The following is a 65,222-nucleotide window of genomic DNA, read 5'->3' on the forward strand; positions in this document are numbered from 1 at the left end:
AGAATTTTGCTCATTGTATATAATTAAAGAGAACTACTAACATCTTCATGAAGCATATCATTCAGTTTTAGTACAGCACAACCAACTTGAGCTATAGAAATGGCAGAAGCTATCCATGATTTATCTTCAAAGAGGTAAACTGGCTGTTTTTTCCACTTCATTTGCTCGTGTACAGTAACAAGTTTCCGAACTTAACATTTTTAAACATTATAATTCCAGAATTGCAGTTGTGACTGGAGCCAACAGAGGAATTGGATTGGAAATATGTAGGCAGCTAGCATCTAAAGGAGTTATATATGGTCATATTAACAGTGTAGATGAGGGGAGAGGCACTGAAGCCATTGAGAAACTAATAAAACTTCGGAGTTTCTGATGTTTTGTTTCATCAGCTTGATGTAACCAAGCCTTCCAGTGTTGCTTCACTGACAAATTTTATCAAGAACCAATTCGGAAAGCTTGATATTTGGTAATGAAGGGAGTTTAATTTCTTCGGTATAAAAATAAGGAAGAACGTATACCAATTCGGAAAGCTTGATGTAACCGAGCATTTCTTATTTTGTGATATTTATTGATGACTATTCTCGAATGACATGGTTATTTTTGCTTAGAGATCGTTCGGAGATTCTAATCAGTTTTTACAGTTTCTCATCAAGAGATTAAGACACAATTTGGTTTTTCTTTGTTGAAGAATGATTCAAAGTTGACTTCGTCTTTAGTTGTTATTTTGTTAGTGGAGTAGTGGCTAATAAATCTGAAATTAGTTTAGATTTTTATGGTAGTGGAGTAGTGGCTAATAAATCTGAAATTAGTTTAGATTTTTATGGTGATTAAGTTGTTTTGTAAGCCTATATAAATAATAAATCTGAAATTAGTTTAGATTTTTATGGTGATTAAGTTGTTTTGTAAGCCTATATAAAGGCACTTCTAGTTGATGAATAATATAGTAAAAATTATCTCCTCTAATTTCCAACATTCTTTGAAAATTTTGTGCTCTAATAATGCTGCTGAATATATGCAAAAAGCTTTTCAAATTTATTGTTTTTTACACGCTATTACCTATTAGGCATCTTGTGCTCACACACCACAACAAAATGGTATTGCTGGGCGTAAGAATCTTCATCTTTTTGATATTGCACGAACATTATTACTTCATATGCATGTACCAAAGTGTTTCTAGAGTGATGCCGTGTTAACTGCTTGCTATCTGATTAACCATGTGCCTTCAATTGTTTTAAATGGTCAAACACCTATATATATGCTATATAATGATAAGAATAAAAAGATTTTTGACATATCACTTAAAGTTTTTGTATGCCTTTGCCTTGTTCAAATTCTTGACAAAAGGCGTGATAAATTAGATCCTCCGACTACAAAATGTGTTTTCTTAGGATACTCAAGAACTCAGAAGGGCTATCGATGTTGGAATATTGAAACCAGGAAATACCTCGTTTGTGTTGATGTTACATTTTTTTTGAAGATACTCCTTATTTTACATCATCCACATCTAATGTAGATGCATTTTTACCTATACCAGTTATTCCTAAGGAATCAACGACATTACCGCCATAGGCAATAAAATCTCTACAAGTTTATCAATGGCTCAAAAAGAAAAGTACACAACTTTTCATTATACTGTTGTAGATCCTGCCCAAGATAAGGCCCACATAAAGTCTACATGAATTAGATGTGACACCTCCACTTTAGTCTCACATGGACTAGTATGAAGAAATATTAGTAGCTTAAATAGAGAAGCCCAAAACCCAAGAACAACTAGTGCTAGTATTTTGACAGCCAACATCGAGTTGCTCTCAGTGGGTCTCGCGGCTTGCACGCGCCAACGGGTCCGTGGGCCTGGGGATGAACAATAACCTGATGCTACAGTAATCCGAGGAGAGAGAGAGAGAGAGAGAGAGAGAGAGAGAGAGAGAGAGAGAGAGAAGTTTAGTAATCCGAGAAGAGAGAGAGAGAGAGAGAGAGAGAGAGAGAGAGAGAGAGAGAGAGAGAGAGAGAAGTTTAGTAATCCGAGAAGAGAGAGAGAGAAAGAGAGAGAAAATTTTAGATTCCAGATCGTTCGGTTATCCGATTGTAGTGATTCAAAAGCCGTTGTCTTCAGAACGACGATGTCGTCGAGGGTATGGTGTTGGTTTCTCTATGGGAGTTGGAGATTTTTTATGAGACGGGTTTTAGGGTTTTGGTGTCCTAGAGGTAACATTGTATTTTCTCTTGTGATTTAATCCTCTAGTTCAGGGGTGTAACTTGGAGGGATTGTACTCTTGATTCATAGTAGAATATTTCTCTCTGGATTGCCCTATGGACGTAGGCATGATTTGCCGAACCATGTAAAATCTTGGTGTTTGCTTGCTTGTGGTATTTTTATTGGTGCTGTTATTCGTTTAGTGTTTAATTTCACAGGTTAATCTCCATAAAATTCCCACAAGTGGTATCCGAGTCCTGGTTCAAGGTGTGCTTTAGGATAAAAAATGGAGATTTTTGACACAATGATAAAATTGGATGGTTCCAATTAGCAAGTATGGAAGTCCAACATGGAAGATATTTTGTATTGTAAAGATTTACATGACCCTATTGAGAGAAATAAAGCCAAGCTAGAAAAGATGACTGTTAAATAATGAGAGAAACAACACATGAAGGCGATCAGTTATATTCGGATATGGATCAACGTTAGTGTGTTTCATCATGTATCGGGTGAGACTAATGCGAAGTCTCTTTGGAAGAAGCTTGAGGATCTCTACGAGTAGAAGACCACAGGAAACAAGGCGTTTATTATGAGGCGATTAGTGAACTTAAAATTCAAAGAAGGAAGCAACATAGTAGGGCACTTGGATGAGTTCAAGAGTTTAATTAATCAGTTAGCTACCATGAAGATGACTATCGATGATGAGCTACAGGCTTTATTGCTATTGGGTTCTTTGCCAGACAGTTGAGAGACACTGGTTGTAACAGTCAGTAACGCAACTCCAGATGGTGTGTTATCGATGGGTATGGTTACTAGTAGTTTATTCAATAAGGAGACTCGGAGGAAGTCTACCAGTACATGTAACTCACAGACACTTATCACTGAGAATAGGGGCAAGAGAAGGTACATGGACCAGTTCAGAGGTCGTGCCATATCCAAGGACAGATCAAAGTCTAAAGGGAGAGGTTGTTTTTATTGTGGGAAGCCAGGTCATATCAACAAAAATTGTTGGGCATTGAAGAAAGAGAAAGTTGGGAACAAAGATGAAAAGAAAGATGAGAAGAAGGAAGCTGACAGTGATACTACAGCTACTTTGTCTGAGATCGATGTTATTCTATTTGGAGGGAAGAAGATTGTATGCATGTTACAAGTCAAAATTCCGAGTGGATAGTAGATACATGAGCTACATGTCATGCTACCTCCAATCGAGACCTTTTCACGTCGTATAAAATATATGACTTTGGCAATGTGAAGATGAGCAATACTAGCTATTCGAAGATTGTGGGACTTGGTGATATACACTTGTAGACAGATACTGGATGCACATTGATCTTAAAGAATGTGCCGCATGTTCTCAATTTGCGTCTCAACTTGATTTCGGATCTTACTTTGGACCGAATGGGATATAAAATTTAATTTGATGGAGAAAAATGTAAAATCACCAAAAGCTCTCTTGTGGTGGCTAGAGGAATTGTATGTTACAATTTATACAAGACTCAAACAAAGGCTTCATGTGATTCTTTGAGCGTGTCTCAAGACGGTGACACTCTCATTTTGTGGCATAGGAGGCTCGGGCACATAAGCGAGAAGGGGTTGCAGATATTGGCAAAGAAGTCTCTCATTCCCTCTGTCAATGGTTTATCACTCACCCCTTGTAATTATTGTTTATTTGGCAAATAATATAGAGTTTCTTTTAGTAAGCCTTCCAAAAGAAAAAATAATATCCTGGATTGATTTATTCTGATGTTTGTGGTCCTATTAAGGTGGAGTGCTTGGGTGGCACTAAGTATTTTATCAAATTTATTAATGATGCATCACGAAAGATGTGAGTCTTCTTGTTGAGGATAAAGGATCAGGTGTTTTCACTCTTCCAATAGTTTTATGCCATGGTGGAGAGGCAAACAGGAAAGAAGTTGAAGTGTTTGCACATCGATAATGGAGGAGAGTACACTTCCATTGAGTTAAAGATTGTTGCTCCACGCATGGTATTAGGTATCAGAGGATAGAGCCCGACACACTGCATCATAATGGAGTTGCAGAAAGGTACAACAGGACCATTATGGAGAAAGTCAGATGCATGTTAAAGATGGCGAAGTTACCTAAGAGCTTTTGGGCTGAAGCTGTTCGTACTGCATGCTACATAATCAATAGGTCTCCTTTAGTTTCTTTGGGTTTTGATATTCCAAAGAGAGTTTGGTCCAGAAAAGATATTTCCTATTCTCATTTGAAGGTGTTTAGTTGCAAGGCGTTTGCGCACATTTCGAAGGAGAAAAGACAGAAGCTTGATGATAGAGCGGTTCCTTACATCTTCCTTGGTTATGGAGAAGATGAGTTTGGCTACAAACTATGAGATCCAGAAAAAAGAAGAATTACCAGATGAGCAGATGCTATTTTTCAGGAGGATCAGATTATTGCAGATCTCGGGAGAGCAGAGCAGTCAAAGAGTGTTGCTAGTGAGATTCTAGATACGACACCCGTTTTGTCTCCAATACACTTGCATCCTATAGATATAGAGTAGGTGCATGATGATAATGTTGATGATGATGGTCATATACCAGAGCATGGAGACGATGATCAGGATCACGAGCAGGAGGCTCCTCAGTAGGGGGAGCATCACCAGCAGCAGGAGTTTGTAGAGAGACAACTTAGGAGATCAGCTAGAGAGCATCGACCATCCATGAGTTATCCTCTTTCGGGGTATTCTTTGCTGATAGAAGAGGGGGAGCCAGAAATCTTTCAGGAGGCACATACTCATAAAGACAAGGACAGATGGTTCCAGGCTATAAAGGAAGAGATGAAGTCTCTTGAGAAGAATGATACTTATGAGTTAGTGGATTTGCCGAAGGACAGAAAATCTTTGAAGAATAAGTGGGTGTTCAAGTTAAAGAAGGATGGCTACAAAGAAATTCAGAAATACAAAGCCAGATTAGTGGTGAAAGGCTTTGGTCAGAAAATGATATTGATTTTGATGAATTTTTTTTTACCGATTGTGAATATGACGTTCATTAGAGTAATCTTAGGGTTAGTAGCTAGTTTAGACCTCGAGATTGAGCAGCTTGATGTGAAGACTGCATTCCTTCATAATGATTTAGAGGAGGAGATCTACATGGAGTAGCCGGAGGGTTTTGAAGTGAAGGGAAAAAACACATGGTTTACAAGTTGAAGAAGAGTTTCTATGGCTTGAAGCAGGCACCCAGGCAGTGGTACAAAAAATTTAATTCTTTTATGTTAAGTCATGGCTACTAGAGGACAGTTGTAGATTCGTGTGTATATTTTAGGAGAATTTTAGATTCTAGCTTCATTATCCTTTTGTTTTATGTGGACAACATGTTGATTGTTGGTCAGGATAGTCAGATAATTAATGGGCTGAAGAAGAAGTTATTTAAATCTTTAACATGAAGGATTTGGGCTCGGTACAACTGATTCTTGGTATGGATATTGCTCATGATAGAAAAGTCAGGAAGTTATGGTTAACACAGGAGAAATATGTTGAATGACTACTTGATAGATTCAACATGAAAGATGCCAAGTCAGTCAGTACTCCTCTTGCAGATTATTTGAAGCTTAGCAAGAAATTTTGCCCGACTACAGATGAGGAAAAGAGTGAGATGAAGAATATTCCTTACTCTTCAGCTGTAGGGAGTTATTGTGTTTAAGTTTTGGAGGTTTGAAGGCAGTATTATATCAGATGTAGATATGGCATGTGATCTTGATCATAGGAAGTCTACCTCAGGTTGGTTGTTCACTTTTGCAGGGGGCAGTATCTTGGCAGTCCAGATTGCAAAAGTGTGTTGCTTTATCTATAACAGAGATGGAATATATTATAGCTGCAGAAGCCAGTGAGGAGATGATTTGGTTGAGAAGATTTTTGTAGGAGTTAGGCTTGTAGCAGGACAATTATCACATCTTCATTGATAGTCAAAGTGCTCTTGATTTGAGTAAGAATTCTATATTCCACTCTAGGATGAAACACATGTTGGCCTTCTTGATTTGATGATGATTTAACAAACAATTTACATCTAATATTGTTTGTCTAGTATTTATGTTTTGTTATTTATTGTAGACAAATAATAAGTTGGAGGATGGATGGATTGTGCCATAACAATCATATCAAATAGAGGTTGGCGGAATAGTGGGTGAAGCCTATGCAATTCAAGTTAAAGATTCAAGTTCTATCTTCATCCGCAATATGTACCAAGTCAAGCTTATTGAAGATCAAGATCAAACTTGGGTAACATTAGTTTAGGTTTATATTATGTTCTTGTTTCATATTTATATACATATATATGATTTCATCAATATCAAGTTTATTTAGTTAAATGAAATCATATTTATTGTTTTGAAAAGTTTGCATAGTATATGCAATTTTAAGAAAATATTATTTTCTTGATTTATGGACTTAACAATGATCATATATATCTTTTATTAAGTCTACAAAATCATTTTGTAATGTTTTAAAATATGGTTAAGCTAAAATGTCAAAACTCATGTGTTCACATTTTTATGTTTTGAACTATTTTATAAAATAATGATATTTCTCATTTGGGAGGTCCTTTTTAAAAACCAGTTTTTGTAGCATGTTTATTATCATGTCTATAATGATCTCTTAAGGTTTCATAATTTTTGGAATTTATTTGATATTTTTTAACATGGTTTAAAGTTGAGTTTTTCTGTGCATTTCAGATCTGTGCACGTTTAGTCGACTCATTAGTCGATCAGATCTGTGCACGTTTAGTCGACTCATTAGTCGACTCATGAGTCGACTCATAAGTCGACTCACGAAGTACAGCGGAGTTGTGATTCGACTCATTAGTCGACTCATGAGTCGACTCATAAGTCGACTCACGAAGTACAGCGGAGTTGTGATTTTTCGTCTGCTGAGTCGACTCATATAAGTCGACTCATAAGTTGACTTATCAGAGAGCCGTTGTACAGTAACGGCTAGTTTTCTGTTTTGTTTGTTTATGGGTTTTTGGTCTTTTTCTTGGGGTTTTTGCTGAAGTTTTGAATGGGTATAAATACCCCCTTTCTCTCATCTTTCAAACAACCAAGAAAATGTTTTAATCAAGTTTAACAAGGGTTTAAGTTTTATTTAAGTGTGTTTAAAAGCTTTTAAGCATTTTCGAGTTTGAGTTTGTGAATTCAATTCCACAAGAGCTTGATGAGATTATCTATTGGAGTTTGAACAATCAACTATTCTCCCTCCATCTCTTGTCATCTATTGAGAAGTTTTCTAAACTCTTTTCTAGCTTTATATTTATTTGTTTGATTATCATCTTATTAAAGCTAGTTTTATATTAAGTTTAGATTTGATTAATCTCATTGTTACACACACCCACTTGAGCTTATTGTATTTGCATTCATAATATATTTGGGGTTGTGAGAGATAGTAATATTGAGTTGAGTCTAATTGAGTTCTCACCTTGTTTAGAGAACAATTATTTGTTGTGCTTAATTTGTAAAGTTCACTTTGTAATACACTTGTACACCGAGAGGAGTGTGTGATGAGGACGGAGTCGATACCGAGAGGAGTGGCGTCGGTGGCCTAGTGAGAGGTGATAATTCCGAGCACTTGAGTGAGTCGATACGTGAGGACCAACACTTAAGGTTGTTGCTTGTGTATGTACATTGTGAGGATTTGTGAGAGTTGTCGGTTGACTTGATAACGGAGTGTGTAGAGTTTTCGGTTAGCTCAAAAACCGAGTGTGTAGAGAAGTTTCGCCTTCTAAACCGGGTTGTGTAGTGGATTCTCCTCGAGAGTGGAGAGCAGGGACGTAGGACGGAAGGTCTGAACCTCGTGAACATATAGCGTGTTTGGTTTGCATTAGCGCACTTATAACTGTTCATCTTATAGCCTATTGCATCTTGTTTGTTTCACCCTTGTGATAGTTTATATATCCTTACATACATCATATAGTATATCTTATTGCTAGGATTTATCACCTTTGTTCATATTGCATATTCTTGCTCATAAGTAATTGTATATCATCTTGCAAGAACATATTTGTTAATAAGTTTTAAATTGGCATAAAATTAGATTAGATTAGCATTAGACCCTAATCACCCCCCTCTAGGGTCTAACAACACATTGATGTGAGATATCATTGGTTTAGAGAAACTGTTGAGAAAGAGAAGCTGAAGCTATAAAAGATTCACACAGATAAAAATCTAACAGTTTTTTTAACGAAGATCGTTTCCAAAGAAAAGACCGAGTTGTGTCGGTAATTGGCCGATATGAACTCCCGTTAAGAAGTTATAGATTAGCATATCCTCTTGTTGGGCTGGAAGGGGAGATTGCTATGGGTCCAGCCCAAGATAAGTCCTACATAAAGTCCACATGAATTAGAACTCTATCTAGAAGAGGATTTGGATGATCTATTTGAAAAAGGAATATATTTGGAGAATATGAAAAACCTATTTTTTGTTTTTATGATAAACAGTAACCTAATGCTACAATAATCCGAGAAGAGAGAGAGAGAGAGAGAGAGAGAGAGAGAGAGAGAGAGAGAGAGAGAGAGAGAGAGATTCAGATTCCGGATCGCTCGGTTGTTCGATTGCAGTGATTCAAAAGCCGTTATTTTCAGAACGACGATGCCATCGAGGGTATGGTGTTGGTTTCTCCTCGAGAGTTGGAGATTTTTGGTGAGATAAGTTTTAGGGTTTTGGTGCCCTAGAGGTACATTGTATTTTCTCTTATGATTTAATCCTCAAGTTCAGGTGTAACTTGGAGGGAATATACTCTTGATTCATAGTAGAATATTTCTCTCTGGATTGCCCTATGGACATAGGCATAATTTACCGAACCACATAAAATCTTGGTGTTTGCTTGTTTGTGGTATTTTTATTGGTGCCGTTATTCATTTAGTGTTTAATTCCACAGGTTAATCTCCTTAAAATTCCCAACATATACTTGCTATCTAATCTACTTCTTCGCTTGAATATTTTGCTCCTATTCTTGAAGAGTTTGATTACTTTGATCTTTCTATTCCCCTTCGAAAAAGTAAACGATCTTGTACCAAGAAAAATTCTATTGCAAACTTTATTTCCCTTTGTCATTTATCACCACATTATGCTGCTTGTCTCATCATTATCCTTGTAGGCATCGAAAATTGCCTATAGGTCTCCACGAACAGCTCAGCGTTAAGAAATGACGATGAACATCACCATCTGGTTCACAGAAGCTTGATTGATGTCGGTGAACGCTTGAAGTAAACCGACGAACTACGTGAAACAGCGGAACTTCGGAATGATGAAGATATGAACCGATTGGGAACCTCGTATTGTTCACAAACGGTGAAATACCCTTCATGTATCATTTATTCTACAGATGATCCAACCATTGGAGTTGATAGAACTCCTTGTCGGCTTTCCAACGCACTTCGAACCACTCAAATCCGAGTTCGGACGAGGAAGTTACGGCGGAAACGAACAAACATACAAAAAAAAACGGCGTCTCAACACTTCGAGGTGTCTCGGCCAAGCGAGACACCCCAAGGTGTCTCGGCCAAGGCCGAGACACCCAAGGGTGTCTCGGCCCAAACTGAGACACCCTAGGGTGTCTCGGATCAAGGGGAGACACCCTGGGGTGTCTCCAACGTAGATTTGGGCCTTTAGATGGTTTTAACCGCTCCAAACTCCCCCGGGCCTATAAATACAAGCCTCAGGCCCTCATTTTTCAAGATCTGGAATTTTAGAGATTAGACGAAGCCCTGCCGGATTGAAGACTGAAGGTGCACGAATTTCAGAGAGGAGGAGGAGAGATCGGATCGAGTTCTTCAACGTAAAAGAGAGAGAGATTCGTCAGATCTACAGTTTCCCGGATCCGTTCCTTAGGATTATCCCGTTGTGGTAATCTTAAGAAGAGTGATTATCTCGCTTCGCCGAGATAAGAGCTACGGTTTCTCGATCCCTTCGCGGATAGACGAAGCTCTGCCCAATTTTTCAACAATCAGATCTGATCGACGGTGGTCCACGGATAAACCCCGGCACAGGCAAAGACACCCACGCAAAGCAGAAGACCGATAAATGATCTCTGCGTTTGTTTGATAAAGTTGTAAACTTTTTATTTTCATTGTGTAAGGAGATCTTATAAAAAGATCAACTTTTTATTTCATTCGAGTTTATTGTAACGACCAAAGTTGTAATAGATTCGATAACAATGAAAACATCAACTTTCACCGCAAACAATCCTCTGTATCTACACCTAAATCCTTTTGTGAAGGTCTTTTAGATCTAGGGTGGAAAAGTGCAATGGATGAAGAAATTGCTGCATTGCATTCTATTGAAACTTGGGAACTTACTACTCTACCACCACGAAAAGTTTGTTGATGGGTGTATGCAGTAACATTTCTTTCAACAGGTTAGGTGGGGCCAATAAAGGCTTGCCTAGATGCTAAAGGGTATATTCAAACCTTTGGCACAGATTACTTGAGACATTTTCTCCAATTCCTCGCTTGCATGCAGTGCATATTTTATTATCTATTGGAGTTGTGAAAAACTAGCCACTTTTTTAGCTAGATATCAAGAATGCCTTCTTGCATTGTGATTTGTAAGAAGAGATGTATATGATACAACCACCAAGATATGAAGTTTAGTGGGCCTAAGAAGGTTTGTCGCCTTAAAAAAAGTCATCTATGGTTTGAAGCAGTCTCCTCGCGTGGTTTGATAACTTTAGTATGGTGGTTAGGAATTATGGCTTGAAGCGTACTGCATCCAATCATTCTATTTTTGTGTGGCATTCTAGCACTAATACTATTGTCCTTGTTGTATACATGGATGATATCATTATATCAGGAGATGATCATCAAAACATTCAAGATTTGAAGTTATATCCTAGTTCTCACTTTCATAAAGATTTGGGAGTTTTACGGTACTTTTTTAGGATAGAGATTGCTTGTTCCTCTAAGGGGTTAGCTCTATCTCAAAGGAAGTACCTTCTCAATCTTCTTGATGACATTGACATGCTTAATTCCAAGCCAGTTTGTACATCTATGGACTCAAATCGGATTTGATCAGAATTTGGGGAAGCTCTCTCTCTAATCCTACTAGTTACAAGAAATTGCTTCGCAAACTTTTCTATTTGACAATTACATATTCTGATATCACTTATACTGTTAGAGTTCTCAGTCTTTATATGCAGAATCCACATCAGTTATATTGGTCTGTATCTTGCTCGGTACTATGATACCTAAAAGGAGCACCAGGAAAAGGATTTTTTATCGTACTTTCAATAATTTGGATATTGTAGGCTATTCTGATGCTGACCGGGGAAGAGATCCTCTTGATTGACATTCAATTAGTGGTTATTGCACTTTTGTTAGAGGCAATTTGATCACTTGGCATAGCAAGAAACAAATAGTTGTGGCCATTTCCAATGCCGAAGCTGAGTACAGATCTATGGCTCATGCCACATGCGAGATGACTTGAATTAGCTCACTATTGTATGAGATAGGCATTGTTTTCTCAAAGCCTATGACACTCTACTGTGACAATCAAGCATGTATCTACATTCTAAGCAGTCCAGTGTTTCATAAGCGAACATGGCATATTGAAGTGCATTGTCATTTTATCCGTGATGTGGTGTTATCTAAGAAGATTGTTGCTCCACATGTTCGATCGACTGATTAGATTGCTGACATACTTACAAAAGACTTGCCACGACCATTGTTTGATGCACTTTGCAACAAGCTGGGCATGATTGACATCTTTGCGCCAGCTTAAGCGGGAGTATTAGAGTAGAGAGTACTTTTAGTGTCTATTTTCTTTATTAAGTGTTTTTAGTCTCACATCGGATACACTTGTAATCTTGAACTATTTATCTATCTATATACTAAAGAGGACTAATCCACAATGGGATCAAGTCATTTTTCCCACAATAACAAATATTTCATTGACCCTCTCCACTGAGAAAGATTTTATAGGACTACACGTTGAGTTTTCCTTGTACGCAAGCATATTGATTTAGGTCAGTATAACGAAGCATATTGATAAGAGGGCCGACGCCATACTATTCAACCGCATGAGACACAAATAATCTAGCCGTAAAACAATCATGCCATAAAATTTGTTACTAACTTTATCAATATTCTCTAGTATAAAAACATTATTTTTGCTAAGTGCTTCTTCCTGTCATAAAAAATATGTAAAATCACAATCAAATTGATTAAAGATCCATCCTTCGACGCATGGTGCAAAATTAGGCTCTACGCATTAAATAAATTTAGGCATGTTGATAAGGAAAATGTGTTCTTTATCACATTAATTACAGGTTACAATGAAGGAGGTGGTGGATTGACAGGGACTCCACCTAGTTTCAAAGAAGGGGTAAAATCCAGATGAAATTAGAATAACTAAAAACATATAATCAGTCATTATGCTCATGGTCAAAAGCTTGTGCATATAATGGAAAGGAATGGTCACACGATGCAGGAAAATGAACTTGATAAGATTCAACAAGCTATTGGAAGCGGCATATGAGACTCCATAGAAGGCAAAGGAATGCCTGAATGTAAAACTATTATGGGATGAAGAGTGTAACTGAAGCACTGATCCCTTTTCTTGAACAAGCAAAATCACCGAGAATAGTTACTCTTTCCTTTGTCTTTGGATAGCTAAGAGTAAGTCTACATAAGTTTTAGAGTAGATTTCACAAGAGACGCCTTAAGTTTGGTTCTTTTTGAGATAAGCCCCCTTAACCACTTTAGTTCCCCCAAAAAGCCCCTTAACTTTGAGGCGTTACGCACATAACCCCCCTAAATCAACCAAAACCCATTAAAAATGGTTCACTTTAGCCCTCTAAAGTAACACATCAAGTCTTCAAATATCACCTTGAATCCCTTCGCCTTCAAAGCTCCAACAAAAATAAGATTCTTCTTCAGTTGAGGAACAAATCTCACCTCTTTTAATTCACGGACTACTCCATCGTGCATTCAAATCCTCATGTACTTATCCCACAAATGCCACATGATTGATCATTTCCCATGATAACAACACCCCCATCGAGTCTCTCAAATGATACAAACCAATCTCGTTTGGAAGTCACATGATAAGTAGTGCCAGAATCAAGCATCCAATCTGATGCATCCACATGGTTCACCTCCGGAGTAATCAATAGAGAAAACTCGAATCATCAGAATTATCACCTTTTGCAACATTCACCTTATTGGCCTTCGGGCCATTCTTCTTGCTATTCTCCTTCTCCTTGAGCTTCGGGTAGTCTCTCTTTCAATATCCCTTTTCCTTGCAGAATGCACACTGGTTCTTAGCTAACTGGTGATGGCCTCTAGACTTCGACCTGTTCCTATTACCGCCTCTCGGATATGGACTTCTACCTCTCGTCGACAAGGCCTTTCCTGAAGTACTAACGCGGGAAGTCTCTTTGTCATTCCTCCTCAAATCATAGTTTGTCAAAGCATTATTAACTTCACTATATGTGATAGAAGATCTCCCGTTCAATAAGGTAAGCACGGATGTATCATACTCCTCATCCGATAAGGAGCACAAAAGAATAATAGCCTTGTACTCATCCGTGATCTTCTCATCCATGTTCTCCAAGTCCGACAACAACTTCGTATAATTGTTCACATGAACTGCAAGCGAGGTGCTCCTAGACATCTGAAATCTGAATAATCTTCACAGCAAGTACAAACGGCTCTCAACACTCTTCGTAAGATACTTATTATTGAGAATCTTCCATATCTTTATTGCAGACGTCACCCTAATCACATCATACTTCAGTTCTTGTTCCAAACAAGACCTCATCACCCCACAAGCGTTCCTATTTATCTTGTCCTATATCGCCTCCTCGTATTTTAGTGGCCTCTTATAGACCATGATGGTCTCTTCTAAATTTTGAGCATTGAGAGCGTCCTGTACGTCGCTCATCCACAAACTAAAATTGATCTTGCCGTCATATTTAACCATATTAATCTTGGTGTTTTGAAAACTAACTTGAACTGTACCCGTCATTGTCTTGCTGCTTTCACCGACTTCTTCTTCCATGCTTACAAACTCCAAATTGTAAAGAAAGATTCAAACTTTGATAGAAATTGAGAAATTATCCAACTGAACTCTAGATAGGATTCCAACATGATCTCCTAACCATACTGTCATACCCCGCTTCCTAAAATACAGGGGAATCGGAACGTGAACAAGCCCGCGATGTATTAGATTAAAGAGAATAAATAAAATTAAACATTTCTCCTCAACCTAATACGCTAAGCGTCAAGAAATAAATACAAAGGTACAGATCCCCGATCACAGTAGCAAGAATATAATGAACAACTCAGAATAAAAGAGACATATCACGAATAGAATATCATCCCAGACACAAAGTTTGGGTCAAACATGCCCTTATTACAAAATAGTCCAACTAAAATAAGAAAATACATAGTCCGACAAAATAAGAAGGAAGTACTGCAAAAATAACTAAGTCTCTTGAAAGACTAAAGGATAAGGTACTACATAAGTAATCTAGTGTCCATCAGTGATTACGTAAAAAAAAAGGCTAAGCTTCCGTCTGTTCTTCTGTTCCACCTGGAAGACACTCCGGCTGGGCATACTCCTGCTCTAATGCATCATCATACTGGACCTGTCCATCCTCTAAATCTGACGTATACCAGAAAAAATAGGTGTACGTCAGCGTGTATGGCATACGGCAAGATCCCACAAGGAAAGTAGAAACGATCGAACGACCAATGCAAGAACAGTAATAATAATAATAGTAATAATCTAAATGAAATCCACCATTAGAATATAATAATCAGAAGAATCCAAAATAGATCGGGTAACGAGGTCATGCAACTAACGATCAGACTAATCATCCAAGTAACAAAGTCATACAACTAGATGGAATTAATACTTAAAAAAATCTACAACTCGAGACGTAGTACGTCGAGCGAAATAATCCAAACAAGGAAACCCTCATGTATATACCATATATCTTGAATTGTAAATAATTAAATATTAATCTCGATCTATGTACGAAGAGAAACACAACTGGCCTACATGTCACAAGAAATCATACCTAGCTAAGAAACAAGGTCATGTAATTAGCCATTCTATAGCAGGTCACTGGTCACATCTCACACAGAGTTAACGCTCTTATCATCGGATACCGACTGTTCACAAATCCCCTACGTGCATCCAATCCCACTACATATGCGGCTAGAGGACTACACGTAAACCGTTTTCTGCCTGGTCCGAACTCAAGCAAAACTCAGGTGACGAAATGATTTCACTGACTAAAGTGATGTACACACTTCACTTTAGCCCTACAAACCAACACCGGTGGCGACATAAACCACGAGAGCGAGCCTGGAAGATACATCAACAGTCTTATCCGATCACATGAACATTAACTTCCCTATCCCAACTCTTCTCGTTTTTCTAAATCATAACACATGTCTCTAGGTCACACAAGGCTACTACGGTCATGACTACTAACGGTTCTCAAACACAACCAGAAATAACGAATACGAATGATCATGTACGATAATATCAAGGCATATCACATAATTAAAAGAATGATTCATTACAATATATATATAATATGAAATAAAGATAATGTAAGAATCCTAAAATCAAGTTCGACGATCGATAGGTCAATGCAGAAAATAAGGAAAACGACTCATATCGATCGAAAAGGAGATATACACGCTAAACGAGGAAGCGATCCAAGAAAATGAAATATAGAAAATAATCACAAGTACAATGACGTTACAAAAGAGGAATCCTACAATGTCAACAGAGAAGAAAACTCAAGTTTAGTTCAATTGAAGGTAGGTCGACGCAGGAAACGAGAAAGATACTTCGGGTCTAATTTTAAATAACGGAGCAATAGAATGAAGAAAGAGACCAAATGAATCATCCTAGCTATAGAGGAGGTCAAATCGGGGTTGTTAATAAATCAGGACGTTAATCCCCCCTCCCTATTTTAGTGAAAACGACAAAATTGCCTACAAGGATATAGTTGGTTCATCTCCACAATTTGGAGAAAAATCAAGGCGTATAGCCGACACATGAATGAAACAAATACATAGGCACGAAGGCCATCCCCCACAATGATACACAACCACAAATGAGTCAACGATGAATGAAACAAATACATAGGCACGAAGGCCATCCCCCACAATGATACACAACCACAAATGAGTCAACGATTACAATACAAGGCCATCAATAATATACGCCATCCCCCACAATGATACACAACCACAAATGAGTCAACGATTACAATACAAGGCCATCAATAATATACGCGGCCGACGATTATTTTTACAAAGCCGCAAATAATAATATATTTACCAGTAGCGAATTTACAAAGCAAACCTGCACGAGATTCTAAGCTAGTGCATAGGCGAGTACAATAAAGATATGATATCAGTCAATTGCACGAATCAAATGAGTAATCATATGACAAAATATAATTACGAGTATCAATATGACATGAGCATGACTATACAAGCTAACGATGAATCAAAAATGCATATATAACATGAGTGAGTATAAATAAGAGTGTCAACATGTCGATCGCAAAGTACATGAAATGTCATTTCTACAACTATCAATTACACAGTCATAAACTATTAATTCAAAAATGATTATTTTCCAAAATAAACTGTTTTCCAAAATAAATTCTTTTAATTCATAATAATTATTCTAAAAATAATTCTTTTACCGAAATAATTTCTTTTCTTTACAGAAAATTATTTGATATTATTTATTAACAAAACTACACAGATAATCACCAAATTCACACTATGACATAATATATAGTATTACATCCTAATTATACACATAATTAATTCACAGAAAATCTACAAATTGTAAAGACGAGTCAAAGTGAAACATGATCTTGCAAGCAACTAATTAATTCACAGCGAGTCTAAGAATTGAATAACAAGTCAAGGAGTATCGGGATCTTGCCTCGGGTTATTGTCGGATGATTCAATGTTATCGTACGAGGCTACGTGTCTACAGACAAGGCGGCGATGTCGTTGTTTGCTGTTCACTGTTTCGGTGACGTGCGTAGCGGTTCGAGGCAGCGACGAGGAGAGGTGGAGGTGATGGAGGAGCTGCAGCGGTGTAGGAGAGCGACGATAAGGATTCGACTGCACGGCGTTGTCTGACGGCTGGAGCTGAGCGGGCCAGGTGGTGGACGAGGGGCTGGTTTGGCAAGCAGCAGGAGGGGGGATATCTGGTCGGTAGGATGGTGGTCTGCGGCTGCAGGTGGGCGAGGCGGTGGCTGCAGCAGCGGAGGTAGTCTGGCGCTTGGCGGTTGGCTGGACCGGAGGCGAGCTCGGGGCTGAGGAGGCGGCGAAGGCTGGCTGCGGGGGAGGCGTGAGAGGGGAAGGAGCTTGGGAGCTCGTTGAAGTGATCCAGAGCTAGCCGCGGGGTCATGGAGGTGGCGTGGCGGTGTGAGGCAGGGAGCGCTGGAGGTGGCGACGAAGGTCGGAGCTCGGCGGCAGCATCGCGCGAGTGTGTTCGATGGAGGGGGTGGCTCGTTGCGTCGGGTTCTGATTGTCAGTCTGGTCAGTCGAAAAGGGAGATAGGTTGATGATGATGAAGAGAGGGGGAAAAGAGAGACTGAGATGGAGATGAAGAGAGAGAATGAGAGAGAGTGAGCTAATGAGAGAGTCACATGGTGGGATTAAGAGGAGAGAGAGAGGAATCTTAGGGGGAAACACGAGGAGGGAATTGCGGGAAATGAGGAGGAAATTAAGGAGTGGGGGTAAGGGAGAGAGTGTGTGTGTGAGGAAATAATAGAGGAGAGAGAGTGTGAGAGAGATATTGATTGGAGAGAGAGAGTAGCTGATACAAGGGAACCAGAGCAAAAGCCAGATAAAAGATTGACTGTCGTGCTGATCACCTGATAGCTATAAATAGAGATAGGGGATAATGGTGCAAGCTAAAAATTAATACATATAATTAATAATAATAATAATAATAACAATAACAATATAAATAATCAATATTAATTTTAAAAAGTTTTCACCGTAACAATTTAATTTATAATTAGCAAAATCATTAAATAAATACAAAATTGGATTTTTAAATCATAGAAAATTCTAGAAAATTAGAGAAAATACAAATACTCTTTTAAAAAATAACATTTTATATTTAAATACCAGGAAAATTATTTAAACTGGTATTAGAAATTTACGATCATTACACATACAAGGAAAGTGAGATCTCCAACGACAACTCCATAACGCTATCTCCACCGAAGCCTAAAACTCCAAGAACCAAACTTCAAATAATGAATCTTCCTCCACCTAATATAAAACCCTAGATCTAAAATCTGTGCTCTGATACCAATTGTTGCGCGCCATACGGAAGCATGCTCGACAACCAAACGAGTCGGTGAGCGATGAAAAAAGAGAACCAAACCAAATTACGAGTGCAATTCACCAAAATACGACACAAATCCAACCAAACACAGACATTTATGTGCTTCGACAATTGTTTCCGTCCATGGAGAGAGGATGGGGAGATTTTACTATACGGAGAAGAAATACAACAGGTTACAACTCATAAAATTACTCAAATATAACACTAACCAAAGCTCTCAACTCCCTTACAATATCTCCCTCTCAAAGTGCTCAAAACAATGCTAATTCTCTCCTTAAGAAACCCTAAAAAAACATGTTTTTATTTATAACAAAATACAATCCCAAACATGATGGGAATCTGAAAACGAGTCTGTCACACCCGGGTGTGGCACGCACCACACCTTTAAAAATAGGGCATATTCTACTACACCTGGGTGTGACAGACACCACACCCCTGACAACAGGGGCAAATTCTGCCACACCTGAGTATGACAAACACCACACCCCAGCCGAATCTTATTCTTAAGCCTGTAGACAGCTTCACTTGATTTTACTCTATAGTATATTAACCATCATACCTAAACGTACAAGCTGTTTACCTTCAGGCTATCCCTGGTGAGAGCATAAGAAAAGCAATGGGCGGCATCGATGAGAAAACAAATGACAGCTTGGATGAAATGCTGCAATCCTATCTCAAATATTTGAAGGAAAAGTTAACGATGGCTGGCCGGCAAAACCAGCTTGTTACACACTGTCCAAAAGCGGCTAGGAATACATACAACAGGCTTCTAGCCAAAAGGTACCCCAGAGCCTGCATTAACTGGTATGATCCTGGTTTTGTGAAGACATATATAAGCAATAATATGTTGATTTATGAGAGTGGCTCTAATACCACTCGTTGAGTTGAGAAGGGTTGTGAACACTAAGAAATATTTTCTTATTATTTTTTTAGTGTGCCAACACTCAATACTCTCTCTACTACAAACTGATGCACTTTTTCACGTACACTCGTTATTTGTTTTTCTCTTTATTTTTCTCTTGCTTCTGGGATGAGCTATTAGGATAATGTCATAGGTGTACACTGTAGAAGTTAGGTCGCTACACTAACAATTGGTGACATAGTTGGTTGTTATTGATTTTGTGGAGAAGAACTTGGAAAAAGAAGATTTTTAGTCATAAGTCGACTCATGCACATGCATAAGTCGACTTATGGTAAGTCGACTTATGTTTGTATAAGTCGACTCATGCACATGCATAAGTCGACTTATGGTAAGTCGACTTATGTTTGTGTCGTAAGTCGACTTACGATCTGCTGTGGATTGTTGATTTTGGGCTCTGGCAAGTCGACTTATCAGACCTGTTAAGTCGACTTATGAACTCTTCTCCAGTTGTTTTTTTTTGTTCTGCCAAGTCGACTTATGCAGACTGATAAGTCGACTTACGATGGGTTTTTTGGAAAGTTCAGGTTCCTATTTGTAGTCTGTTTGGGTTTCTGTTTTGGTATAAATACCAATACGATTTGAGGGTTTTGTAGGAGCGTTTTGGGGGATTTTGAGCACAAAAAGAGAGATCTTTCTGAGCTATTTGTTAGGGTTATTGGTTGAGAGATTGAGAGATTTGTTGGTGAGATTAGTTGGTTCGTTTGAGCGATTTGTAATCTCAATTTGTACTCTCCTTCTCTATTAGTGGAAACCCTCCCCCTTCTTGCCCCGTGGACGTAGGCAATTGCCGAACCACGTTAAAATTGGTGTTTGGGTTTGTGCATTGATATTTGGTTGTTTTTGGCCTTCTTTGATCGGTGTTTGTTTTGGTTCCTCAGCGCCGCCGTCTTTGCACAACAAGTGGTATCAGAGCTCGGGCTACGCTTGGGCTATTTGGAGGAGTAGATCGCTTTGGAAGTTCGTCAAGGGCTTCGTTTGGTGATAAAGGTGGGGTCTTTTTGGTAAAAATCTCATCTTTTTCAGTTTTGGATCTATTTCTCGTTTGTTTCCTCTCGTCTTTTTCAGTTTGGATCTATTTCTCGTTTGTTTCCGCATTGGTTTGGTGGTGTTTTGAGGATTATGGCCGAGAAAGAAGGAGTTGTGGGTAGTACTTCCGGTGTGAAGACCGTCCAAAGCTTGAATATCCACTCGATGAAGATTAACGTGGAAAAATTCAATGGCACAAACAATTTTGGACTTTGGCGATGCGAAGTCATGGATGCGCTCAACGCGCAAAATTTGGAAGATACGTTGGAGTTGGACGGGAAACCGGACAATATTGATGAGAAGGTTTGGAAAAAGATGAATCGAACGGCGTGTGGTGTGATTAGGTCTTGTCTCACTCAAGATCTAAAGTATGATGTGATCAATGAGACTTCTGCAAAGAAGATTTGGGAGATCCTTGAGAGCAAGTATTTGACCAAGAGTGTGGAGAATCGCTTGTATTTAAAGAGGAGGCTTTACCGCTTCCAGTTGAAGAAAGGAACCTCCATTGGTGATCACATGAACCACTATACGAAGCTTCTTGCGGATTTGACGAATGTAGATGTGGTGATTGAAGATGAGGACAAGGCGTTGTTGTTGTTGAGTTCCTTGCCCGACGAGGAATATGAGACCTTCGTTCTTACTCTTATTAATGAGAAGGCATCTCTTTCGTATAGTGAGGTCACCGCTGCACTTGTGAATTATCAGCTTCAAAAGAAGGATAAGGAGACTTCGATTGAGTCGGTAGCGGGGGCGTTGGTCGTAAGAGCAAAGGGTCCAAACCGTAGTGGGAGGTCGCAGTCTAGAGGGGTACATCTTGGAGTTCGTAAGAATCAGTGTGCCTTTTGCAAAGAGGATGGACATTGGAAAGCCGAATGCCCAAAGTTAGTTGATCGAGCCTGGAAGAATAAGGGAAAAGCTATTCAAGCTTCAGAGGCGAATGTTGTCAAGGCTGATTCAGATTCGGATTCTTCGGGCTACTCATTATCTGCACTGCCGTCAGTTTGTGTTGTCTACTCTACAGAGTGGATGTTGGATTCGGGGGCTACATACCACATTTGCCCTAGGAGGGATTGGTTCTCCAGCTTTCAGGAGTTGGAAAGAGGGGATTTCATGCTCATGGGGAATGATCACAAATGCTCTATTGGTGGTATCGGTACCGTTCGGATCAGGATGAGTGACAGGGTGATTCAGGAGTTGGTTGGAGTGAGGTTCGTTCCTCAGTTGAAGAAGAACATCATTTCACTTGGAGCTTTGGAGGCAACAGGTTATAGGGTGACCTTGACGGATGCACGCTTGAAGGTTACATTTGGGTCCATGATTGTGATGAAGGGCGTCAGAAAGAGCAATTTGTACTATTTGCTTGGGAGCACGGTGATTGATAAGGAGATGACGACTTCATCAGATTCAGCTAGACTGTGGCATTGTTTGGTGCTGGGGTATATGATTGGTAATGCCGTGTATTGGTTGTTAAGGAGTGCTATGACCTGCAGATTGAAGTCCTGTGAGCATATTGGGATGAGCAAGACCGAGGTGGAGTTTGGCACTCCTATCCATCGAGCGAGGGGTCTTTTAGGAGGTGTTCAGTCAGGCATTTGGGGGCCTTCCAAGGGTTTCCGCAGTTGATGATTGTTCTAGGCATTATTGGGTCGCGACCAGTTCCCGTTGGTGTAAAGTCCTAGAAGTCAACAATAATTGGAAGAAGTGTATTGGTAGAAAGATAACTCGTTGTTCTAGCTTTGGTAGGGTTCCTTTCTTGCGTTTGTACCAAGCTCACGGCAATAGGAGACACTTCATTGGTGTGGAGACCTTGGGGCGACAAGATGAGATGACAGTTTCGATGGGTCGTTTCTTTATGGAGGAGGATCGGCATTGGTTGTCGAGCATTGGTTCTGGAGCTTCGACATATTTGGGTCATCTTAGTCACAGGTCGCCGACTGCTGCATTAGGAGTTATTGGATCTGGTGGAGCTGCTTCAGATTTTGGGTTCGCGTCGGATATTTGGATACCCAGTATTTGGTCACATTGAGGATGTGAGATTTGATCCGATTGCGCGTTTGGGGTTCGGAGGCTCAGTTGATTATCGTTTGGGAGCTTCTGATTTTGTTCTGAGCAAGTATGTCACTTTTGACTCTCGGCAGGTGGAGAGTGTTGATCAGGTCATTTGGATATCGCAGCAGGTGGAGAGTGATGCTACTCCACGTTGGGTAGAGATTACTCCACGTACTCCAGATCATACTGCGTCATTTGGGATTCCAGCTGAGGTGACACAGGTTGGGGATCATTTGATTTCGGATGCAGATGATGGATTGGTTTTGGATTCGGTTGCAGCTGGTGGACATGATTTGGATACGGCCATTGGTTCACCTCATATGGAGGTGTTTGATTTGTATCAGTTTGGGGCCGCTATCAGTTGCAGATCCATCGGCGATATTGGGGAAGAGTTGCATACTTTTCTATTTGTTTGATGGCCTTTGGAGGCCGTTTGGGTGAACTACGAGAAGGCTTGATTCCTTGGAGAGGATACGTAGGCAGTCAGTTTTCTGATGCAGCCGATTTGGTGAGCGACATCGACATTTGGGGTGAGTGTTCGCACTTCCATTTGGGTCTCAACATGTGAGGCATTTGTTTGGTTGGTGTCGGCTCAGTTTTGAAAAAACTTCGCCGAGGTGGAGAATTGTGGAGAAGAACTTGGAAAAAGCAGATTTTTAGTCATAAGTCGACTCATGCACAGGCATAAGTCGACTTATGGTAAGTCGACTTATGTTTGTGTCGTAAGTCGACTTACGATCTGATGTGGATTATTGATTTTGGGCTCTGGCAAGTCGACTTATCAGACCTGTTAAGTCGACTTATGAACTCTTCTCCAGTTGTTGTTTTTTGCTCTGCCAAGTCGACTTATGCAGACTGATAAGTCGACTTACGACGGGTTTTTTGGAAAGTTCAGGTTCCTATTTGCAGTCTGTTTGGGTTTCTGTTTTGGTATAAATACCAATACGATTTGAGGGTTTTGTAGGAGCATATTTGGGGATTTTGGAGCACAGAAAAGAGAGATCTTTCTGAGCTATTGGTTAGGGTTATTGGTTGAGAGGTTGAGAGATTTGTTGGTGAGATAAGTTGGTTCGTTTGAGCGATTTGTAATCTCAATTTGTACTCTCATTCTCTATTAGTGGAAACCCTCCCCCTTCTTGTCCCGTGGACGTAGGCAATTGCCGAACCACGTTAAAATTGATGTTTGGGTTTGTGCATTGATATTTGGTTATTTTTGGCCTTCTTTGATCGGCGTTTGTTTTGGTTCCTCGGCGCCGCCGTCTGTTCACAACAGATTTACTGTAGAAATGGTGGCTGCGTGGGTAGGGGTAGGTAGCTTGGTGGTGATTTTCACATAATATGGGGACATTAACTGCAGAAGAAGGGGCTCAAGGGGCCGTCATGTTAGCCTTATTTCCTGATGGTGGGCTGTCTGGCCTTTTGTATGAGCAAACTGAGGCCATTCCCTTAGAGTAATAATAAGCAGTAGTTTACACCTATTTGGAGGGAATACAATTATGTTGTTCATCTTGCTGAGCTGGCCCGTACACTTTTCCTTCTATATGTATGTGTTCTATAAACTATAAAGAACAAAAACTTACTGTGATGTATTTTTATGGCTCGTGATTTGTTAATGAATAAGAGAATGTTCCTTGTGCCTAGCCTTTAAATATGTTAATCGATTGGAATATGTTCAAATATGATGCACATAATTGTTTGGTGTCAAAGATGAGAAGCATAGTGGGTGACAAAATGGAGTTGGTAGTCTATTGACTCGTAACCATAAAATGATGTGAGGCAATTAGTTTCTCAACATAATCATCTCGAACGCAATTTGGAGATAACCTTAGGATCAGAAGCATATAATCTGATCAGCTTCTTTATTGTTCTCCCTTTGACAATTAACAAATGCACCATTCCAAGGAGTTGGTTAAAGTCAGCCAACCAACACTGTAGCCGCGACCCACACTTTTAGCAACACTACAACGGCCTAATACTTGCAACAATATAAAAGCTATAAGGAACCCTCCAAAGCATTCAGTGTATTCCATCACAGTAGCAAGAGAAAAATAAAGAGAGAGATAAAAGAAAAAATAAACAGTGAATGTTTGTAAAAGAGTGTAGTAGTTTGTTGTAGAGAGTGTGTTTATGCTAGAGAGTATTTAGTAATTTGTTGACATATGAGTAATATGTAGGGACTTATTTGTAAGTTGTATTTTGTAGGGGCCTATATAAGCCCAAGATATTTCATAATAAGAATTAGGGTTTTCTCCCACCCCCTTTTTTGCTGCACCATGTCGAACCTCGAGTTTGGCATGGATTCCCTCGACTCAGTCCTCGAACTGATGACATGAAGAGTATATATCTCACGGCGATGAGATATATCACTATTTTTTGATTCTTGTTTCCTCTGAGAAATGAGAATTTGTCTGAGATCTTACTCTTGTTGTGCAACAGAGGTGCTGTCGAAATTTTCACTGCACACAACAAGGGTCGGAAGAGAAGGTGACCAGGTGTTGGGTCTGAAGCTTGATCAATGGAGGAGATTATCAAGAAGTTGAACCCCGTGGAGGTGTCAACTTTGATGAAGCTGATGAAGTTGTCGGCTGGTGAGAGTGCGACAAAACCATCTAAGAAGTTGGAGCTTCCTACCATAGATCTGAAGCTTGATGGACCGGGTACTTACCTGAGCTGGTCACGACGGGTGAGATACACCCTTGCAGGGAGGAACCTGGAGGGTTATCTGACGGGAGAGGTGACAGAGCCGGATGAGGACTCGGAAGGAAGAGATGAGTGGAAGTCCACTCATATGTTGGTGTATATCTGGCTCCTCAACTCATTGGTCTAGTCGATCGCCGCCATTGTTGATGGCATTGAGAAGGTGAAGGACGTCTGGGAAAAGTTGAGGAGGACCTATGATGGAGTGGGGAATAACCTGAGGGTGTTCCAGATTAAGGAAGAGATCGACGCTACAGTACAGGGAGAGCGAACTGTACAGGAGTATGCCACAGAGCTGGAGCGTCTGTGGCTAGATTATGATCACTTCTCACCTCGGGCGAACTGTAAGGACCCGGGATGTAAAGAGCGGGAGGCCTTCCTACAGGAGAGGACTATGGTATTTCTCAAGGGATTGACATCAGAGTTCGCTCAGCGAATTGCATTGCTGCTCGCTCATCCGAAGATTCCCACGCTTGAGGAGGCTGTCTCTGCTATGATCCAGGAGGAGACTCGTATTAGGCTGCATGCGGGGACAGGTAGACTTCCTGTGGTGAAGTCAGCACTAGCAGCCTCTAGCAACACTGGATCTAGGGGAGAGACTCGACAGTGCTACAACTGCGGTGCGGTGGGTCATCTAAGGCATGCTTGCACCAAGCCACCCAAGGAAGGAGATTCGGGTGGACATGGACAGTTCGGAGGTCGTGGTCGTGGCCGTGGAGGTCGACGAGGTGGAAGAGGAGCAGGGAACCGGGCGAATCTGATGGTAGCAGAGGAAGAAGAAGCTGAGGTGGTCTTTACTGAGGAGGATCATGCTCTCCTGGTGATACTCAGGAGGAAGCAGCAAGTAGCAGGGGATTGAGACTTGAGGAGTGGGACTGAGGAGGCATCCACTTTGTTCTTCGCTAGAGGCAACACTGCTACCTATGCTCATCCGACCAAAGGTACTGATGACATACATGCTCTTGCTTCTATGTCTCTCGACAGATCATCAGAATGGATAGTCGACTCCGGTGCGTCTCGACATGTGACAGGTAATGCTAGTGAGTTCTCATCATATACTCACTTAGCATCGCCTGATAGTATTCAAACAGCTGATGCTATATTTTATCCGGTGGTTGGTAAGGGTACAGTCGATTGTACTGGTTCTGTAACTTTGTTCAATGTTTTGCATGCTCCTTCCTTTCCAGTCAATCTTTTGTCCATTAGTTCTATCATCCTCCAACTAAAATGCATTGTTTCTTTTGATATTCCCAAGGTGATTTTCCAGAAGAAGGGGACAGGGCGGAGACTTAGGACTGGCACATGGCGTAGAGGATTGTGGTATCTGGATCGTGAAGGGCTGGATTCAGCATTGGTGTCAGTCGTAGAGGAAGCAGGAGTAGGATCTAAAATGAGTGCTGAGAGTGAGTTAATGCTTCATCACCAGCGTTTGGGACACTCATCCTTTATTATTTTAGGTAGATTGTATCCTTCTTTATTTGAGAAAGCAAATAAACAGAAACTTGTGTGTGATGCATGTGAGTTTGGAAAGCTTACTAGAAGCTCTTATGTTAGTTCTGGTCATAGAAGTTCTCATGCATTTGACTTGGTACATTCAGATGTTTGGGGGCATTGTTCCACAAGTTCTATGAATGGATACAAGTATTTTGTTACATTTATTGATTGTTTCTCTCGTGTTACTTGGTTTTACCTGATGAAGAATAAGAGTGAAGTGTTTGGGTGCTTCCAAAACTTTCATAGGAATGTTCAGACTCAATACGAAGCAGTGGTGAAGGTATTGAGGTAGGATAATGGGACAGAGTATACCAACAGAGCGTTTGAAGAATATTTGTCAGCTCAGGGAATACATCACCAGACAACCTGTCCATACACACCAGCTCAGAATGGGGTAGCGGAAAGGAAGAACAGACATCTTTTAGAGGTTGCTAGAAGCATGATGATCTCTATGAATATCCCAGAAACATTGTGGGGGCAAGCAATATTGACCGCAGCAGCGCTGATCAATAGAATGCCCTCGAGAGTACTGGATTGGAAGTCTCCGTGTGAGACATTGAAGGGAGATAATGGTGGGATTCTTCCACTTAAAGTGTTTGGCTGTGTGTGCTTTGTGAAGGACAACAGGCCATCCGTCGGGAAGCTTGCCCCTAGAGCTGTGAAGTGCGTCTTTGTGGGATATTCTGCTATCAGAAGGGATATGTTTGCTGGAGCCCGGTGGAGAAAAGGTTGTTTGTAAGCATGGATGTACACTTTCGAGAAATCGAGCCATATTACACCCGGATGGTAACTTCATCCATTGGTAACTCGCCCAATACTAGAAGTATGAGGCAAGAGGAGGAGAATGGTGAGAGATCGGTGAACAATGTGAAGAAATCGGAGAAATCAATTTCTGTATCGATTCCTTGGGAGGGAGAATTGGTTGAGGAGGAGCAGGAGAATGAAGAAGAAAAGGAAAATAAGACAAGAGGTGTTAGGCCCACGGTTCAGGGGGAGCTACTAACCTATAGTAGGAAGGGGAAGCAAATTGCAGGAACAGTACCTACAGTGCCACTAGTGCTGCCCAGTCTCTTGCCAATGCCTGCCCCGACTCCTGAGACACCGACACCACCACCAGATTTATCCCAAGGTGATAACATTCCTCTCCCTACTCCTCCCACACCAATATCAGTACGGAGGACTACTCGTAGTAATGCGGGAAATCCTCCCGATAGATATGGATGGGATCTTGCCCAGTTTGTATCATATTCTAACATTCATCCTACACATGGAGCATTCATTGCATCATTAGACTCTGTTATTATACGTAACAATTGGCAGGATGCTAAGAAAGACCCAAAGTGGAAAACGGCGATGCACGAAGAGCTAGGGGCCCTTGAGAAGAACCGCACTTGGGAGTTAGTAAAACTACCAAAAGGAAAGAGAGCAGTTGGATGCAAGTGGATCTTCACTGTGAAGGAAAATCCAGACGGACAGGTTGAGTGTTACAAAGCTCGTTTGGTGGCAAAATGATATAGTCAGACATATGGGATCGACTATGATGAGACTTTTGCACTGGTGGCAAAGATGAGCACTGTTCGGTGTTAGCCCTTATGTTTTGATGATGTTTTACAACCACCATTATCGGTACTAATGGCTTATTAAGTACAAATATAGTGAATTCATATATCAAGCTTGTTAGTACCACTAATGGAGGATTGGATAGAATATGCGCTACAACGATGATATCCAAAGGAGGAGGAGGCATAGTGATGAAGCAACGTTATTTCAAGAACAACAAATTCTAATAGAAGCTTCATCCTATTCAAGCTATATCAAGACTCAAGCATTGTATTCTATATGAGGATATTAGCTATCTTTTATTTTTCTCTCTAGTGGTAGAATGTAGGCAAAGAGTTATTTACTTCACTTGAAGCTATTGGGATATCACACACATGTTTTCATACTTATGTTTTTAAGCGTTTTTCACAAAATACTATTTTTCACAAGTATGAGGACCTATCTGCAAAATTCTTTTTCCAAAAAGTTTGTTTTTAGTATTAAAAATATTTTACAAAGTTTCATAATTTTCAGAGGTCAAATAAATATTTTCTAAATATTTTAGTTGAGTCAAAATCTGCTTTTCTGAAATGTAACAAAATGCGGTCGACCGGTGCGGTCGACCGCACCTATGATCATTCGTCAGTGGGCAGCAGAGAGTTTGTCGGTCGACCGATGCGGTCGACCGAGAGCTCGATTTTTTCCATCGGTCGACCGCACCGGTTGACCGATGAAGTCTCTGTTTGTTTTTCTCGTTTTCGATCTGGATCGCGGTCGACCGAAAATTTCGTCGGTCGACCGCGCCGTATTATACAAACGGTAACTTTGGTCCTTTTTCCAGCGCCACTCAGTACAGATCTCAGCGACGTTTGTTTTCAGATTTTGGGGGATTAAGGGTATGGGTTTAAACAGCTGGTTTTTCCTTATTTAAACTCATCCTCTTCTTCTTCCTGAAGTGTCCCAGCTTTTGCAAAAACCAGAGACGTTATTTTTCACAGAGCTTAAATTTCAAACCTGTGCTTTCTGTGTTTTTGTGTGTTCACTTCCCAGCTTCAGTGTGCTCTTTCTCTTTGCCATAGGGACGTTGTAAAGAGAGAGTCTTACACCATTTCTACTATCTTGTGAGTGTGATCTTGTGTAGATCAACTGTGAGGGAGTGTGATCTAGTGAGATTAACTGTGTAGTGTGAGATCGTGAGGGGATCGCTGTGTAGATGAAGTTCTGACTTCCAAACCGGGTTGTGTAGTGGATTTCTCCTCGAGAGTGGGGAGCGGGGACGTAGGTCAGCGGACCGAACCTCGTTAACATATCGCGCATCACAGGATAACGATTCCTAACCCTATCTCCTCTATTTTGATTGTATTAGAATACTGTGGTTTGCTTGTCTTAATTTTATTACATAATTATAGCCTCTTGACCCTAATCACCCCCCCTCTAGGGTCCAACATTCAGACCTTGATCTCTTTGACAGTAAATGATGGATGAAAGCTACACCAATTAGATGTGAAGAATGCATTTCTTCATGAAGATCTGGTGGAAGAAGTATACATGGAAATTCCGCCAGGATTCAACACAGATCAGACAGTGAGCAAGGTCTGCAGATTAAAGAAGTCTCTCTATGGGTTGAAGCAGTCTCTCCGTGCTTGGTTCGACAGATTCAGGAGAGCTATGCTAGGTATGGGGTACCAGCAGATTAACGCTAATCATACCGTGTTCTTTTGACGAAATGAAGGTCACATCACCATGTTTGCGGTATATGTGGATGATATGATTATTACAGGGGATGATGAGAAGGAGATTACCCAACTCAAAGTGAGACTGGGTAAGGAATTCGAGGTGAAAGATCTTGGATTGCTTCGATACTTTCTTGGAATAGAGATAGCTCGAGGAGCGGAGGGGATTGTCCTATCGCAGAGAAAGTATGCACTGGATCTTCTCAAAGAGACATGGATGTTAGGGTGTAAACCTGTAACTACACCGATCGACCAAAAGTTCAAGCTGGGTGCTGAAGCTGGAGAACCAGTTGATCGTGACAGATACCAAAGGTTGGTGGGCAGGTTGATCTATCTGAGTCACACACGTCCTGATATCTCTTTTGCAGTGAGCGTGGTGAGCCGCTACATGCATGATCCGAGGAAGGGTCATATGGATGCTGTGTACCAGATTCTGAGATATTTGAAGAGTGCCCCCGGAAAAGGGCTGATATTCAGAAAGAATGGACATGTGAGTATTGAGGGTTACTGCGACTCTGATTGGGTTAGCTGTGCTGATGACAGGAGGTCCACCTCAGGATACTGCATCTTTATAGGAGGGAACTTAGTCTCGTGGAAGAGCAAGAAACAGTCTGTGGTGGCGAGATCGACAGCTGGGGCAGAGTATAGGGCTATGGCCTTAGGAGTTGCTGAGTTGTTATGGTTGAAGAGCATGCTGGTGGAGCTGAAGCTGGATCAAGGAGCTAAGATGAAGTTGTGGTGTGATAACAAGTCAGCTATCAGTATCGCCAACAACCCAGTGCAGCATGATAGAACCAAACACATCGAGATCGATAGGTTCTTCATCAAAGAGAAGTTGGATAGTGGACTACTGGAGCTAAGTCATATTTCAACTAAGGACCAGACAGCAGATTGTCTGACTAAGGAACTTAGCTCATTAGATTGATTAGAGCATGTGACAAGATGGGCTTAATGGATATCTTTCACCCATCTTGAGGAGGAGTGTTGACATATGAGTAATATGTAGGGACTTATTTGTAAGTTGTATTTTGTAGGGGCCTATATAAGCCCAAGAGATTTCATAATAAGAATTAGGGTTTTCTCATATATTTCAACTGTATTATACCACTAAAAAATAATAATAATATATCTCTTAATGTCGAATCATTCTTCTCAACCCAACAAGAACATCAATGAATAAGATATCAGTAACCTAACAACATACGAGGAAAATCACCGGAACCAAAGGGCAGAAATTTAAGTATGCCCTCAAACTTTGAGCCTAATGCCAAGACTTTCAGGACCCATTTTAAAATAAGACCCCCATCAAGCAAGGGGCTTTACTTAATATATTCTTATCTTTTAAAATTTTTATATATTTAAAATATTTAACAAATTATATAATTATATAATTATATAATTATATAATACATTACATATAATTAATTATAATAATATATTTTATGAATAAAATAAAAATATAAAAATAATGCTAAATCAAATTAAAATATTACTTTCATAAATTCAACTAAAGATTACATTTAACATCACAAAAAACATCACACTTGCAAGAAAAAAATAAAAATAAAAGGCATTACATTTAACATAAAATAAAACACAAAGACACAATCCATATTGATAAAATTCTAATCTCTAAATTAGTATATTCATCCTACAAATGATCAATTAATGCATCTCGAAGTGCAATATGAGCTTCTTTACTCTTGATTTGTCGACGACGAGCCAGAAATTCTTCAAACCGAGAATTTTCATCTACAACCATTTGAACGTCTGGAACTGGCGCTTCCTGTTAGACCATAGAGGGGGGTGATTAGGATCTTATGCTAATCTAATCCGATTTTATGCTAATTAAAACTAATTAATAAGTTATTCTTGCAAGATAGATATACAATATGTTATAAGCAAGAATGAGCAATATGAACAAATGAATATATCCTAGCAATGAGATATACTATAAAATATATACAAGGATATATAAACTAACACAAGGGTGAAATAAACAATCTATAAATGTGATAGGTTAATTGACAATGGCGACAAGAATGTAATGAACACTAAGCACAAATGAAACGCCAAAGCAAACTCAAACATAAACAAATGATCACAGAGTTCGGACCTTCCGTCCTACGTCTCCGCTCCCCACTCCCGGGGAGAAATCTACTAACACAATCGGGTTTTCTACGCTAACCCGAATAACGTTTACACCACACAATATCGGTTTTCAACGCTCACCGATCAACGATCATAATCTCACAATGTAACTACACTCCACACCCTCTAAGTGTTGGTTTCTCCGTGTCCTTCCTCAAGTACTCGGATACAACCTCTCCCTAGGTTCGTCAACCGACGCCACTCCTCTTGGAAGCAACCATGTCTCTCACCACACACTCCTCTCGGTGTACTAGTATAATACAAAGTGAATCTCATAATTTAAAGCTTACAAATCAAATGATTGTTCTCTAAACAAGGTGAGAACTCAATTAAGCACAACTCTTAGTCTCAAACCCATAACCCCAAATTATATTATGAATGTAAATACAATAAGCTCAATAGGTTGTGTGTGAACAAAGAGATAAATCAAAACAAGTCTAAACTCAATTTAATCTAGCAAAATAAATATGACAAGTTAAGCATAAATAAGCTAGATAAAGAGTTTAAGAAAACTTCTCTAAAATAAGAGTGGAGGGATATAGATTGAAGCCCAAACAAGATTGATAATCTCCTCAAACTCTTGTGAAATTCTCTTCACAAACAAACTCTTAAACACTCTTTTAAACAAACACAAAACAAGCTTAAACCATTGTTAAACTCTTTTAAAACATCTCTTGGTAATAGAAAATAGTTACGAAAAAGTGGTATATATAGGGAAGAAGAAAACAACCCAAAAAACCCTAAAACCCTAAAAACCATTAAAAACAAAAATCAGCAAGTTACCGTTACTGTGCAACAGTAACTTCGGCGGTCGACCGCCACGTCTGGCGGTCGACCGCGAGAAATAAAACTGCAAAACTACTCTATGGACTGCATACGATTGACTGTGGTGATCGACCGTGCGGTTGACCGCACTGTAGCATGGTCGACTGTAGCGGTCGACCGCACTGTTCACAGACAGTTTTTGATTTTGACAGATTCTGGAATTTTGTGTATCTGACTTTGTAAAATCAATTAAAAATAGTAAATCAACTACAAAAATTATGAAAGTTTGAGGGAAGGTTTTGGATATGTATATAAACATTTTAGAGAAATAATTTCTAAAATATCATTTCCCAGTTGATAGAAATAACTGTTTGAACATAGATATACAGTTTCTAAAAAAACTGCTGAAAACTTGGTTTTGTAAATTCAATTGAAAATAACAAAACAACTCCAAAATTAGTAAAACTTGGGAAAATATTTGTATATATGATGATAAACATGTAAATGAAGAAATTTTTTAAATCACATTTCCCAATTATGAAAACGCATCAGTTTTGCAAAAACATGCACGAACATGAACTTATTAAAAACTTGATTTTGTAAATTCAAATAAACATAACAAATTAATTCCAAAATTGATAAAACTTTGAGAAACATTTATAAACATGAAATTTAACATGTTAGAAAAATAATTTCTCAAATTGAGTTTCCCATTTGTGAAAACTCATATATTTTGCAAGTGTGTCCAAAACATGAAAATGTGATATACATGAAATTTGATGTTTTATCATAAACAATGTTTTGAAACCCTATGAAATAATTTTATAGACTTAATGAAATATGTATACAATGATTGTTAAGTTCATAAGCCAAAACTTGTGTATATATATAACTATATATATAAAAACCAAATATGTGCGTGTATATATGATTGAGCTTAAAGTACTAACACACATAATATAAAACCTAAACTAAATATACCCAAGCTTGATTGATCTTCGATGTAGCTCAACTTGGTACACTTGCGGATGAAGCTAGAACTTGGATCTTCAATTTGAATTGTATAGGCTTCACTCCACAATTCCGCCAACCTCCATTGGATATGATCGTGAATGCGTAATTCCATCCATCCTCCAACTTATTGTTTGTCCACAATAAATAGAAATACACCAACACTAGACAAACAATATTAGATGTAAATTATTTGTAAATCATCATCAAAACAAGAAGGTCAACACTTCCTTCCAATTTTCAATTGTAGCATTAAAATCACGTTCATCCTCAAGTATCATGTTGTGCATAATAATGCACGCAATCATTATATCATGTAATACTCTTTTTTCCAAAAACGAGCTGGTCCTGACACAATTGCAAATCAAGATTGGAGTACTCCGAATGCATGTTCTACTTCTTTTCTGCATCCTTCTTGCTTCATTGCAAACAATTTTTTTTCGGACCACATGGATCATGAATTGTTTGTCCAAGAGTAGACCATTTTGGATATATATCAGGAAAACAGAAAACCAAAATACATAAGATAGTAGAAGAATGAAAACCTAGCTTGTGAAATAAATAATATTTCAAATAGAAAGGATGGGAGAAAATACACGGACCTGGAATTGAGAGAAAAGCATGTCAAATGATTGCATCAATCCATGCCAAACTAACACAAACATTGCTCTTTGCTCTGCATATAAACCATATTTAGCAATCAATTGACCTGCACTTGATGAAAAATATCTTCGGTATCACAGATGAGTTGTGGCAAGCATCATAAAGAAAAGATTTGTTGGGCGCAGAGAGTCATGCCCACCGCCGCGGAAGCGATATGTCCTGAGAGATAGCCCTGACTTTTGTTGTCACAAAAGCACAAGTCAACTTCTATATTCTTGTTTCTCAAAGGAAACTAGAATAGATAGTGAAATTCTTGTTTCTCAAAGGAAACTAGAATAGATAGTGAAATTCTTGTTTCTCAAAGGAAACTAGAATAGAAAGTGAAATATTTTAACAAAGTAAAATATGCACTCTTTCTCTCATCAGTTCTAGGACTGAAATATCGAGGGAACCTATAAGCAATAGCCAACACCCAGAAAACAATAAAGACACGAGATTTACGTGGTTCGGTAAAATTGCCTACGTCCACGGGAGGGGTGAGGGGAGATTCCACTATGAGGAGAACACCGACGACTTGTATAATCCAAAAGCTCGTCTCAAAGAAAAAGATCTAATTTTTACCCAAAAGAAATTGACCTCTCTTTTGTAAATCCCTCTTTTTCTCTCCTCAAAATCTCTCTTTAATTCTCCGTTTTCTTTCTCTGTTCAGCCGCCAAAAAGAAAAAAAAAACCTCTGCCTTTTTTTTTTGATTTTCCCCTGCGACTTTTCCACACTGCAGCCGGCAAAAAATTTCCCCTACCCGAAAACCTAGGTAATACATGTGTATTTATAGTGAGATCACGTAAGTGTCTTGGGTGGGCTTGTTCCCTGCTCACGTAAATGTCTTGGGTAGGCTTTGGGCCCGCTGCACATGTCCACTTAAATTTTGGAAGAATACTGTGAACATCACTAGAGAAATCCGAAACACCAAACCAGGCTAAAACCAGGCCAAACCAGTTGCACCACTTTATCGCGGCTGCCTACGTATCCTCCACCGGGATCAAGCTAACCGTAGTTCTGTGATTGTCCATCACAGTCTCCACCTCACCCCATCACCGCCCCGAAGAGCCATGCCGTCTTGGGTAAATTAACACGGGCTGATATGAAGCAAGTCCAAGCAATGCTTAAACTTATTACCTGTGACCACCTTGGTTAACATGTCTACAGAATTCTCATTCATGTGCATCTTCATGAGAGAAATATCACCTTCCTTTATGACATCCCGCACAAAATGATACCTGACATCGATATGCTTGGTACGAGCATGATGAACTTGATTCTTCGCCAAGTGAATCACACTCTGACTATCGCACCACAAGTTCACGTTTTTCTGCTCAATCCCCAAATCATCTAGAAGACCCCACAATCATAATGCTTCCTTCACTCCCTCCGCCATAGCCATGTACTCAATCTCTGTAGTAGAAAGTGTCACTGTAGCCTGTAACATCGATCGCCAATTAACTGGAGCTCCATGTATCCTGAATACATAACCAGTAGTAGATCGTCGTCTATCTAGATCACCCGCATAATCAAAGTCAATAAACCCCTCAATCTGACATGTATCTCCAACAAAACACAAACCCGTATCTGCGGTACCTTTCAAGTACCTCAAGACCCATTTCACCGCTTCTTAGTACGCCTTTCCCGGATTTGCCATGGATCTGCTGACCACACTAACTGCCTGTGAAATATCTAAACGTGTACACATCATGGCGTACATCAAACTACCAACTGCACTAGTATAAGGAACACGCTCCATGTGTGCTTTATCTTCCGCTGTATTAGGAGATTGTTTACCTGAAAGCCTAAAGTGTGAAGCTAATGGAGTCGCTACCGACTTTGCACTTTGCATCCCGAACATTACGATCACCCGCACTATGTAGTCCTTCTAACTCAAGAACAATCACCGATTCGCCCGCTCTCTTATAATCTCCATACCCAGTATTTTCCTAGCAGCGCCCATGTCCTTCATCTCGAACTCTTTACCAAGTTGAGTAGCAGCGCCCATGTCCTTCATCTCGAACTCTTTACCAAGTTGAGATTTCAGCCTATCTATCTCCACCCTACTCTTCGAAGCAATAAGCATGTCATCCACATACAAAAGGAGATAGATATAATCACCTTCACGAAGCTTTTGAATGTAAACACAACAATCATAATCGCTTCGGGAAAATCCATGCTTTAGCATGAAGGAGTCAAATCGCTTGTACTACTGCCGAGGAGATTGCTTCAGTCCATAGAGTGACTTCCTCAAGCGACATACATGATGCTCCTTATCCTCAACCTTGTAGCCCTCAGGTTGATGCATGTAGATCTCTTCATCCAAGTCTCCGTGCAAGAAGGCTGTCTTGACATCGAGTTGTTCCAGCTCAAGATCACCATGAGCAACAATACTCAATAGCACCCGAATAGAAGTGTGTTTCACCACCGGAGAAAAGATCTCATTGTAATCCACACCCTCTCTTTGTGCAAACCCTTTAGCCACTAGCCTCGCCTTGTACCTTGTACCACCGAGCTCTGAAGGATCTTCCTTTCTCTTATATACCCACTTATAACCAATAGGTTTTCTTCCTACGGGCAATTGGACCACCTTCCATGTTTGGTTCTTCCGAAGAGATTCCATCTCCTCCTCCATCGCAGCCAACCAACTCTCACTATCCTTATCCCGAATAGCTTCCTTGAAGGAGACCGGCTCATCATCCTCCACCGAGAGTGCGTATTCCACCAAATTAACCTGCCCATAGTGCTTCAGGGGTTGATCAGCCCCCAGCTTCTGTACCTGCTTGTATGCTCGCCTTGGTCTAGTGGAAGCCAAGCTATCCTCGTGTATTCTCCTGCTGAACCTCCTCCTGCTCAAGCTCATCATCTACCTGATTTCCCACTTGAACACGACTAGAACCTGGTTGGTCTTTCGGTTCTATCTCAATAACCTGGGACTCGGGAGTCCTGACAGTATCAACACCACCATCTTTGGGCATCCTAGCAATCATGGACTTCTCATCAAAGGTAACGTCTCTGCTGATCACGAACTTTGAATCTTCTGTACACCAAAGGCGATAGCCTTTTACACTCTTTGCATACCCCAAGAAAATTGCCTTCTTGGCCCTCGCGTCAAGCTTTCCCTCATTGACGTGATAGCAGACGGTACATCCAAAAATTCTGAGCCTCTCATAATCTGCATGTTCCCCTGACCACACCCTATAAGATGTATCACCATCTAGTGTAGAATGTGGAGAACGGTTCACACTGTAACATGTTGTAGCCACCGCTTCTGCCCACCATTCGTTGCCCAATCCAGCATAAGATCGCATACTCATTGTTTTTTTCCTGTAATGTTCGGTTCAGTCTCTCCACTACCCTATTCTGCTGTGGTGTTGACCCGACTGTCCAGTGTCGAACAATGCCCTCCTGATCATAAAACTTCTTGAAAGGACAATCTGTATACTCTGTACCATTATCAGATCTTATTGTCTTCAATTTTTTGCCCATCCTGTTCTCAACCATTGCTTTCCACTTCTTGAATGTCTCAAATACCTCATTCTTATGCTTAAGAAAATAAATCCAAGCATACCTAGAATAATCGTCTATGAATGAGACAAAATATCTGGAACCACCCTTGAAAGTTGTCTGAGCCGGACCCCAAACATCCGTGTATACATAATCTAGTATACCTCTGTACTTGTGATTGCTTTTCAAGAACTGGACCCTATGCAACTTTCCATACACACAATCCTCGCAAAAATCCATGCAAGGTTTCTTCAGATTCTTTAGCAAACCCTCTTTACCAAGTAGATCCAGACCCTTCTCTGACATGTGCCCAAGCTGCCTATGCCATAACTGTGTGTGCTCATATGAGTTTCCACCACTTCCATCAGTTCCAATTACTGCATCTCCTATCATCGTTGTACCCGAGAGAGTATATAGATTACCGTGACGAATACCCTTCATCACTGTTAGGGAACCTCAAACAATCTTCTTCACTCTGTTCTCTGTAACAATCTTACAGCCACCAGAGTCCAATACACCCACTGAGATAAGATTCTTCCGTAAGTCGAGAACGTGCCATATGTCCGTTAGGGTTCTGACCACTCCATCATGCATCTTGATTTTTATATCATCGAGCCGCACCGCTTTACAAGCATGGTTATTCCCCATCAATACGGTTCCACCATCAATGCTTCTATAGGTAGTAAATCACTTTCTATTTGGGCACATGTGGTAAGAGCAACCCGAATTAAGTATCCACTTACCGGAGATATCTTCGTCACCCGCAACAACATAGCATTCTTTATCGCTCCCTTCCTCTGAAGAATAGCTCACTTCTTCCTTGCCTTCTCTCCTCTCAGTCTTGTTGTTGTTCTTCTTCCCACCTACTCTTTTGTTTGGACAGTCGACCTTGAAATGCCCAACTTCACCGCATTTGAAGCACGCCTTCCCGCAAGAGGTCTCGATTTAGATCTAGACTATCCTCACTTGCCTTTTCCTCGCTCATTGCTCCTTCCTTTAGCAAACAATCCCTGCGTTTGTTCTTTATTACCACCATTAGTTATGTCACTGGTTGCAATCTTCCGAAGGTTATCCGTTAGAAGCGTCGTTCTAGTCTCATCCACCGTCAAATTATCTCCCACAAGCATCAGTGTTTGCACCAGGTTCTCATAAGACTTCGGCAGAGATAGAAGTAGTAGAAGCACCTGATCCTCATCTTCTACAGTCACATCGATGTCCTTCAAATCCGATATTATCCTATCGAACTTATTGATGTATTCCCGGATTGATGAGCCCTCCTCCATCTTGCAAGTATACAATTTGAATTTTAAATAGACCTGGTTCGTTAGACTCTTTGTCATGAAGGTGCTTTCTAACTTTGACCACAAGCCCGCAGCCATTTCCTCTCCATCTACCAAGAAAGCTACATTCCTTTCAAGGCAAAGGATAATCGACGCCCGTGCTTCCAGATCCAGCTCCTCCCAATCCTCATCAGACATATCATTGTGCTTCTTCTCTTTTCCCACCAAAGCTTTGTGCAATTTCTGCGAAATCAACGTGTTCTTCATCTGCATCCTCTAATAGGAAAAATCATTCTTCCTATTGAATTTTTCAATCTCGTATTTTCCCACTTTAACTGTTTTACTTGTTGACGCCATTCTCCGCTTGTATTAATAAATCCGCTTCTCTCAAAAAATTACCGAACACCACCTAAAACCAGAAGCTACACCACTCTCAATCTGAATAACAGCTCTGATACCAATTGTTGGGCGCAGAGAGTCACGCCCACCGTCGCGGAAGCGATATGTCCTGAGAGATAGCCCTGGCTTTTGTTGTCACAAAAGCACAAGTCAACATCTATATTCTTGTTTCTCAAAGGAAACTAGAATAGATAGTGAAATTTTTGTTTCTCAAAGGAAACTAGAATAGAAAGTAAAATATTTTAACAAAGTAAAATATGCACTCTTCCTCTCATCAGTTCTAGGACTGAAATATCGAGGGAGCCTACAAGCAATAGCCAACACCCAGAAAACAATAAAGACACGAGATTTACGTGGTTCGGCAAAATTACCTACGTCCACGGGAGGGGTGAGGGGAGATTTCACTATGAGGAGAACACCGACGACTTGTACAATCCACAAGCTCATCTTAAAGAAAAAGATCTAATTTTTACCCAAAAAAAATTGACCTATCTTTTGTAAATCCCCCTTTTTCCCTCCTCAAAATCTCTCTTTAATTCTCTGCTCAGCCGCCAAAAAGAAAAAAAAACCCTCTGCCTTTTTTTTTCCCCCTGCGGCTTTTCCACACTGCAGCCGGCAAAAAATTCCCCCCACCCGAAAACCTAGGTAATACATGTGTATTTATAGTGAAATCACGTAAGTGTCTTGGGTGGGCTTGTTCCCTGCTCACGTAAATGTCTTGGGTGGGCTTTGGGCCCGCTGCACATGTCCACGTTCACAAGATTAAAGATCTTGTTAAGTGCCATGAACCTTGTTCAATTGCCTAAGCAACGTCTTCAAATGATGAGAGATGATGGATGGGAGTCTATGTTGAAAGAGTTTTTTATCATTTTGTACCAAACTTAATGTTTGAGGTGCTAATTATGGATGATGTTTATTTGCTAGAGGGGAGATCAGGACATTGTGTTAAGAAAAATACAAATGTACAGCTTATCTTTTTTTTTAATACCTTGATTTATATGCAAGTTCAAGAGCATATCAATCGTTCAATGAAACAAGCACCGAGCTACTTCTTTGCGCAGAATGCTTAGATCCAAGTGCCTAATTTCCACTTTTGGCTCTAGTGAAGAGTCTTCATAAGCAAAAGGAATAGGTGGCCTTGCAGAGAAATTGGTTAAGGCCAAAAGGGATGTTGTACGTGGTGTATTTGCTAAATAAGTTAATGTTGATATTTCTGATTACAAAGACTTCTGTGGAAAGCTCGTTCTTCGCAAGGAAAATTATAAAAAATAGTCCTCATAATCGAATGGGAGATCAAGGGATAAACGACAGCTTAGTAACTTCCACTAATGAGGATATATTTAGTTGTCTATCAAATGAGGCTATAAAAAAAAACAATTTTGAAAAATGAAGACATGTGGGGACCAAGTACAGTTGTACTTAGTTAAATATATCATTTGTATCTCAATATAAGAGAAATTTAATAATATCGTATTTTATATATTGCGACACCACTGTTATGAATTCCTGGTTTCGTCCATGACTATCATTGACATTATCATTACCATGACCATGATGTGCGAGTCTTGATCTTTTCCTAAAGTAAGGTACTTCTCCATAACACTACTAAATAAACAAAAAAGTAAGACCCACCCACTTCACTTAGTTGTCTTTTTTCCCGAGCTTTGCTACAGGGACCCAAAATATGGGACCAATAGGGGGGACAAGTGAGGTGTCCCCCTCCTATTGGATAATGAGTTGGCCATCATTAATGATGGCCAACTCATTATCCAATAGGAGGGGGACACCTCACTTGTCCCCCCTATTGGTCCCATATTTTGGGTCCTTAAAGAATTTTTCTTATTTGATATGGGTGATTAGATATGTAATAGAACTTTTCTTATTAGCCCCACAGGGAATAACAAAATACACCGTTCGCAAGGAAAGTGAACAAAATATCATAAACCTGGCAGCAAGAAACCTGCCTGCATCCAAGCAACAAGAAACCTGCCAGCATCCAAGCAAAAGCACCAGAACTCAATGAACCAGCTTTTCTCACTATATATATATATATAAGGAGAGCTAGCATCACAAGTTAGTGCACAGTCTAATTTCAATACAGAGATGGGAAAGCTCATCAGCAATGCATCCACAAAGAGGTATAATCCCTGTGCATCCCCCTTTTTTTTATATGTAAAGTCCACGAGAATTCAACTTCCCAACTTGTATTGTTCACTCATATTCCAGGACTGCAGTAGTGACTGGAGCCAATAAAGGAATTGGGTTTGAGGTTTGCAGGCAGCTGGCGTCCCATGGAATCACGGTGATATTAACGGCTAGAGATGAGGGGAAGGGTACCGAAGCTGTTGAGAAACTCAAAAACTCCGGAGTTTCTGATGTTTTGTTTCATCAGCTCGATGTCGCTGATCCCTCTAGTGTCTCTTCGTTGGCAAACTTTATAAAGACCGAATTTGGGAGGATTGATATTTTGGTAATTAAGGATGAAGAGATTTTATGTGACACGCCCACTTTACTCTTACGTGGACTAGTTTGCAGAAATGTTAGTGAACAACTAGTGCTAGCATTTTGTCAGTGGATTTTAGCCAACATTGAGTTGCTCTTGATGGGTCACACGGCTTACTCGCACTCGCGCCAATAGGCCCGTGGGCCTGAGGCGTAACATTTTAGTCCCTCCGTTCATATCAGAATCATTAGGTTTAATAATATCCATCAAGAAACCTAATCTTTGTCTTATTACAGGTCAATAACGCAGGAATTGGAGGGTTGTTAACTGATGATCAGACTTTAAATTCCTTTCTAAAAGATCAGACTGTAACTTCCTTTCTAAAAGAGGTAACATGACGACAGAGACGATGTTGTGTCTGTTCCGTTGATTCATGCTCATGCTATCTGTTTGTGGATCTAATGCAGCAGGAAAATGGATATGACAGATTAATGGAATTCTGGGTAGAGGCTCAAGAGAGCTATGAGAAGGTAGTAGGATGCCTGAATATAAATTATTATGGCATGAAGAGGGTAACTGAAGCACTGATCCCCCTTCTTCAGCTGTCACAATTACCAACAGTAGTAAACGTTTCGTCTCGCCTTGGACGGCTAAACGTAAGAAATCTGCCATACATTTTACTTTAATGTCACAAACAATCACAGGAACCTACATTTTCTGGCATCAGGAAAAACTTGAACTTGAATCACACAAATACGTACGCGCATTCAAATACTTCCTCTTGCCCTTGTAATTTCTTTTCCCCCTCATTTCCATTCAAAAATCAGAACCAGGTATCTCCTTATCCTCCAACTCCTTGTCATTTCCCCATGTTCGACTCAATGCTTCATAATATGTATTTTGTATTTATTGGTATTACACCTCTTCTCATATCATGTGTAACCATGAAAATTAAAACCCTAAAGGACGTCTAAGAAAGTGATAACTCTACAGTATTGTTAAAAGTTTTGAACAATTTGGAAACTCCCAACCTAATCATGAGGAAAATTTTCGCTACAAGGACAACTTCTTTTGATCTCCCTATTTCTTTGAGGATAATCATACTTCACATATTGTTGTTCAACTGAAAAGTCATGCTTCACATAATTCAACCTTTCAAATATCATGTTTCTTACACCTTTTATCTATATATGCACTTTTCCTTCTAATTGACATTCATCGAAGTGAAAGACAATGATTTTTTGCTCAGGTCATTCCCAGCGAGAGCATAAGAGAAGCACTGGGAGTTGTTGATGAGAAGACAGAAGTGAGATTGGATGAAGTAATTCAATCGTATCTATATGATTTGAAGGAAGGAAAGCTCAAAGAAAATGGATGGCCAACTTGTTCAGCCACTTACAAGCTGTCTAAAGTAGCCGTGACCACCTACACAAGGATGCTTGCCATGAAATATCCATCAATGCGCATCAACTGTGTGTCTCCTGGTGTTGTCAAGACAGATATGAACTATGATATAGGGACGTTGACAGCCGAAGAAGGTGCTAAAGGCCCTGTGATGTTAGCTTTACTTCCCGATGGTAGCCCTTCGGGTCTTTTTTATGATCAAACAGAGGTATCTTCGTTCGAGTAACAAGTATTCCATATCATAGGAAAACAAAGTTCTGAGGTATCGGTATTAATAAGAAGTTGTTGCTTAGGTTGGCTTGTTAATTTGGTACCGAGAACATGAAAAAACTCCTTGTACCTTGTTTCTTTGAACATGTATAAGACTGTTCCAGAATAAATATATACCAATAATTGTTGGGATCCAACTCGATCTGCTAAATAACAGGAAAAATGATTTCACCAGTGAATGATGGAGCTCATACAAACTAAGAAGGTTTGTATTTAACTTGTAAGAACTAGTTTTTGAGTACTATGCTACCTTTCCATTATTCTTACTGCTATTTGTAAAGATCTTTATGTCCGATGTGATGACTTTCTTTGATAAGTTTGTGCACGTTCCCCTTGAGTCCTGCTGCCATCCTTGCCCAATAACTATCCCAGAGAAAATTGGCCACAGATCATGGAGAGTTAAATAGTTTTGCTTCAGTACACCTAATTAGTGAATGATATTAGTTGACAAGATCTCTAAAATTAGTAATTTGGATAATTTCTAGCAGTATTGGAGGCAAATAGAGGAGGTAATGCATTTGTGATGAACAGTAATGTGACAATTGACCATTTAGTTATTTTATGATGGAGCAACTTTAACCTACATAAACTGCAATACAGGGATTTGACTGCTGCTAAATGGCCTGTCATGTTATCTTTGCTTCCCCATGGTGGTCCTTTTGATCTTCCTATGAGTACACAGAGGTAGTTCATAGTAGTTTATGAATCCATGCCACACAGAGAAAATAAGACCATATGAGATAAATAAATAAGAAGCAACACACTGTGATGTATACGCGAAATTGGTTTTTGTTGGACATATTTGGAGGGAGTTCAATCATGTTGATCCCATCTCGCTACACACTTTTCCTCTTGAATTGTTATTTATGTTGTGTTACATGAAGAAAAATTGCATATTATGATGTAAGTTATGGTTTTGCAAACTTTGCACTGGGGAGAAATTCCTTGAGTCTTGCAACATGTTTATCAGTTACTTACTTAAATTACACTTGATTATGACAATTACAAAAATGTTTCAAAAATGATGCTCATAAATGTTGAGGGTTCATTATGCAAGATGAGAAGGATATTGGCTTAGGTGATGAAATACAGTTGAAAGTAATCAAATTGTAAGCCTAAAATGATGTGACGATTAGTTCTGGGCATAAAGATCATCTAGTGCAATTTGGAACTTATAGGGAATAACAAATACGCCGCTTGCAAGGATAGTGAATAAAATATCTGTAACCTGCCTGCATCTAAGGAAAAGCACTGGAACTAAATGGCAAAACATTTTAAGTATGGACCTAAAGATTTGCACTTACCGCCTGTTTCTCTCAGACCCCATTTTATGAAGAAACCGCGAATGATTTGGTGAAGAACAGGTTTTGAAGACTGCAGGAGTCACATTTGGAGCTTCACGGTCGACCGCGGCGCAAGGCCGGTCGACTGCGAACGTGCACAGACTCTGGGAGGAGTCTGGCTTTGGCACGGTCGACCGCCGCGGTCGACCGTGAGACCCTGTAGGCGAATATTGGGCTCTGTCGTTTGTCACGGTCGACTGCCGTGGTCGACCGCCAGACCATGTAGGAGTTTTCCAGGCTTTGTCGTTTGTCGCGGTCGACCGTGGCGGTCGACCGCGTATCGGCTCTTCTTCTCTATTAGTAAAAACCCCATCCCCTTCTTGCCCCGTGGATGTAGACAATTGCCGAACCACGTTAAAATTGGTGTTTTGTTTGTGCATTGACATTGGTTGGTTTTTTGGCCCTATTTGATCGGCGTTTGGTTTGGTTCCTCGACACGGTTTTCAACAACAATTGGGGTGCTTTCTCCCAACAATTGGTATCAGAGTTCGGGCTACGCTTGGGCTATTTGGAGGAGTAAATCGATTTGGGAAGCTCGTCTAGGGTTTCAGTTGGTGAGAAAGGTGTGATCTTTTTGGTAAAGCTTCTTTCTTTTCTCAGTTTCGGATCTATTCTTCGTTTGTTTCCGCATTGGTTGTTGGTGTGTTGAGGATTATGGCCGAGAAAGAGGAAGTTGAGGGTAGTTCTTCAGGTGTGAAGACTGTCCAAAGTTTGAGTATCCACTCGATAAAGATTGACGTGGAGAAGTTCAATTGCACTAATAATTTTGGACTTTGGCGATGCGAAGTCTTGGATGCGCTCAATGCGCAGAATTTGGAAGATACGTTAGAGTTGGACGGAAAACCGGACGACATTGATGAGAAGGTTTGGAAAAAGATGAATCGGACAGCGTGTGGTGTGATTAGGTCTTGTCTCACTGAAGATCTAAAATATGATGTGATGAATGAGACTTCTGCGAAGAAGATTTGGGAGATCCTAGAGAGCAAGTACTTCACAAAGAGCGTTAAAAACCGCTTGCATTTGAAAAGGAGGCTTTATCGCTTCCAATTAAAAAAGGGGACATCCATTAGTGATCACATGAACCACTATACGAAGCTTCTTGCAGATTTGGCGAATATAGATATCATTGTTAAAGATGAGGACAAGACGTTGCTATTATTAAGTTCCTTGCCCGACGAGGAATATGAGACGTTTGTTCTTACTCTTATTAATAGGAAGGCATCTCTTTCATATAGTGAGGTTACCGTTGCATTAGTGAATTACCAACTCAGGAAGAAGGATAAGGAGATTTCTATTGAGCCGGTAGCGGGGGCATTGATTGCAAGAGCAAAGGGTCCAAACCGAGGTAGAATGTCACATTCTAGAGGAGCACATCTTGGAATTCGTAGGAATCAGTGTGCTTTTTGCAAAGAAGATAGATATTGGAAATCTGAATGCCCAAAATTAAATGATCAAGCTGGGAAGAATAAGGGGAAAGTTATTCAGGCTTCAGAGGTGAATGTTGTCAAGGCTAGTGGTAACGATTCAGATTCAGATTCTTCGAGCTACTCATTATCTGCACTGCCGTCAGTTTGTGTTGCCTACTCTACAGAGTGGATGTTGAATTCAGGCGCTACATATCATATTTGCCCTAGGAGGGATTGGTTCTCCAGCTTTCAGGAGTTGGAAAGAGGGGATTTCGTGCTCATGGGGAATGATCACAAATGCTCTATTGGCTCGATTCCATCCACCCTCCAACATATTGTTTGTCTACAATAAATAATAAAATACAAATACTAGAAAAATAATATTAGTCGTAAATTATTTGTTAAACATCATCAAAATAAGAAGGTCAACAGGTGACATTCGGGTCCATGATTGTGATGAAGGGCGTCAGAAAGAGTAACTTATACTATTTGCTTGGGAGCACGGTGATTGATAGAGCTCTGACGACTTCATTGGATTTGGCTAGATTGTGGCGTTGTTTGGTGCTGGGGTATTTGATTGGTGATGCCGTGCATAGCTTGTTGAGGAGTGCTTTGACCTGCAGATGGCAGTCCTTTGAGCACATTGGGATGAGGAAGACCGAGGTGGAGTTTGGCACTTCTATCCATCGAGCGAGGGGTCTTTTAGGAGGTGTTCAGTTAGGCATTTGGGGGCCTTCCAAGGAGGCATCATTGGGAGGTAATCGTTTTGTAGTTTTCGCAGTTAGTGATTGTTCTAGGCATTATTGGATCGCGACCAATTCCCGTTGGTGTAAAGTCCTAGAAGTCAACAACAATTGAAAGAAGTGTATTGGCAGAAAGGTAACTCGTTGTTCTAGCTTTGGTAGGGGTCCTTTCTTGCGTTTGTGCCGAGCTCACGGTAATAGGAGACTTGGTGTGGAGATTTTAGGGCGACGAGATGAGATGAAAGTTTCGATGGGTCGTTCCTTTCTAGAGGAGGATCGGCGTTGGTTGTCGAGCATTGGTTCTGGAGCTTCGACATATTTGGGTCATCTTAGTCATAGGTCGCCGACTGCTGCATTAGGAGTTATTGGATCTGGTAGAGCTGTTTCAGATTTTGGTCGGCGTCGGATATTTGGTTACCCAACATTTGGTCACATCGAGGATGTGAGATTTGATCCGATTGCGCGTTTGGGATTCGGAAAGTATCGACGTAATTTCATAGAGTCATTCGGTCTGAATGCTACATGAAGAACATAAGCCAGATGACGGAACGGGGAGACCTAGGATGTAGAAGATCATACATGAGTGATTCGGCAGATTTGGATTCCTATATATCCACTCATGTGATACTTCATCATACGATTCATATAAGATCCATCTGTCTAGATATCATCATATACATCTAGAAAGCCGTATGCTTTGGAAGAAGCTTGTACAGTTTGGGAAGGGGTTTTTATTGATAAAAAAGAAGAATCTACTTCAACCGATATGCCCTTAGGCACGGCCATACATAACATAGAAATCACACTTGGAAAGGGTGGACAATTAGCTAGAGCAGCAGGCGCCGTAGCGAAACTGATTGCAAAAGAGGGGAAATCGGCCACATTAAGATTACCTTCTGGGGAGGTCCGTTTGATATCCAAAAACTGCTTAGCAACAGTCGGACAAGTGGGTAATGTTGGGGTGAACCAAAAAAGTTTGGGTAGAGCCGGATCGAAGTGTTGGCTAGGTAAAGTCATAAGCGTCTATACCATAAAAATCGATTTTCGACGGAATGAAAAAGACATATCTGGGAGAATCGTGACCCTGTAGGAGATTTTTGGGCTCTGTCGTTTGTCGCGGTCGACCGCCAGACCCTGTAACGCATTTACAGGCTCTGTCGTTGGGCGCGGTCGACCGTGGCGGTCGACCGCGTATCGGGTCAGGCCCATGTTTGGTTTCCTGTTCTTATTGAGTTTTGGTGTTTGTATAAATACCAATATACGTTTCTAGGGTTTTATAGGCAAGAGTTTGGGATATTTGGAGCACAGAAAAGAGGTATTTTCTGAGCTATTTGTTTAGCGTTTTATTTGGAGAGATTGAGAGGTTTGTTTGTGAGATTAGATTGTTCCTTCGAGTGATTTGTAATCTCAAGTTGTACTCTTCTTCTCTATTAGTGAAAACATCATCCCCTTCTTGCCCCGTGGATGTAGACAATTGCCGAACCACGTTAAAATTGGTGTTTTGTTTGTGCATTGACATTGGTTGGTTTTTTGGTCCTATTTGATCGGTGTTTGGTTTGGTTCCTCGACACGGTTTTCAACAACAATTGGGGTGCTTTCTCCCAACATTTTAAATATCAGCCCAATCAAGCAAGGGGCATTAGTCAATGTATTCTTCTTTTTGATGAACTAAAATATGTCACTAGACATCAGGACAAATAACATCACAAGTTAGTTCATAGCCTAATTTCAATACAGAAACCGCTTGAATTAGAATATGGAAGCTCCCATCAGCAATGCATCCACAAAGAGGTATGATGACTGTTTATCACAAGTTTTTCTACATACAAGTTTGCAAAGATTATGTTCCCAACTTCTATTGCTCACTCATATTCCAGGATTGCAGTAGTCACTGGAGCCAATAAAGGAATTGGGCTTGAGATTTGCAAGCAGCTAGCGTCCCATGGAATCATGGTGATATTAACAGCTAGAGATGAGGGCCGGGAGGGGCACCACAGCTATTGAGAAACTCAAAACTCTGGAATTTCTGATATTTTGTCTCATCAGCTAGATGTAGCTGACTCTTCTAGTGTTTCTTCACTGGCAAATTTTATCGAGACCGAATATGGGAAGCTCGACATCTTGGTAAAGTTGAAGAGATTTTTATCCTTCATTTCACATCAGAATCATATTTTATTGACTTAATTTCGGTCTTTATCTAACAGGTAAATACTGCAGGAATTGTAGACTTTACCTTCTTCTAAAGAAGAGGTAACTTGCAACTAATATCAGAATAATTTGGAACTCATTAAAATGATGATGATGATGTTATTAGAAAAGTTTTGGCTGTTCTGGACTCATGATTATCTAATTTTTATGGGTCTAATGAATCAGGAAAATGGATTTGACATATTCAAGAAGTTATTAGAAGTGGCACAAGAGACTTATGAGAAGGCAGAAGAATGCTTGACTATAAACTGTTATGTCATGAAGAGAGTAATTGAAGCATTGATCCCTCTTCTCCAGCTAGGAAAATCACCAAGAATAGTGAATATTTCCTCTATCTACGGACAGCTAAGGGTAATCCACCATAGAGTTTTTTTTTTCTTTAACGTGGAATAATTTTTGGAAAGCTGCACCTCTAGCATCAGGAAACTTGAAATTATGCCATATATTTAATTACTAAACCTGACGATTGTGCAAACTCTTTATATCTAACGTTCTTTGTAATAACTACTTCATCTTCTCTCAAAAGAAAAGGGGGAAAAAAGAAATATTCACTAGTAGAAAATCATGTATTGTAGACGGAATATTCTAGACGGAATTTTTTCTGTCTAGAATGTATTAAACTAGACGGAAAAATTCCGTCTAGAATATTCCGTCTAGAATATAGCATTCTAGACGGAATTTCCGTCTAGAATACTATTCTAGACGGATTTTATTAATTATTTTTTAATTTTTTATGGTTCCCTTTATCCCAGACGGAAATTTCCGTCTAGGATAGTTTCCTGGACGGAAAAAATTAAATTTTTTTTTTTCCATTTTCGCGGTTTCACTTTTGGAAATCCCGCGTTTCCAAAAATCAGCCCCTTTCTTATTTACGAAAAAAATCCCTTAAAATATTCATCCCCTCTTTCAAATTCCCAGCTAAAAAAATCTCACCCCAACCCTAAAAATAGGACCCCCACCCCCGACGTCCCTGCCGCCGCCGCCGTTTCCTCCTCCGACGGCTGTCAGAAGATCAAATCAAATCTTAGAAGCGAAGGTTTTGATCCGATCGAGGCTAAGAGGCGCTGAAACTCTGGAAGAGAAGGTTTTGATCCTTGATTCTGAAGCTAGGGTTAGGGATTTCTTGGGATCGAGGAAGGGATGAGTTTCTAGGGATTTGGGGAAGCTGGAGAGGTCGGAGGTTGTTTGATCAAGTGTTTGATTGCCGCCGGCCAGGTGCACGTGCTTGATGCGGTGGCGGAGCACGGGGGCTAACTGAGGGCGGCGTGCTGAAGAGGGCGATGCGGGTTTTGGGGGATATGGTGGAGGGCTGGAGCTTGGATGGGGAGCAAGCTCGGCGAGAGAGCGGAGGGGATGAGGAAATGAGGAACCTTTTGAAGACCTTGGGGGAGGTTGAGCAGTTCTATGATTGCATTGGTGGAATCATTGGGTGAGTCTCTTTAACTGTAATTTCTTTCTTTGCTAGGTATTATTGCTTTGTCACTGCACATGGCTATACTTCATACTTGATCAATCTTCATACTTGATCAATCTTCTGTTTTCCTGGAGAATTCAACATTAATGTAATGGAGTTTCTTGTTTTGGAGTCCTAGAAGTTAGGGACTTGAATGCTAGGTCAATAAATTTCAACTAATGTATTCCATCGAGACTTGAAACCCAAGAATATACTTGCCAATACAGACTGCAAGTTGAAAATCTGTGACCTTGGACTTGCTCGTGTTTCATTCAATGATACCCCATCAGCTATTTTTTGGACTGTATGTGACTCTTCCTGTCAGTTGTGTTATTGGGCTGTTAATTTGTTAAAGTGTTTTTCAGTGTTTGTTATGTTTAACGGATATAAGTGATCTGGGATTTTCATGTTTCTTTCTTTGGTTATATTGTTGGTTCATGTGCTACACCTTCTTTTTTAGGATTATGTTGCAACTCGGTGGTATCGGGCTCCTGAACTATGTGGTTCATTTTTCTCTAAGGTGAGAACTAATTCAACTTTGTGTATACATAACATTTTTTGTACAAATAAAGGTGTTGCTAAGAGGGGCATAGATTTTCTCTAAGTTTAGACTATCCTACCTTATATGCACGTGATTAATTTTCTTCGGTTTAAGTCCATCAATCCAATTTAATATATGAAAACATTACTTCCATACTTTTACACAAACCTTTGTCACATCAACGGATAGCGGTATCATACATGCTCTTGTGGAGTTTTCTCGACTGAAATAACTTTGAACCAAGGTTCTTGCATTGCCTGTGATAGCTCAAAAACAATTCTCAGATGACATAGGTCCTTATCAGGAAAATAACCCTACTTATAATTTGTTTGATCATGAATTTTTTGCTACAAGAGCAAATGTGGCTCCATATCGTCCTAATAAAATATTCCAGATTTAAGAAAGCTCTCATGAAATAAGAAGCGAAAAATACTGAAAGTGTGTATTCATATTTGGGTGGCCATATCTAAATTGCAATGCCATTTATTCTACTCTAGCTGCGAGAATAAATAATTATTACACTTGGGTACTGCTTGGCATATGTTTTAAGGAAGAGGGATCAAGTAGAGTCTTTAAATTAAGACTGGTTATGTTAACTCCTGTGTTATTATTATGTTTCTCAAATTAAGACCTGTTTACCCACTTTGTGTAAATTTTGCATATTTGGCCAGTTAAGGAGTAAGCCTCCATCCCTCACTTATAATTTCTTAGTTTATCCTATTTTTAAGTTGTGCTGCACTTGTTTTATATCATTCACATTTCTCGCATGTATCTATAACTTCATTCACTATTGACGAAATGAATTTATCTCGTCCAATTAATGTCCTTTTATCTTTGTTAACCAAGTGATAAAGATACTTTCAGCTTCCAGCCAGGAACCAACACCTTCAGAATACGGCTATAAAACTGCTGCAATATGCTAAGCTTGATTTTTGTTATATTTGGTTTGCAGTATACTCCTGCAATTGATATTTGGAGCATAGGATGTATATTTGCAGAGGTATTAACGGGGAAACCATTGTTTCCTGGGAAAAATGTCGTGCATCAGTTGGATCTCATGACCGATCTACTTGGAACCCCTTCACCTGACTCCATTGCAAGGGTTGGTCTAATATTCCCTATTTTCATTCTATGTTCATCATAATTATAATTTGCTTTTATCTGCTATCTTTACTTTCTGAGTAATCTTAATTATCTCAGTAATCATATTCTTACTGAGACATACCTGGAGTACTGGATAAAGCACTAGATAGATCAGAGTCTTAGCTACCAGATGTACACCATAATGTACACCATAATATATGTTAGAAGTCTTTATTGTTATGAAACTCAATTTTATATCATCTCTTGATAATTTATTGTGTATGCTTGTATGTGAGATTACAATCATCATGTCTGGTGGTCTATATCCCCTTTTCCCCTTAGTTTTTGTACTTATCCATGGCTTATATTGGTGTCTATGCAATACGGGTATTTATACAAAATTGGTGCATAATGTATTAAGGACTAAAACAAGTTCTGTTTTGCTCCATTTTAGAATAACGTATTTTGTTGTGATAAAAGAGAATATTACCAAAAGCGTATCAGAAGTAGGAACTTGTACAAGTATTATAGGTGGGAGAATTAGCAGACAGGTAGAGGCTGAAAATAAATACTTCTACTGTACTAGGGAATCATGTACAGATTGAGGAACTTGTGGGTGATAAGTATTTTAGGTGGGAAATTTAGCAGACAAGTTGAATAAATACTTACTGAATTCTTCTTTTGCTCACTTATAGTGGCCAATTTGACAGGTCGAGACAAGTTGAATAAATACAGATGGTTCAGAATTAAATTCAATGACAAACGAGCGTCGACAGGTTTCATATTGTTATCTTACATTTTCTTGAAGTTAAGATACATGTATGTTGAAAACTGTATATTACAGGATGTGCCATTCTTGTATCTTATATGATATCTTACCTTTGGGACTAATTCATACTTATATTCATTGCTCTATTGTCTCAGCATGGAGGATAAGCTGTCTACATTACAGGATGAAAACCACATATTGAGACAAAATACAATAAGCACCTCACCTCCAGCAAACAATCTTTGTGTGGTCCCAACATTTTTCTCTGAGGTTTATTATTTTCTTTCTTATACTTACATTATTTCCCTAAGTTTTGTTGGTGTTGTTTTAGCTATATTTTCCCGTTTCCATAGGTACATATTATTTTACCATTTTGTATAGGCAGACTTGTGACACTCAGGATGATGAGGAAGAAGGTGAAGAAGAGAGCTTAAGTAAATATATGGGGAAGGAGTTGAAGAAACTTCTGCAGTGTCATAGCCATTGTAAATAATTTATGTAAAAGTTTGTAAACAATCTATGTATCTCTCTACTATTTTGATGAATGTATTATTTGAATATAATTGGATTTGATATTGGTTTGATATTGGAATTAATTAGATTGTGTTGGATATGAATATAATTTTTTGTTGTTCAATATTGTGTACATACACTCAAAGTAGATTCTGCAAAAAAAAAAAAAAAAAAACTATAGCATAGTATCCTAGACGGAAATTCCGTCTAGGATGCTTAAATTCCGTCTAGAATACTTTTTTAAAAATTAAAAAAATAAAAAAATTTAAAAAATCAAATTCCGTCTAGAATGAGATTTCTAGACGGAAATTTCCGTCTAGAATACTTATTCTAGACGGATTTTTTTTCCGTCTAGGATAAATTATTCTAGACGGAAATTCCGTCTAGAATAATCCGTCTAGGATGTATTCTAGACGGTTTTGAATTCCGTCTAGAATATTCCGTCTAGGATGTATTCTAGACGGAATTTCCGTCTAGAATAATACATACTAGACGGAAATAAACTAGACACGGAATTCCGTCTAGAATACGCATCCTAGACGGAATTCTGGGTATCCTAGACGGAATTTTCCGTCTAGGATGCCTCATTTTTTAGCAGTGATTTGTGGAGGTTTCCTATAAACTGGGCTCAATCATGGGGTCTAAAAAGATTATGAGATTGAGGCAGTTTGCTAGTGCTCTGGTTGCTAGGAATGGACATGACATTAGATGGATAGGTCCTGCATTTTCTTTTTCTGTAAATGCTGCATGCAAAGTTCATATTCCTATTCCCCTAAAGCTGAATGGTGGAATTTGGTGTGGAGGGAGTTAAATCGCCCGAAACACTCCATGATTATGTGGCTTGCTTGTCGAGTAAAAATCGCAAGCAAGGATGGTTCTCAGGAGGAGAGGGATTGATATTTGTGTTACTTGTCCTTTTTATGATAGCAGTGACGAAACAAGGGATCATCTTTTTTTTTGGTTGTTTTATTAGCAATTTTCTTTGGATGAGGGTATGTGAGCCTCGCTAGCAGCTACATTTTATAATATATTGTGTGCTAGAAACGAAGTTGATTTTTACGGGGAAAAGACCTAATGTGGAAGCTTTGTTTCGGAGGATTTAATATTTTCTGAAGATACAGCTCTGTAAGGTCGACAAGACGAAGGACTCATTGTGCATTAGAGAGGGGAGTAGGTTCTTTTTTCCCTCTTTGTTATTTCTTCAAATTGCGTATAGGTAGTGTTCATTCTGTTATTGCATCAGGAACAAAGAGGTGATGTTTTCCCTCTTCGCAGAGTTCAGTTTTATCTTTGGAGAGGAATGAGTATAGAAGATGAGAGTCTGTACTCATATGATTCAATTTGGTTATGAATAATAACTAGCTTTCTATCAACAACAAAAATATTTCAAATTTATTAGTTCTAGACATCTTTCTAGAATTAAAGTAAACAATAGTGGAGTATCTTTCAGTTGAAATCCTTTAAAGTAAGCTAATAATAGACAATATGTTAAAATACAATAATGCCAAAAATAAGAATTCCAAAAGCAGATATGGCCATTAGAATGTTTCAAACAACGGAAATTAAAACCCTGAAAAGATGTCAAAGCAAACTACAAGTCTACAGCATAGTGACATTTTGGAAATTTTAGATAAACTCTACTTTATCAAGACAAGAAATTTTACATGGGCAATTTTTTCATTCCTATTTCTGTTAGGTTGAAGGTGGATACCAACCTCCGACGGCGGAGGAGCTCCGACGAGCTCCAGGATGGCGTAGGCGGGCTCGAGCAGTTGAGCTCGAAAGTGGAGAACGCGACCCTCGATTGGCGAACGTGACCCTCGATTGGCGAACACGACCCTCGGCGTTGAGCGGCTCGACCCCCGCGTTTGAAACTCCGACGCTCGCGTCACGGCATCCCACCCTCGCGTCCGAGCAACCGCTGGCGACAGGCTGTCGCCAGCCTGTCAATTGGGTTGCTCCTTCTCCCCGACTTTTCTCTGGCGGCGGTGGAAAACCCCCAAAACGCAGCAGCGTTCTTTCTCCTAAAATCGCAGCAGCGATTTTCCATTTAATCCCAGCTTTTCAACAGTGTTTTTGAAAGGGGATTTAAGAAGAGAGAGAAAAGAGAAGAAGGGATTTTATTGTGGGTATTAACATTGTAGCTACAGTGTTCATTTGAGGAATCTCAGTTTAGAGATTTGCTCTTGATTTGTAATTTCTTGTTAGATTAAATAAGAAATTGACTGTGTGGCTCCCGAGGACGTAAGCAGTTGCCGAACCTCGTAAATCTTGTGTACTGTTCTCTATTCTGCGTTTCTGTTGTATTAGGGATTTCAGCGTTAGATTCCCAACAACTGGTATCAGAGCGTGAAACGATCTAGAAAAAGTCAGATTCAAGTGGGAGACATGGCCGCAGATGAGGGAAAGGTGAGATTAGAGAAGTTTGATGGATCAGATTTTGGATTCTGGAAAATGTAGATAGAGGATTATCTGTATCAGAAAAATTTGTATCAACCTCTCTCGGGGAAGAAGCCGGAGGGTATGAAGGAAGAAGATTGGAATCTTCTGGACAGAAAAGCCCTCAGAGTTATCAGATTGACATTAACTCGCAATGTTGCGTTCAACATAGCGAAGGAGAAGACCACGACGGGTCTTATGGCAGCACTCTCAAATATGTATGAGAAGCCATCAGCCTCAAATAAAGTCCATTTGATGAGGCGGTTGTTCAATCTGCGAATGGCGGAACGTGCATCGGTAGCACATCATCTAAATGAACTCAATACAGTCACGACCCAATTGAGTTCAGTTGACATTGAGTTTGATGAGGAAGTTCAGGCGTTGATACTTTTGTCTTCCCTGCCAGAGAGTTGGAACGCTACAGTCACGGCAGTGAGTAGCTCATCGGGAAAGAAAAGGTTGAAGTTCGACGACGTTCGTGATTTGGTTCTCAGTGAGGAGATCCGACGGAGAGAGACGGGTAGAGCTACAACCTCTTCAGTATTGCATACAGAGTCAAGAGGTAGAAGTTCAACCAGAGGAAATGGATCAGATAAAAGGAGATCCAAATCCAGAAATCCCAATAGTTCGAAGGCTATCGAGTGTTGGAAGTGTGGAAAAACCGGGCACTATAAGAATCAGTGCAGGAGTGCACGGGAGTAGTGGGAGGCAAATGCTGATGTGAACGTTGCCTCCACCTCAGGAGGAGATGATGCGCTGATATGCTCTTTGGAGAGCAAGGAGGAGTCTTGGGTGTTGGACTCGGGAGCATCATTCCATGCTACTTCTCAGAAAGAATTCATCGAGAAGTATATCCCCGGAAACCTTGGAAATGTATATCTTGGTGACAATCAAGCATGTGCCATTATTGGCAAATGTGTAGTGAAGATTAAGCTGAATGGGTCAGTATGGGAGCTGAAGGATGTCAGGTATATTCCCGACCTGAAAAGGAATTTAATCTCAGTAAGCCAGCTGGCTAGTGAAGGCTACACGTTGACTTTCCATGGCGATGACTGGAGGATTTCGAAGGGCGTAATAACGATTGCCAGAGGCAGGAAGACTGGTACCCTGTATATAACAGCGGGTGCACGTTGTTCAATCTCAGTTGCGGTAGGCAATGAGACTTCAAAGCTGTGGCACCAGAGACTCGGTCATATGAGTGAAAAGGGGATGAAGGTTATGCACACAAAGAGAAAACTCCCAGGTTTACAATCAGTAGAGATTGATATGTGCGAAGAATGCATACTTGGAAAGCAGAAGAGAGTTAGCTTTCAGACAAGTAGCAGACCCCTCAGGAAGCAGAAGCTAGAGCTTGTTCACTCAGATGTTTGGGGACCAACAACCACCGCGTCGATTGGTGGGAAACACTACTTCGTGACTTTTATTGATGATCACTCTCGGAAAGTATGGGTCTACTTTCTGAAGAAAAAGTCAGAAGTGTTTGAGGCTTTCAGAAGATGGAAAGCCATGGTCGAGAATGAGACCGGTTTGAGGGTAAAGAAACTCAGAACAGACAATGGTGGTGAGTATGAAGACACCAGATTCAAGAAGTTCTGCTATGAGCACGGTATCAGAATGGAGAGGACCGTGCCCGGCACGCCTCAGCATAATGGTGTGGCTGAGCGCATGAATAGAACGTTGACAGAAAGAGCCAGAAGCATTCATACGCAGTCAGGCCTACCGAAACAGTTCTGGACAGAAGCAGTCAACACAGCAGCTTACTTGATCAACCGAGGTCCATCGGTTCCATTGGAGCACAGAATACCAGAAGAGGTATGGTGCGAAAAGGAGGTAACCCTCTCACATCTCAGAGTTTTCGATTGTGTAGTTTATGTGCATATAAGTGATCAAGGCAGGAATGAGCTTGATCCCAAGTCTAAGAAATGCATATTCATCGGGTATGGTGAAGACGAGTTCGGCTACCGCATTTAGGACAACGAAAACAAGAAGGTGATCAGGTGCAGAGATGTGACATTCAACGAGAAGGTGATGTACAAGGACATGCATAAGACAGATGACGGTGACTCAGAGAGTGAGTCAATATTTGTAGATGCAGATGATGTCCCGCTCCGATATTAAGGAGAAGTACTCGTCCTCCTGTGCCTAACAGCAGATACATAAATTATATGTTGCTGACAGATGGAGGAGAGTCTGAAAGCTTTGATGAAGCTTGTCAGAGTGGAGATGCGAGCAAGTGGGAGTTTGCTGCGAAAGAAGAGATGAAATCTCTAATCTCCAACCAGACATGGGAACTAGCTAAGTTGCCCATGTGGAAGAAGGCACGTCACAACAAGTGGGTGTATCGAGTGAAAAAGGAGCAGAATGGTTCCAGAAGATACAGAGCCCGACGAGTTGTCAAAGGATTTCAACAGAATATCCAAGGAAGAAAGGATCCAGCGGATATGTTGACAAAGGCAGCGACCTTTCAGAAACTGGATTTGTGTGCAACTTCAGTTGGCCTTCATACATAGATGATGAAGGCGGAGCCACACAGGAGAGGAGCTTGATGAGATAGCCTGATTGTCGTCGGTTTGGTCTCCAAGTGGGAGATTGTTAGGTTGGGGGTGGATACCAACCTCCGCCGACGGCGGAAGGACTCCGTAGCGATGCTCTCAGGATGGCGCAGGCGGGCCTCGAGCAGTTGAGCTCGTAAAGTGGAGAACGCGACCTGCGATTGGCGAACGCGACCTCGACTTGGCGAACGACGGACCCTCGCCGTTGAGCCGGCTCGACCCCGCGTATTGAACTCCGACTGCTCGCGTACGGCATCCCACCCTCGCGTCGAGCAACCGCTGGCGACAGGCTGTCGCCAGCCTGGTCAACTTCCGCCTATAAACCCACACCGCGGCCCTAGGGTTTGGGTTGCTCCTTCTCCCCGACTTTTCTCTGGCGGCAGTGGAAAACCCCCAAAACGCAGCAGCGTTCTTTCTCCTAAAATCGCAGCAGCGATTTTCCATTTAATCCCAGCCTTTCAACAGTGTTTTTGAAAGGGGATTTAAGAAGAGAGAGAAAAGAGAAGAGGGGGTTTTATTGTGGGTATTAACACTGTAGCTACAGTGTTCATTTGAGGAATCTCGGTTTAGAGATTTGCTCTTGATTTGTAATTTCTTGTTAGATTAAATAAGAAATTGAATTTGAGGAATCTCGGTTTAGAGATTTGCTCTTGATTTGTAATTTCTTGTTAGATTAAATAAGAAATTGACTGTGTGGCTCCCGAGGACGTAGGCAGTTGCCGAACCTCGTAAATCTTGTGTACTGTTCTCTATTCTGCGTTTCTGTTGCATTAGGGATTTCAGCGTTAGATTCCCAACAATTTCTTGGTAATTATATTCCAAACGTTTGCCCACCACAACAATTTTCAAATTTCAGTTTTATCTTTCCATTCCTTTCATATACATAATTTTACTTTTCCTTTCAATTGACTATTGATCTTGAACTTCTTAGGCTTATTTGATCTTTCAATCAAGTTGACCTTGTCATCAAAGTAAAAGATAACATGTTTTTCGCAGTTCATCCCTAGCGCGAGCATAAGAAAAAATATGGACGAAATTGATGAGAAGACGGAAGAGAGATTGGATGAAGTACTTCAATCCTATTTTAAAGATTTCAAGGAAGGAAAACTCAAAGACAATGGATGGCCAACTCCTTACGCCACTTACAAGCTCTCGAAAGTAGCCATGAACAATTACACAAGGATACTTGCCGTGAGGTATCCATCAATGTGTGTTAACTGTGTGTCTCCTGGCTTTTTCAAGACAGATATAAACTACGATCTGGGTATGTCACGGTCGAAGAAGGGGCTAAAGGCCCTGTGATGGTAGCCCTTCAGGGCTTTACTATTCTCAAACAAAGGTATCTTCATTTGATTAACAAGTAGCCCACATCACATGAAATCAAAGTTCTATTATAATGGAATTAACAAGTTGATGCGTATGGTTGGCTTGTGAACTTGAGAACATGAAAAATTCCTTGTACATTGTTTCTTTAAACATGAATTAGACTGTTCCAATGCACGGAATACCTTTAATTTGCAGGAACTAAGAAATGTTCTAGAATAAATGCCTATAATTGTTGGGATCCAAGTCCTCTAGATGGCAGGAAAAATGATTTCACCGATGAAATGATGATCATACAAGCTTGGAATGTTTGCATTTAACTTGTAAGAATCAGTTTTTGAGTACTGTGCTCTTTATTAATTATTTCTTATTGCTATTTCTAAAGATCTTTATTTGCAATGTGAGACTTGCTATGATAAGTGTGTACGTATTTTCCATCTAGTCCTGCTGCCATCCCTACGCAATAACTACGCCAGAGAAAATTGACATCAAAGAGTTCCAAGTGTTTTACTTCAGTACACCTAGGGAATAAATGATAGTAGTTGACAAGATCTCTGAAAGTTAGTAGTTTGGATAAGTTCTAGCAGTATGAGGAGAAAATAGAGGATCTAATTCATTTGTGATAAACTGCAATGTGACAGTTGATCATTTAGTTATTTCATGATGGAGCAAAATTAACTTAAAAGCATTCGCTGTGAGTCCATAAAGCTGATAGCCTGGCAAAGATTATACCATTTCAGAAAATCGAGAAAAAAAACTTAGGAATAAGACTGGAGAATGAAACAGTGGCATTACGAAATAGACGCTATTCAAATCGAACGGACATGAGTGTAGAGTTGGCGGGAAAAAGTCAAAAGAAGATGTGCACAGGCAGCTGGAGATTTGGCGGTTGACCGCACATGGTGCTGCGGTCGACCGCACCAGAGCCAGAAGTCAGTTTCGGCTTTGGACTTTTGGCGGTCGACCGCAGCACCAAGTGCGGTCGACCACGATCGAGCCCAGGAGTTTCCCAGCTCTCGGGATAATTTACGGTCGACTGGCAGTGTCACTGCGGTCGACCGGCCAGCGGGTTTTGGGTCTGGGTCAGTTTCCAGATCCGGTTTTCTTCTGACTTGTATATAAACCCTAAACTCGATTTTAGGGTTAAGTTTTGGAGGTTTTGAGCTGCCAAAGGGGATTTTCTAGGGCTTCTTTTGTTGGAGTCTATTGGAGAGATCAAGTAATCTTGTTTGAGGGTATTGGGTAAGATTTGTAACCCTAATTTGTATTCCCCTTGATTTCTATTAGTGAAACTCCCCCCTCCTTGCCCCGTGGACGTAGGCACATTACCGAACCACGTATATCTTGTGTTCTTGTTGTGGTCGGTTGGCTTATGTGCATTGTGGTCTACTATTGTTCTTGTGTGTGCTTTTGTATTGTCTATTTTGGGACTTCCGCGGCGCACAACAAGGAGAACATATACAGACCTGCCATCGAGAGAAATGTAGCGGGTGAGGAGGCTGGAGGGACAGAACCCGGTCTCCGCAGTTGCTGTAGCATTTCCTGCAGTAATTTGAAAGAAGTTTCGTTGTTGCATGTGAACAATGCAAGGGTTTCTATCAAAGTTAATTGCTTCCATAAATGAGGTAAATCTTCTTGAGATTAGCATAACTAAATACACAAAAGGAACTAGAGGATATCAAATATTATTAGATATTATTTTTTACTGAGTAAAGGCAAAGCATGTCCAAATGTGATGTCAGCCTTGCTCCATGATGAGCATTTTTGACTTGGTATCTGTAAATTTTGACATAATGAAGTATGGAGGTTTCCAATATTGGCTAAAATTCCCATGAAAACTCCAATTAACCTCCTGTTTCAGAAAGTCAGAAGATGGGAGCATCTACTATACTTGTGCATTCAGCTAGTTCATGATCAGACCCAAAATCGCCGGAAACAACAAGAGAAATGGAGTGAAGGCTATCACTTGACAAATGTTTGGGAAATATCTTAGTTTAGCAACAGTCAGAATTAGCATACTTACAGCATCCACAAAAGGCAGAGGTAAGCATCAGTCAGCATCATGATAGAAGAATATCTGTGGTTACAAAATCGACCAATTTCCACAGACATTAACAAACTTTGGTCAGCCTTTACAATGATTTCTCTTACAACAGTCATATTGAGGAAAACAGAACAACCGAGGCATGCTCCTAGTTCGTCAATATCATCTTTCAAAGTGGCAGAAACTCGCAACTTAATCTATCATATATTCATATCTCTAAATACTAGATGCCTGGTGATCTTTTGTAGAATCTTTTGTCAAATCTGAAGGTGGAGGCATATCAAAGCTGCCTGAAATCTGCACAGGGTGAGCATGTGAAAATGATTGACTGTTTAATGGCATGGATTGATGGTACAACTGAGGTTGAGAGCCAAAAGTCATTGCAGAGCTTGAAAACTGAGCAGTTTCATTTGATGCTGGATACCCATAAATCATGGAAGATGCCAGCAAATAATGGCCTGTTGAATTAAGAGATGCTGAGAAATATCCACTAAAAGGATCAATATTCGTTGCAACACTGTTGTTAGGCCAATACATTGAACCAGCATCGTACTGAACAGTGGGCGCAGGATATATAAAATTTGGGAGCTGAAATATGCTTTGGAAACCCATGCTACTGTTGGTAACAGATGGAGGAATGCCTGCTACTCGAACAGCTAATGCGTGGCCATCAATCTGATACCCGTTCATATATGATATAGCCATAGCAGCATTAGCAGGATCTTTGTACTTCACGAAACCATATCCTTTGCTGATGCCTGTGATCTTATCCCTCCTAATTATTGATGAACAGATCTCTCCGAAAGGTAAAAACAGCTGACTTAGCTTACACTCATCCACAGATTGTGGAAGATGAGCAACATATAAATTGGAATAATCAATTTGTTTCTGTGGCTTCATACTGTGAGTTACTGGATTGGCCATTGCAGATTGTGGAAGATAAGCAGCATATGGATTAGAATAATCAATCTGTTTCTGGAGCTCCATGCTGTTAGATATTGGATTGTTAATTGAAGTTGGCTGGTATGCCTGAGAAAAGTTGGATTGTTGATGAATTGAATTATTTCCTGTAACTATTTGATTTTTCTCAGCTAGCTCTCTTAGTTGGGTGAGCTTATGCACATTGTACTCCTCTTGCACTGGGATCAGAAGCTTTTCTACCATATTTGCAGCTGCATCCAAAGAAGCTTGGCTCTCTGCCTCTATAAAGACATGTGTATCCTCATTGTCAGAAGGGTCAGGATTAGATAGCTTGTCCTTTCGCATGAAACCTTTGCCTCGTATTGTAATGTTAGCACCTGTCTCTTTCTGCATCCTTTTCTGTGTGATCCCTTGCGGCCCAATTATAAGGCCAATGAAATTATAACCGGGATATTCCTTCTCTGGTATGTAGATCTTCTTCTGTAACTTTGGTCTTATGTAATAAGGAGGAGGCTTAAAACCAGGAAAATTTTGAACTAATTCTGAAAGAATTGTTTGCCGCTGCATCATGAGCTTTTGACGGAGCTTAGACTCCTTTAAAATCTCAAACCCTGGTGGTGGAGAGGGGGATCTTTCATGTTTCTGCCGATCATCAATAACCTCTCTGTCCAGCAGCCTTTCAGTAATCTTCGAAGCCTGTTTGTGCAAATTCTGAAATTCCGGATCAAAAAGAAAATCAGGAAGCTTAATCGCTCCAGGCATTTTAGATATAGTGTTCTTTTTTTGAATATCCACATGAACACAATCGTCTGTAGAGCCGGAATCTCCTGGCACCGCATCCCATTTACTCAGCTTCCTTTTATGAGAAATCCTTGCAGTCTCCTCTTTCTCAGAAATAATCAAGCTACTAGATAAGTTTCGAGATTTTCCCAAAAGGTTGTTACTGCTAGATTGAGCTGAGTCTTTATCGCTGTCTCTGTTGTAAGACCGACATGCTAACTGTCCTTCTGATGGCTCATCTTTTGCTAGTGCTTTCTCGTATGGTTCATCATCAGATTCTGTCTGGCATGCTTCTTCTTCAAATGGCTCTTCCTGACTTGGATTGTCCTCGTATGTTTCTTCTTCATTTGGTTTGTCTTCACTCGGATCTTCCTCATATGGCTCTTCTTCAAATGGTTCTTCCTCACTCGGATCTTGCTCATATGGCTCTTCTTCAGATGGCTCTTCCTCACTCGGATCTTGCTCATATGGCTCTTCGTCCCTCGGATCTTGCTCATATGGCTCTTCTTCACTTGGTTCTTCTTCATATGGCTCTTCTTCACATGGTTCTTCTTCGTGTGGCTCTTCAGATGGTTCTTCTTCACTTTCATCCATGATCCCCACGTTCCTGTTCCCATTATTACTCCTAGTTTCACCATGAACAACCAAGCACAGATTCCTCTCCATATATAAACTCTGAAGTAACCCCTGAAAAAATAGATTACACAATTAAAACGCTAATTTCACGATCACATGATAAAGATCAGAAACCATTTTAATCTTAAAACATATCAAAATTATTAATCGACACATATCCACTTCCATTTTCTTACTTCATGCATCAGAAAGCTCTTAACTGCTTAGATTAGATCGATTAAAGAACCTACACAAATCTCAAATATTTAATGCACTCGCTAAAGCCAAACTGGCAACATGTGCAGTCTAGCAAATTAGCTCCAGTATAAGTTCATTGATAATCCATGAGACATTCCATTTGATCCCTTTAGAAGTTGTTCCTATCTATCCTCCCGAATTTCCTGAATAATCTGCTAACAGAACAAGTTTCAACAACAACTTTTAACAGTATCACGACTCAAAATAGCCAACATGTGCCACAAACATCAGCTCATGCTAAAAAAAAAAAAAACCAATCCAAGAAACATTCATGAAATAAAACCAAATATGTATGTCCATGATCTTCCCTTGTATCTTCTATTGCCATTTAGATCAAGTGGGTGACTCTCTTGA

At 40.1% G+C, this 65,222-nt stretch overlaps 3 protein-coding genes and 1 pseudogene across 4 annotated transcripts; 3 read left to right on the forward strand and 1 right to left on the reverse strand.

The window, feature by feature from the left end:
• Nucleotides 41,700-44,014, forward strand: LOC109836849 ((+)-neomenthol dehydrogenase-like). Of its 2 annotated transcripts, none has more exons than XM_020404880.1 (5): nucleotides 41,700-41,898; nucleotides 41,987-42,299; nucleotides 42,500-42,592; nucleotides 42,671-42,859; nucleotides 43,453-44,014. In XM_020404880.1, the coding sequence occupies exons 1-5, from the start codon at nucleotides 41,864-41,866 to the stop codon at nucleotides 43,831-43,833; spliced, it is 1,011 nt and encodes a 336-aa protein (XP_020260469.1). In that variant the 5' UTR covers nucleotides 41,700-41,863; the 3' UTR covers nucleotides 43,834-44,014. The 2 variants fall into 2 exon arrangements, with proteins under 2 accessions (XP_020260469.1, XP_020260470.1); XM_020404881.1 differs by having other exon boundaries at nucleotides 41,702-41,898; nucleotides 41,987-42,230.
• Nucleotides 49,086-49,923, forward strand: LOC109836850 (annotated as a pseudogene).
• Nucleotides 50,858-54,747, forward strand: LOC109838297 (mitogen-activated protein kinase 9-like). Its single transcript, XM_020406750.1, has 5 exons — nucleotides 50,858-51,006; nucleotides 51,214-51,334; nucleotides 51,491-51,550; nucleotides 52,524-52,673; nucleotides 54,586-54,747. The coding sequence occupies exons 1-5, from the start codon at nucleotides 50,858-50,860 to the stop codon at nucleotides 54,745-54,747; spliced, it is 642 nt and encodes a 213-aa protein (XP_020262339.1).
• LOC109838298 lies at nucleotides 62,511-64,661 on the reverse strand. The gene has a single exon (XM_020406751.1). The coding sequence runs from the start codon at nucleotides 64,659-64,661 to the stop codon at nucleotides 62,511-62,513; it is 2,151 nt and encodes a 716-aa protein (XP_020262340.1).

This window comes from Asparagus officinalis, chromosome 4 (assembly GCF_001876935.1).
Source record: "Asparagus officinalis chromosome 4, Aspof.V1, whole genome shotgun sequence".
Lineage (NCBI taxonomy): Eukaryota > Viridiplantae > Streptophyta > Magnoliopsida > Asparagales > Asparagaceae > Asparagus > Asparagus officinalis.

Excerpts from the sequence above, each read along its gene's own strand:
- LOC109836849 (XM_020404880.1), top strand. The coding sequence starts at position 41,864 with ATGGGAAAGCTCATCAGCAATGCATCCACAAAGAG. Across the intron at positions 41,899-41,986 it reads AGCAATGCATCCACAAAGAG|GACTGCAGTAGTGACTGGAG; the intron begins GTATAATCCCTG and ends CTCATATTCCAG. Across the intron at positions 42,860-43,452 it reads CTCGCCTTGGACGGCTAAAC|GTCATTCCCAGCGAGAGCAT; the intron begins GTAAGAAATCTG and ends TTTTTTGCTCAG.
- LOC109838297 (XM_020406750.1), top strand. The coding sequence starts at position 50,858 with ATGCGGGTTTTGGGGGATATGGTGGAGGGCTGGAGCTTGGATGGGGAG. Across the intron at positions 51,335-51,490 it reads CATCAGCTATTTTTTGGACT|GATTATGTTGCAACTCGGTG; the intron begins GTATGTGACTCT and ends CTTCTTTTTTAG. Across the intron at positions 51,551-52,523 it reads GTGGTTCATTTTTCTCTAAG|TATACTCCTGCAATTGATAT; the intron begins GTGAGAACTAAT and ends TTTGGTTTGCAG.
- LOC109838298 (XM_020406751.1), bottom strand. The coding sequence starts at position 64,661 with ATGGAGAGGAATCTGTGCTTGGTTGTTCATGGTGAAACTAGGAGTAAT.